This window comes from Rhipicephalus sanguineus, chromosome 8 (assembly GCF_013339695.2).
Source record: "Rhipicephalus sanguineus isolate Rsan-2018 chromosome 8, BIME_Rsan_1.4, whole genome shotgun sequence".
Lineage (NCBI taxonomy): Eukaryota > Metazoa > Arthropoda > Arachnida > Ixodida > Ixodidae > Rhipicephalus > Rhipicephalus sanguineus.
In genome coordinates, this window is record NC_051183.1 from 144,086,605 (window position 1) to 144,158,693 (window position 72,089).

The 72,089-nt window shown below is 48.1% G+C and overlaps 1 long non-coding RNA gene across 1 annotated transcript; it reads left to right on the forward strand.

Moving 5' to 3' along the window:
* The first annotated feature begins 21,395 nt into the window (after positions 1–21,395).
* On the forward strand, positions 21,396–30,743 carry LOC119402992 (uncharacterized). The gene is made up of 3 exons (XR_007417241.1): positions 21,396–21,509; positions 28,950–29,075; positions 30,629–30,743. It is a non-coding gene; the product is annotated as an uncharacterized LOC119402992 (long non-coding RNA).
* The last annotated feature ends 41,346 nt before the right edge of the window (positions 30,744–72,089 follow it).

Below are 72,089 nucleotides of genomic sequence, written 5' to 3' on the forward strand. Positions count from 1 at the left end.
GCTGCTTAACGAAAGACGCCAGATGTTTTCTAAAGCAATGGTTTTCTAAACAATGAAAATTCACAGCGTACATGTAAAATTAAAGTGAGCTGCAAGTCGTCATAACTCATCGAACCTTTAGTATAAACGCGCCCTATCTCACGTCGGTGATGATGTACTGGGCAGAATTCACGGAAGATTCACGGTTTACCGATGAACCTCCGCAGCTTCGCCCACTCATCATCATTCACTCCGTGGATATGCTGTGATTTTTTCGATCTCTGCTATCTTTCTAAACGTTCAGAGCAAGTGACCCTTGAGGCTGCACGTGCACGGCGAGCAGATGACAGCGCGTGCAGGGCGCGTAAACGTGCTGAGACAGCGCAGTCAAAAGGCCGGTGCGGGTAGAGCAGCGACCGGTTTTCGCAAGAAAGGCTAGATGTTGCGCATGCGCAGTGGGGGGTGGATGGCGTAGAGAGAGAGCAGGCTTGACCATAAGCTGCTTCGCATCTAATAGACGGCGCTTTACTGCTACGCAAACTAAAGTCCCTATATCCTTCAAAAGTAGCGAAAGGTCTTGATCCAGCCGCCGCGCCCTGCGATAGGCCGGTTGGCGACAAGTGACCTTTTCGCATTCGCGCCCCGCCCAAAGGGTCCAGAGGCGCAGCGCTGTGCCGGCGATAGGTACGTATCACTGTGTTTTCAAGCGTGGAGTTGGGCGATTTTAGCAAGTAAAGAGTACTTCACGCGCCTCTGTCGCACTGTTGTTGCAAACTAGAAGCGTTTACACCTGAAACTGTGTGGCCACTGGAATTCCATGACGTGCTAGTATGTGGGGTCTCTATGCCTTTGGTTGCCTCCCCGCGCGGAGGAGAGAAAAAAACGTTTCTTTTTATTCTTTTCGTTCCTCGCGGTGACAAAAATATATGCTGAAGGAAGGCCCAACAAAATCAGTCGCAAGCAATTTGTGCCCTCAAAAAACACCCGGCTATGCGAACTAAGTGATTTTGTAATGGCTATAAATTCAAGCAGCCTTTCGCCTGGCCGGCGCGCTTTTGTTTGTGCATATGCATGAGCATTATCTTAGCAACGACATTATTGCTTTGTGCGTAGTATTCAATGCAGAGTCACACCCCGTATCTCTAATACTAAATTGCTCGGAACCCAATAAAGCTGTCTTTGTTTTTCTCACCGGGGTGGCTTCAAATACATGCTCACAGGGAAATGAGCATTTGGGATTAGTTTTTTGCCACACCTTGCCGTGTTTTGCCGCACTGCTGTGTGCGAGATCGATTAAGGCTTCTTCGTTGAAGCATTCCGCGTAATGTTTTCCCTAAAGGATCACAATGCTTTTAGAAGTTCGAATAAATTATACTGCAAGACACTGGGAGGAAAAAAACTGAAACCATATATGCACACCAAGCATCTTTGATAATTTTCCAAGGCAGAAAATTAGCAGATTATCTGCTTATTTTATTCGAACTAGAAAACAAGCACTTTTAACTCAACCAAACACCACCTGTTCTTCAAGTTACGCTGGATGTCAAAATATGCGAAGGAAAAAAAATATAAACGCCCTGCACGACAGCTGCTGTGGGGAACCCGCTCGGAACCTGCTTCGGAAACGCACGCGTTTTATTTCAATATTGAGCGTGCTCCGTGCTCGTTAAATTTATTGTCCCTGTAGTTTCATAACTGATGAGCATCTTAGGCCATAAATATTAATAATTTACCGGTTCAAGCGAGCACCGAGTTCGGTTTCAGGCGCCCGCAATATGCACGGGAGCGAGCGGCACGTCGTCTGCTATCGCTGCTCCTTGGACCCCTCGAGAGGGCGCGCGTGTAGTTGTCGCTACCTTTAAAAATATAGGGACGTTAACGCAAATGCGTACACTTTCGATAGTTCTTATGAACAGTAGTTGTGGCTATCCGTACATTCCAAGTGTTCATTTCTAAGCAATCTTCGCGGACAGGCAATATCAGTAAGCTGAGGAGCAGAGTCATGTATATTTATAGACGTCAGATTCTGCCCAGGCGGCGCCGCGAAAAACACCGCCACCAGCGCCCTCATCGCAGCCCTGGCACTAACTAGGTAGTACAAAGAGAGCCGTCTGCAAGGGAATGTGCATAGGCCACAATAGACCCCCCCCCCCCTCTCGTTGTTGTCGAGGCGCGGTTTCCTGAAAATCAACGCCCTAAAGAAAACGCTAGGCCTGCGCTGAAACCGCAGCACAGTCACTGCGAAAGCTGGAAGAGCGGCATTTCTAGAGCTCGTTAAGCTCTCTTGGGGCTACAATACAAGTACCCTAGAAAGGTACCCACTACGCCATAAATCACAATTTTTGTGAAGTTGGGAAGCACCTACTAAGCCATTATTCGTAATTCTGCGGAGAAGCGAGGCACCAACTACACGTCTGTAAGGCATTATGTGCACTTTGTTGACGCGACGACTGATGACGATGAAGAATTATGCCTCAGCCCTTTGTAATGGGTTGGAATCTTTAGACGGCCCACCAGTTATATAATTTGCATTGGGTGACGCCCGGTCGCTATTTCCCTCTCCCGTCATGCTGTATAACATACGTTGACGTGGGAGAGAGACGGGGGGGGGGGGGGCGAAGAACATTACTGAGACCCCGAGGAAATGAATCATGCGCTTATGGGCTTCCTTGGCATACAAACAAGTGCACTTGCGAGGAACCCACTACGCTATAAATCATTGTAATTTTTTAGAAGTAGGGCAGCAGGCACTGTGCCATTGTTCGTCATTCTACGGAGAGCGTTGGTACCTGCTAAACGCTTGTATGGCATTATGCGCACTTTTGATGCTGTGCCTGATGACGACGAAGAATTATGACAGAATCCTTTGTAATGGGTTGGAAGCATTCAACAACCTACTCGTTGCGCAATTCGCATTGTGTGACGCCTGGTTACAGAATTCGCGTTGTGCGACACTTGGTGCTTATTTTACTCTTCTACCACGCTATATTGCATATGCTAATGTGGTTCCTTCCCGACATGAAGCCTGTATAGGACCTTTTCGCAAAGCAGTTTCGAGCACCGGCATGGCTAAGAGGTTGAATACTGGGCTCCCACGCAGAGGGCCCAGGTTCGAACCTCGTTCCATCCTGGAATTTTTTTCTTATTTCGTTCTTTTTCTGATTTCGAGCAATACTGTTTACGGACACCGGCGGCGGCGGCGGCGGCGGACAACTACGGCGCCAAAAACGGCCGGTGAAATGATCTCATAACAGCTTTCGCTGTAAAAACTTCTTGCGCCAATCCACGCTTCAAGAAAGTAGGAAGCCTAAAGCAAATGGCGGGTACAGTACAAAAAAGGCTTCATTTATTCCGGCGCGCTGCAACTCGCAATTTACAAGCGAGCATCGCGCGACATCGAGTACGAGGCGAGCCCTCCGACGTCCTTTCTCTAGCGCCTAAATGCGTTAATATCGCGTATATATGTAATGGCAAAGCGATGAAGCGTATACGCGATTCATTTACTTTACCACTTTACCTATGTATCTTAGGATCAGTGGTACAAGCTCTATTTATCAGGCACGAATGGCCCCGGCGATTTTCGCCTTTTCAGTTGCATTCTACCTTCATCTATCGCTTCCTGTACATTGGACTACGCATCCTCAAATGATCTGTGATGATTGTCTTCCGGGTTTTTATATATACTGCAAATGGGGACACGTGCGTGTCAACTTTAGGGGGGGCACGACCAAAGGCAAAACCGTGGCATCCGGGATAGCTACGGCAATCGCGGAGGACACAGTTAAAACAGATCTGAATGTTGGCACGACCAACATTCTGAGACTTACTTGTATGACGCACGTGTTAGCTAGTTAGAACCGGAACTCTGAGCCTTCAAAACGTACGTGCGCGATGCTGTCGGGTGACGACCAACTCAGATTATAGGATGTCGACCGCGGCGCTCGTATCATGCGTGTTCAGTCAACCACTAGCTGCTCACTCCGCGTCACGCGGCACGCACCGCGGTCAGAGCCTCTGCTGAGCTTCATAGTCAAGGTTTGTAGTGTTCTCCGTCAAAGCTGCACAAAACAACAGCAGAGGCACATTATCACACTTTCTGATGCGAACGGCTGTGGAAAACGCGGGTACTTACCCGACGCTCGCAACGGCCCGTACCTAGCGCTCTCGCCGTGCTGCTTCGTACGGCAACATTGGAAATTAATAAAACTGAACGTTGTTATTCAGTCCTTTACGTCCGTGGCTATTCACAACGAAACAGTAGCATTGATTGGGGCGTTTCTTCGTAGCGTGCGAAACGCTCTCGTCTGCTGTTGTTTTCGCCGACGTTCCGGCGAGTGATCCGGCAAGCACTTCATGGCGGTTCCGTGGCGCGTCCGACTAGCAGAGAGGAATTCACAGCTCTCTTTCTGAGTGATAAATGCGCCAAAACGCGCAATATTAAGCGCAATCGTTGTTTCGCACACGGTAGTTGGACCTGGTCCCACAGCGAACTGTGCGCGGGAGTCTGTCTTTGTACTACGCAATGCTGCTCCCACAGGTGGCGCCACGCGTCTTGCGAAACTCCAGAGTTTGACGTCTATAGATGAATTCATGGACGATGAAAAGCAGACAGCGCACGTTTACTTATTAAACGCACACATAGACTTCATAGTTTTGGTAGAATGTACTGCTTACCATTTAGCATACACCAGTAGTCTTTTTCTCGGTTTTTATGCGTATATGTGCGCGCGCGCTTATAAATGAAAAAAGGAACGTAATGTAGTGAAGTGGATATGTGTTTCACGAATGTCATGTCGCTGAAGTACCGCCACTGAAACACATCTTTGTAGTATTCGTCAACTGTGTCGTTAATAATAATAATAATAATAATAATAATAATAATAATAATAATAATAATAATAATAATAATAATAATAATAATAATAATAATAATAATATTAAATCAATCAATCAATCAATGATTTATTTAACGTGCCCAGGAACAACCGTAAGGTCTTTGTGCTGGCGCACGCAAAAAAAACAATAAAAATAAACAATACAATACAGACATTTCAGAAATAATAATAATAATAATAATAATAATAATAATAATAATAATAATAATAATAATAATAATAATAATAATAATAATAATAATAATATCTGGTGTTTAACGTGCCAAAACCAGGATGTGATTATGAGAGACGCCGCAGTGGAGGGCTCCGGAAATTTCGTCCGATTGGGGTTCTTTAACGTGCACCTAAATCTACGTACACGGGTCTCAAACATTTTTCCTCCATCGAAAATGCAGCTCCCGCGGCCGGGATTCGATCCCGCGGCCACAACTGTGTCGTTGCAGCCAGCTTGCGTTTCTCGTGCAATACTCTAATCTTCCAACAATATCCCATTCAGTCAATAATCCGCCACGGTTGATCAGTGGTTACGGTGCTTAGGTACTGACCAGATGGTCGTGGGTCCGATCCCGGTTGCGGCGGTCGAATTTTGATGGAGGCGAAAGCTGGAGGCGTACAGTGTGATGTCAGTGCACGTTAAAGAACACTAGATGGTCGAAATATGCGGAGCCCTCCACTGTCTGTCATATTCATGTCGGGGTTATATTTATTTGATTAATGTAAAGTTTCGTTTATCACCTTTCATATGGTTTGCCTATTCCCCGTTTAGTGGGCCGAGCGATGACGCCACGTGCACCTGTGGCCAAAACCCGGTAATGTTCGCATCGGTCATCTAACAGGACGGTGTCGTGTTGTCGCAGGGCTACATCTACGCCATGGGTGGCACCGACGGTATCGAGCGTTCCAGAACAGTGGAGCGGTATTGCGTGAAGAATAATCAGTGGACCAACATGGCCGCTATGAACTACGTGCGCAGCGCCGCCAGCGCCGCGGCGGCTTGCGGGCGCATCTACATGTGAGCGGTGGAGCCTTCCATTTAGTGTTGAGTCCCGTCGCTCCTTGCAATATTTGTACAGCGAAACTCTCTAAAGAAGGAATGTCCGTGCGTACCTCCACTCCGGCCATGAGTCTCTATGGCTAGGTTCTGGCCGATCGCGATGGCGCATAAAATACGTCTAGAACAATAATTTTCAGCGAACAGACTGACTCAACTAATCTAGCTTTTCTTTTTTTTTTCGTCGAAACAATCGATATGGCGTAAAGGAAAACATAACGGCGTATCGTTTTGCTGATATCGCAGAATGACGTCAACAGTTTCGCCTTGGAACACGAACACTTGCATAAGAAATGAACCTCATGAGATTTCTGTACTTTCGCAACAACGGTGTTTCTTTTGTACTAGGAGATTTCATTTTTCAGTCCGCTGCTGGCCGCCGTTGATGAGATAATTAGCGTCTTGCGCCAGAGAAACACCACCATCTTTAAGTGTATTCTCTTTATTCGTTGAATATAGTCAATATTGATAACATATAGGTTCACTATAGCAATATTCAATGTAACAGAGCCAACATGGCCACAGCTTCTCTGGCTTCCATATGCACAGTTGTGAAAGGGTTCGGAATTATTTTTTTCTTTCTTGGTCCTGCTCTCACGGTGTTCGTCGCAGCCGCTTCAACCTTACGGTATAGCTGGAGCTTCACTGTTGTTGAAGAGTTTAAGCGTCATTTTGTTAGCCTAGTTAAAGATTTAGGACTCCAGTGACATAATAAACATCGATAATCAATTACTCATTTAAAGAACCAAGAGCTCAACTCTTTTGCGACAAGACGGTTTTTAAGCAACCACCGCTGTGGTAGAGTGGTGACAGTGTTAGGCTGCGCACCTCAAGGTCGCGCGTGCGAACCCGGGCGCGGAGGTCCCAGTTAGATGGAAGCGAAGTGCTAGAGGCCCGTGTACCTGGATTTACGTGCGTATCAAAGGGGCCCTGCAGCACTTTTTGAAGATGGTCAGAAAATGCTGCCAATCAGTATTCAAGGTGCCTGCGAACATGTGAGCCAAACGTGGTAGCGTAGCACACGGTAGAGAACTTACAATTAAGTTAAAAGTCAGCTAGAAACCCCTTTCTCTTCTGTCAACAAATAATGCCATAGACACAATGTCAGCCGCAGCATAAGCTTGCGGACATGGCCATCGGTGGATTGGAGCATCGAGAGTGGCACAGTTACCGCGGCCGCCGCTTGGGGGAGTCACGTACCTGGGACGCGATCTGTAGCGCTAGACTTACGCACTGTAGAATTTTCACTAGTGCGCTCGTGATCACGCTAAAAATGAGCGGAAGGTTAAACAAAAACAAGAAGGATGTGCTCAAGGCCATGAATCGCCCCAACGTACGAATACATTTCTTGCCACCTTGTCAGTCCAGCCGCACCACTTAGGTAGATTTCAGTGCGCTCATTGGGACGAAAGGAGAGGAAGGGCTTAAAGGGGTACTGACACAATATTTCGCGGCTTAGGTAGCCTGCGGGATCGATTCCGGTGAACATGCTTATATCATCTGCAATATACCAACGGCGAATACAGCTCGGAAGTTATTTTAAATGTATTTTAACGTTTCCATGAGCGATCGACATCCTCGCGCTACTGACACCCTCAAAAAGGACCCTTGGGGACCCCCTACTTCCCTCACGTGACCACTCTGCAACACGTTATGAATACGTCACAGCCGCCATGTGTTTTTGCCGCGTTTGCTTCAGCAGTCTACTTGTCGGCGGCTGCTCTCGAACCGTGCGTCACATTTCTGTGTGCTGGCGGGTCGAGCGCTGCACCCGCTAAATGGTGATAGTTGCACCCGGAGGCTTGTCGTTGTTGAAACCGAAACTGACACTGGTCGGTAATGAGGAGCCTGTAATTAATTAGCTGTCGCGCGATGTAGCAAACCATGTGTCGTGTTATGACTAACAGGCCTCCAGCAACACAGTGCAGCAAAGAAACGCGAGGCCAAAATTTTTGTGTCAGTACCCTTCTGAAAGCGTGCGATCTATCCCTGTATCTCCGCTCGTATTTCACGGATTGTAAAATTCTTGTGTCACTGCATTCGTGAGGCAATAAGCTCTGAGAGGGAGATCCTTAAGTATTTACGCGTAAATATGTGCAGGACCTCTCTAAAGAACCCTACGTGGTCAAATATTTCCGGAGCCCTCCACTACGGCATGCGCCACAATCATAAATTGATTGGCCCGTAAAACGCCACAAAATATTATTATGTATTTTAATCGAGGAGGCGCGGGAAAAAAATACAGGGGGCGACGACACCATGAGCTTCCGGCACTGTGACGTGATATATTTGCTGGCTGGCTTCAGCGTTGCCTGGCTTCAGCGTGACGGATAGAGCGAGCGAGGACGAAAGAGAGCGAACGCGGAGTCGGTCGATATCACGAGCCACTGGCCTCTAACCTCGCTTTCTTCCTCCGTCACGAGCGCTGGCCCCTCGGTCGGCGCTCGTGGGCATGCAGGGATCGCACGTGCACTGCGGCTGGCTTCGCTTGTAAAGGGGCTGTCGGCGTTTCGCTTGGTTCACGATGCCTGCAATGCATAGAGTGGTGAGCGTATCACTCGAGTCCCGTCGGCGTTTCGCTTTGTTGACTACGCCTGCAATGCACAGAGTGGTGTGCGTAGCACTCGAGCGCTGGCAGTTGCTGTGGCAATGTGTATACTTCTGTCACACGGGCAGCTTTAACTGCAGTTATGCTTAACCGTGGTTTACAGAATTAACCGCAGTTAACGCGATCGCGGTTTGCCAGTGCTACACGGGCTCAGTATAGCAAACCAACGCAATCAGGTGGCCACTGTGGGTGCGAAATTTCGCACGCAATTTTCGAGGACGAAAACAAATGAAATATTGCTAGAATGCACACATATGTCGTGCCAAGTTGTGCAATAACTATTTGACTATTTTAGGCCTCCAATAAGGTGTAAATATCGAGGTCTTCAGCCGTTTTCAATCAGTCTTTCAACCTTGGCAACGTAGCCATCGTGAGAGCCAAGACTAGTCAGGACAATCCGTTGTGCAGTTATGGCGCCCTTAGGGTGGCTACCCTTGTGTTTTACGAACAACAGTTGACAGGTTATAGTGCGCTAGAACACTGCACAGGTTGTGTTGACAATTCTTCGTGTCGTGTTGTAGGTGCTTTATGTCTCATATTGTTTGTGATCGATGAGTTAGTGTGCGTGTACGTCCGGTAGTCGAGCGAGGAGCGGAGAGGCTTTGTTGCGCTGAGAATTCTTCACGTGGTGTTGTGTGTTTATTTTATTGTGTGATCGAGTCTGCGTGCGTGTACGTTTGTGATTTTTACGACCCGAGAGGCTTGGTTCTGCTGACAATTCACGTCGTGTCGTGTCGTGTCGTGTGTGTGTGTGTGTGTGTGTGTGTGTGTGTGTGTGTGTGTGTGTTTGCACGATATACGTGAGGTCAAGTTGGCCCTTGATAATGACAGTGACCGAGAATTTTGGGCAGCATTTGCCGTTTTCCAACATCCGCTCAGCAGCGGCGCAGGCAGCAGCTGAGTGTCATCGCAGAACTAGAGGGACTGGAGGCTGACCTAGAGCATGCGCGGCGCAGGAGCAGAGAGCTTTTAATGGCAGCTGCAGCACGCTACTCCAGCGGACGTTCCGTTTGGGCATACCCCCGGGAGATGTGGTACGAGACGACGCTTCCACACCTCCCCGACCATGTGTTCAGAGAGAACTTTCGTGTAAACCGCTCGACGTTCGATTATATGGTCAGCGTTTGCGAGTCCATCAGGCGGCTGGACACGAACATGCGGAAGGCTAATCCACCGAGGAAACGTGCTGCAATAGCACTCTACCGCCTTGCTACCTCTGCTGAAGACAGAAGCGTGGCCAATATCTTTGGTGTTGGTCGCTCCACGGTCAGTCTTGTTTTCCGCGAGTTTTGCGCGACTGTTGTTTGCCGTCTGGAATCGCGCTACGTGAAATTTCCCAGGGAACGCGAAGTCGCCGAGCACATACGCAGGTTCACGGCAGTCACAGGTTTTCCTCAAGGCATGAGCGCCTTGGACGAGTGCCACATCGAAATCTGTCCCTCAAAAGAGAATGCCACTGTCTACATTAACTATAAGAGGTGGTACGGTGTGATATTATCAGCTGTTGTGGATCACACCTACAGATTCCTGTGCACAAATGTGGGATCGCCTGGAAGAAATCACGATGCCAGCGTCGTCCATCGGTCACGGCTTCCAAAAGTGTTGGCTAGGAGCCGGTTCACAAGAGACAAAAGGCTCTTCAAGGATGTGTGCATTGGCCCTTTTCTGCTCGCCGATCAAACTTTCCCTTGCAGTCAACCATACTGAAAACTTACCCACACCCTGGCCCTAGTGGTTCACCGACGCAAATGTTCCATTACCGTCTGTCAAGTGCCAGGCGCGTATTTGAAAATGCATTTGGCCGGCTGAAGCCACGCTTTCGCGAATTGTATCACCTCGAGTGCGACATTGACAATGTGAAGAGCATTATTCGTGCGTGTTGTGTTCTGCACATAATTTGTGAGCAACTAAGTGATCGCTGTGATTTCACATGGGTGGATGCTGTCGTAAATGAGGACAAAAGGCGACCTCCGCGAGGTTGTAGGAGGAGACAAGTGAAACCATCTGGTGCCTCTGTAAGAAATGCCCTTGTCGAACACTTTCACTGCAGTAGATGAACTAATGGCGAAATGCTGCGAAAGGAAGGAATGCCGTGCTCTTTGTGTGTGCTTCCTTTCGCATTTTGCTGCCTAGTGCCCTTGATAGCTCTTATGTACTGTCTGTGTTGACCCAGCATGACCACACACGGATTGAAATAGGACAATTTAGGGCTAAGTCACGCACATACTTTCATTTTCAGCGTCTTGATTTTGGGTCATATCGGCGTAATTTCAATTCAAACACATAGATCACAGCCAACATTATCTTTAGATACCACATTCGTCGTGACATGACGTGGTTATCTCAAGCAATTGCGCATACCATTCGTTATGCTAAAAAATTTGATGTCTCGTTTTAATCTGAGTACTGTGTATCACAATGTCGTGAATATGCCGCGCTGTTCACCCCTGCCTACAGAGTTCAGGTTTGCGTGTAAGCATAACATATGCAAGGGTGTGAGGCATGCAGACACAGACATAACATGCTAGACAATCGTGATGCATACTAGTTGTTGCACATGTATTTCATTGTTTTGTTTGCTACCATAGCCAGTTGTGTTTACATTCCTGTCGTTCAGGCCATGCCTTTCTCCGTTCGCCCCCAAAGGAACCTGTGCCTGAGCACTGTGAGAAATCTTCAGAAATTTCATTGCAAGATCTTACTGCAAAACAAATTTATTTGTCAGTCTTTCTTGACTGAAAATACCCTTCCATCATTCGACACATGCTTGCATTGATGTCATTAGCTGCTTCTTGAAGTTTCACAAGCTTTACCACCAGCTTCTGCCTTTTTTTCGATTTCTTTATGTGCACAACCTCGTCTTTGTGGCTTTCGAGGAGCAGTTGTGATGTAGTTAGTGGCCGCTTGCGCACTTTTCTTGCGACACCACTGGCATCATGGCGCATGCTAGATTTGCTAGCGTCTCCCGACGCATCTGCGCAAGGCGAGGACGCCTCCTGTGGAGTTTCATTGGTTGTTGCAGCACCGTCGTGGGGTGCCACATTCTCGTCATGTGCAGGGTCGTCCCATGAGGCAATCACTTCGGCGCCTACAGGCGTCTCTGTAACCTCTGAAACCCGAGCAGAAAAACGCACAAGAAAAACTCCTGAAGACAGTACACTATGTAGCTTTGCAATCATTTGCTATTTCCTTAATGGTATTTGATGCACTTCTTTTTATATTGTCATGTGTGATTTATATAGCACTGTTTTGAGGATTCAGCAATATGGGAATTATTTCCTACATTGTTTTGGGGACTGGAAGCGTGGTCGCACATGATGATCATGTTTACTTGCTCCAAAGGCAAATACTGTGGGTGGCATCCTAGGCTGAGCAGAAAGGGGGAAACCCTTACACAATAGCACCTGCCTTATGATAGTAAAACTGTGTCTGCTGTTTTCGCCGTATTGGAGGAACCTCCTGACAAGATCCCTGTCACGTATTCGGGTAGTTGCCGGTGATGGATTCAGCCAGGACTCGTCGAACATCAACACACAATTAATGAAAAAAAAAAACACGCAACACTCGAAAACATATAAATGTACACAAATACAATCAAACAAACTCAAGCTATAATAAACTGTTTAAACTGCTCTACTCGTCGTCTGGTAACTCATATGATAGGCCGGCCTTACTTGGAATTGCTGCTCCAGTAATAAGTAATAAGTGATATCTCATACTAGTGAAATGTGTATAATATGTGTATAATATGTCACTTATTTGTATATCTGTATGTTACTGATGTGTAAATGTGTATGATTTGGCAGTGACGCAGACTGTATCAGGAGGTCAAGATCTCGTCAGGCTATTTAGCCTTTAGTCTTTGCCTCCCGCACGGAAATTTTGTAGTTTAGATGCGTAGCAGCTCTTTGACTCGCCAGTGTAACGCTGTCGCTACCGTTGCCAGTGCGTCGGCTGGCGATGCAACCTTCCGCTGTTGAGTCCACCCAGACAATACCAGCTCACTCCACTACGTGTTCTTTGACGGCTCGGTTCACGTGTCACGAGCTCTCTATAATTTTCCACAAAGGCGCACTCGTGTTGATTCGCACTCTTTCTTCTTCCTCTTTTTGCCCCTGAGGGGCTCTTACTCATGACACTATCCCAGTATTCTGTTTTAGTGGCGAAGCTCCTTATGCCGTGGGTCTGTCCATCCTCCGTTTGTAGGTTTGTTTGTTTGTAGTAGCCACCTCTAGTTCCTGAGAAGCGCGCGTTCTGGTATGCAGTAGAAGAAGACGACGTTGACGAGTGACACTCTCGTGCGTGTTCGCCTGTGTGGCGTTCTTTCTGCTTTACTACGTGTCGTGTTTTCAACGACACCCGAACACAACATTTCAGAAGTAACGCGCCATGAGGCTCCCTCTTGGCACGCTTTCTCTTTAGCTCGGAGTCGCCAGATGGAAGACAAGGCTGCTGAACGGAGGGCATGGAAGGCGGCAGCAGCGCGCGCTCGCAGACAGAATCCTGAGGTGAGAGCCTGCGAGGCCGAAGCTGCACGTCGACGCCGCGAAGCAGATTCCGCCGTTCGAGCCCGCCAAGCCGAAGCTGCTCGACAAGCTGCAAGGCTGCGGCGAGAAGACCCCGCCGTTCGAGCCCGCGAGGGCGAAGCTGCTCGACAAGCTGCACGGCTGCGGCGAGAAGACCCCGCCGTTCGAGCCCGCGAGGCCGAAGCTGCTCCACAAGCTACATGGCTGCGGCGCGAAGACCCCGCCGTTCGAGCCATCGAGGCCGAAGCTGCTCGACAAGCTGCACGGCTGCGGCGAGAAGACCCCGCCGTTCGAGCCCGCGAGGCCGAAGCTGCTCGACAAGCTGCACGGTTGCGGCGCGAAGACCCCGCCGTTCGAGTCCGCGAGGCCGAAGCTGCACGCCTGCGGCGCGAATCGGATCTTCAAAATGTGAAGAACCGTGAAGCGGCGAGAAAGCGCGCGTACCGGCAGGCAGAGCCCGAGGCTGTGCGAGCACGTGAAGTGGCTGCAAAACGCATCAGGCGGGCTCTGCCCGAAGGCGCCGACGCGCGCTTCCAGCGGGACTTCCTTGATAACAGCTTCGGCCATAGTTGCGATGTGTGCGACAGATTGCGGTTCTCAATCTAGTCACAATATCTTCCATCAAGAAGGACCACGCTCGCGCCAATGCAATCGCCGTGCTGCAGCGCGAGTACGCTTCGCCCCACTCATCATAATTCACCACGTGAATATGCTGTGATTTTTTATGTTTATTTGCCCTCTTTAGCAGTACACGCAATATTCTGCAAAAATGTGTACCGTTTATGATCAAGAATGATGGATTTCAGTTCTAGTAACTTTACTGGACATATTTAAGACGCCTACAGCAATAAAATAGTCTGCCACACATGTACTTCTTGACTCAAGCCATCACTCTGGCATGTTCATAAACAGGATACTGCCTAGTCACGCAACACAAATTGTGAACCGCCTCTACGTTTTCCTCCATCAGGAGTTCATCTTTCATTGACAGAGACCTCAGAAAATTGTGGAGGAGCCAGTAATACGGCGACCTTGAGCTGCTGGACCCTGTTCGTGTACAAAGCAGTCGCTCCTTGCTAAAAAGAAAAAGTAATTTTAGTGAGATTTCGGAATTATTTCAAATGGTCGGAATACATTACATGAACATTTCGACTACTGGCACGTTAATATTCGTGCAACCTTGGGCTTTCTGCTACTCGATGGGAATCTAGAAATTGCTTGATGATTTGGAATGGAGTGACAGTAAAAAGAAAAAAAAAAGAAAGCGCGAAGGAATGTCTGATAACGCTGCGTCAACAATACAATACATTTGGCGTCTACAAAGGGTAGATGTATCCTACAGCAGGAGTGTTGTATGAGAATTTTTGCCTACACATTTACGCAAGTTATCAGCAATTTGCGTCTCGGCCTTCTGGCTAAGACAAAATGCGTCCCATCATTGGCGAAGCTTAACACACGTTCTATGTACTGAACTAACAAAAGTTTGCGCCTCAGAATGACAGGTCAAGTAAGTAAAAAATCAGTTTTTGAATTACTGCAGGCGCAGTAAGCTGCAGTAGAGCGCTTTAGCCAAAAGCGCAAATGTAATCAAAGCAGTCAGTAAAAACTTCTGGACACCGCAATGTAGATTTGCTGATATTTAGTTCATTATGTGGAGCAGTTTCACAATCTGTTAAGCGAAAGGCGACAAGGACTGCTGTCTCAAGTTAATGCGGCATGGGCCCTAAAGGCCACGCGCACACCGCGGCGCGATATTGTTGGCGTTAGTGAATACCGTATGTGTAGCAACAACAGAAACGCAATACGAACATAAAAAAGATTGCGGAGGCCCAACCGCCCTCACTGCACGCTAGTCCAGTGAACCGGCAACTCGCCGTGAGACAATTTGCTATCGAGAGAAACATGCAACATCGGTAGGCTTCGCTCGCAACTCCTGTTGCGCTACCATATTTACCCATCTCAATGTCATCGTTGCACATGTTAATCCGACAGTTATACAGTATAATGAAAAGCTTCAGTGCTTACCGGTAGCGCTTGCCTGGGTTGTACATCTTCAGTCTCAGCTGTTTGATGTTGTAAGGCCCTTCGCCATGCGGCAGCCCGGCTTTCACTTCTTCAAACATTCTCGCGTAAATGCGGGCATTCCGCGTGTTCGAGCTCAGTGCTGCGAGATTATTTTCTCACAAGCGTATTAGAGCTCGTGCTGTAGCGTTTGGCCAGTTGGCGTGCCTTTCAGTTTTCATTGGCGCCCACGCTGATGCACAAGCCACTGCAGAGGTGTCCGCTATCCTGCCTACAACTCGGTTTGCAGTTTGCGAGCATAAACCGTGGTTACCTAGCTCGGTTTGCGATAACAAAGTTTAGGAGACAAATCGCGGTTACGTCCGCCGTGTAGCGAGCAGTAACTGCTGTTAGCCGTAACCGTAGTTAGCTTAACCGCGGTTAAGGCTGTCCGTGTGACAGCGGTATAACAAATGTTACACTGCCACGACTGGGGACAGCCAAAACTTCAAACACATTTGGCGTTGCCGAGGCCCCAACACGAAGCTGCGCTCAGAATTCGCATTAGACAGTGTATTAATCGTCGGTGAACGTTTTTTTTTATTATTCATTTAGTCTATTTGATTCTCTCACTAATATTGGTGTGTCCCGAAGTGGCGTTCATTGGTTAAAATTACTCTTTGTTCGTATGCTTCAGTCTCCATAAAATTTACAGTTAATGGCGACCGATTAATCTTGGGACACCTGGCGTTCCCTCACGAGCACCGTAGTTCTAAGAGTCATAAGTGCACAGGTGCTTTGGAACTTAGCCAGCTTCCCAACGCGGCTGTCGTAGCCGGGATTAGAACCCACGTACTCATCAAAGCGACCTTAGCAACACCTTCCCTTAGCTGCTAAGATCTCCATACGAGGACAGGGACGGACGCTGATTGTACTCGCCCCATGTGTTTTTGTTCATTAGGCGCTGTGCATTCTGATGGATCCGAATCAATGAGCTGGCCTCAACACCCTCATGCGAGCTCATACGCAGTGGGGCAGAATTAATACGCCAGGGACACTGTCTCCTTTGGATACGCAGTTTTGATGCGATGCTGATGATAATTACTATGACACTCTCTCACAGAGCGGGCGGCCTCACGAGTCAAGAGACCTTGGACAGCGTGGAATGTTACGACCCATCGACCAATGTCTGGACTGTAGTAAAGTCCATGTCCTGGAGGAGCAGTGGCCACAAGTTGGTTGCCCACGATGGCATAATCTACATTATTGGCGGATTCGACGGCACTACCAGCGTTGCCTTTAGTACGCCTCCTTTTTTCTCATTACTGACCGCAAACGCGCGTCTCTGAAGCCTGAGTAAATTATATTTAACATTTTGAATTTGTCAAAAGGAGCCTAATTATGTGTCGCGTTGTCTCTCAGCTACAAGAGTCGCGCAAGTGCTTATAATTGATTTCACATCACGGCAACCTGACTGGTAATGGTTATGAGTCACGTATAACACAGTGTGTTAAGGTGTTAAGGCAAAAGCATGGGCTCTCAGCGCGAGCGGCGTCCTTTCAAGAGAAGCGAAAGAGGACGACCCACTAGAAGGCGCTGAGAGCGCAGCCGATTAATCAGTTCCAAGGCTTCGGTACAATTACCAAGGGTACGAAGAGGGAGCCACCCGGCAAACTAACAGCTTGTCACTAGGAGCGGGTCATAGTATGCCTTGAGGCGCTCCACGTTGAAAATGTCGCACACTCGACGGCGTATGTCCGAAGATGGTTCGATGGGTTCGATCAAGTAGTTGACCGGGGATGTGCGCTCGACGACGCTGTAGGGGCCTGCGTATTTCGGGAGTAGCTTAGAAGAGAGGCCAGTTGCAGTGGTAGGGACCGAGAGCCATACGAGCGCTCCAGGGAGGAACGTGGACTCAGAAGTGGTGGTACCACCGCGAATGCTCTTCTGCTGCTCTTGCTCGTGCGTTGTAAAGGTCTTAGGAAGCTCACGACAGCCTTCAGCAATCCTGGCTGTGTCAGAAATAGGCGCCCACTCAGACGGATGCGATTTGAATGGAAGTATCTTGTACATGGTGTGCGACCAGTGCTTTCCGTACAATATTAACAAGGGTGAAAAACCAGTAGTGCTCGGAAGGGCGGTATTATAGGCGTAGGTGACGAAGGGCAGAAATGACATGCCAGTTTGTGTGATCGGCGGCGACGTATAATGAGGGCATGTCGCCGAGCGTGCGGTTAAAGCGTTCGGTTAGGCCATTCGTCTGCGGATGGTAAGCAGAAGTCTTGCGGTGCACAGCATGCCATTATCTGAGAACGGATTCGACGACTTCCGACAAGAAAACACGGCCGCGATCGCTGAGGAGCTCCTGGGGTGGACCGTGACACAGCATGAATCGGTGCAGCAGGAAGGAGGCAACATTGTGCGCTGTGGCCGCTGGGAGGACGGCGGTTTCGGCGTATCGCGTTAGATGGTCAACAGCGACAATGACCCAGCGGTTACCAGCCGACGTCCAAGGAAGTGGTCCATACAAATCGATGGCCACGCGCTCAAACGGATGGTTAGAGCAATGTAATGTCTATAGACCGGCTCGTCACACGTGCGTTGAAGGTTTTCGGAGTTAACAATCGAGGCAGGAGGGAACAAACTTCTTCATGTAGCGTTGCATCCCTCTCCAGAAGTATATTTGTCGAATGCGGTGGTACGTTTTCGATGCCCCATAGTACGCGCATTCGGGATCAGAGTGGAAGGACTCGCATGTTTCAGAAAGCAGACTACGGGGTATCACAAGTTGCCACTGCCGGCCATCGGCGTTGTAATTGGGTCGGTACAGTAGGTCGTCACGAAGGTCGAAAAGGTGAACAGTGAGCATGTCTATTAGCGAGGCGATCCATTTACTCCTGCTGTGTTCGGTAGCGATGGTGTGAACATCGATGGAAGAAACAGCAAGGTAAGATACTGATCAGGTGGCATTGTCGTTAGGCAACGGGGAGCGAGAGATGCTGGCCTCCATTGCGATACAGCACGCGGATATCGTAGTCTTGCAGGCGAAGTTCCCAGCAGGCAAGATAGCTTGAGGGATCCTTCAATGACGACAGCCAGCATGGTGCATAATGATCGGTGACGACATCAAATGGACGACCATACAAATAAGGTCGGAACTTTGTAAGGGCCCAGATGATCGCCAGGCACACTTTTTCGGTGACGGTGTAATTGGTCTCGGCTCTAGCAAGCGTACGACTTGCGTATGCCACGACATATACGGGCAACCCTGGTTTGCCCTACGCAAGAACAGCGCCGAGGCCTACACCGCTGGCGTTCATGTGTACCTTCGTTGGGGTCATAGGGTCGTAGTGGTGTAGTGGCGTAGTATGGGAAGAGACTTCAACAAACGACATAGCTTTGCGAACGCATCGTCGCACAAGACCACGAATTTAGGGGCCCGTTATTTCCAGGCAGCTTCGTCAGCGGCGATATGATGGTGCAAAGTTGCGTATGAAGGGCCAAAGTATCAGTGGAAACAGCACTGATGGTAGGGGAACTGGTGCAGTGTGCGTCATCTGGTGCGTCCAGAACTTGTACGTCTTCGAGGGGCTCCACTCCACCGAGACATTACCCTCGCACCAACGCAACAACGTAAGGGGATGTGTTGTTAACAAAAATAGCGGTGCTGCCGAGTGACTTGCACGCTCGTGAAAGGTATCAGTATCCCTTTCCTAGTGCAAACGTGGTCAGATTGCGAAATCAGTCTAATGATGTCGGAGATACCGGCGCCATAGACTTACACAGCCATCGACGAGTTTGGAGGAACTTTGGTATCGTCTTTTACGAGGATCTTGCTCAATGCTGATGAACTGTCTGCTGGCGTGAAATGTGAGAACGGTGAGAGTTCGATTGCGGCTGGTGCTCAATGAATTAACGGCGTCCTGGTGGGAGAAAAAATCTCATCGCAAGATGACGTCGTGAGGGCATGCGCACTTATGATGAACTCGACGTCGTACAGACCATCTTGAATGACCACGCGAGGAGTGCATACTGCTGTAGGCCTAATACTCTGGGAGCTGGTGGTACGGAGGGACATCCCAGAAAGTGGTGTCGTCACTTTTCGGAGTAAGCGTCTGTTTTGCGTCCATAACGGATACGGCGGCTCCGGTGCGATAAGGGCAGATGCACGAACACCGTCCAGAAGCACGTATATGGCATTCGATGGACTTCGCTTAGGGCTCTCACTGTACGATAGCGTCGCAGCCCTTCCCTCGTGGACTGTGACTAGTTTTCCTGCCCTCGTGGGACAGAATGGGGCTGCATGGGTGTCAGTGAGTGACGTCGTGGAGACGGAGAGCGGCGAGTAGATGTATCTAGGCGTGACGTCGGTGACATAGGCGGAGGGGGGCCGCAGAATGCACTGCTTGACTGGCGGGTGACGGGTGACGCGACTCGAGGCGGCTGCATGCGATGGCAGTAACATGCCACGTTACCGGCATAACCACCCGAGAAGCAGCCCAAAATAGATGGGCCGCTTGTCGGATATGCACCGTCTGTTCGTCGGGCCAGGTCCCACCCATGTCGCAGGATGCGATTGACGGGGCGGCTGCTGAAACGACTGCATGGTGGCAGTAGTCGGTACCTAGAGATGACGGCAGCATACTTACCGGCACACCCGCTTCGAAGGACGGAGGTCTAGCGGCGGCTTCGGCGTAACTCAGTGGGGCAGCCGCAGGGATTGCCTGGTGCGTCCTGGCGACAGCCTGAGCGTAACTCTGTGGCGCAGGGGCCGGAGGTTGCTGGTGGTACTCAGGCATGACATCCCTAATTTCCTGCTCAATCGCTCGGCGGAGGGGAGGAAGAAGGGTGGTCGACGACTGTTGAAGGTGCGGCGGATGGGCAAAGGCCAGGAGAGCGAACTGGTGTGCTATTTCCTCGCGCACGAATAACTTCAATTCTACCAGCATCGTGGCCTGGTCAGATATGGCCGCCAAGCCAGCAAGCTCTGCGTCGCGTGATGGAAAGCGACGGGTCATCGAACGCTGCCGGCAGAGCTCTTCGTAGCTCTGGCACAGCTTTATGACCGCGGCCACTGTGTCAAGGTTTTTGGCGAGCAGCATGCTGAAGGCATCGTCGTCAATGCCTTTCATTACGTTCCGGATCTTGTCAGACGCAGACATGGTGCCGTTGGCTTTCTTACATAAATCGAGGACTTTTTCGATATAACTTGTGAAAGGTTCACTGGCCTGCTGAGCTCGTTCCCGTAAGCGCTTTTCTGCTTGCAGCTTACGAACTGCAGGGCGACCAAAAACGTTGATGACGGCGGCCTTGAAATCGGACGAAGTCGCAAAATCGGACGCGTGGTTATTGTACCGCAAGCTTGCTAATCCGACGAGGTAGAATGCCAAGTTTCTCAACTTGCCTGCTTCGTCCCATTTGTTGGGTACGCTCACGCGCTCGTAAATTGCGAGTCATTTCTCCACGTAGGTGCCATCGGCGCCAGTGAAGATAGGTGGATCGTGGATGCGTGGGATACCGGGACATGTGGTCGGTGTGGGTGGAGGCGTTTGCTGAGCGACGTCTTGAGGCATGGTAGATGGCAGGGTGCGCGAACGAATCTCCAGGGGCATCGAATGGGAGCAGAGCACTCTCCACCAATTTCTTTGGTGTTTGTTGGGCGGCACTCAGCGACAATGCGCAATGGCGACCGTCAAGGCAAAAGCACGGGCTCTCAGCGCGAGCGGCGTCCTTTCAGGAGAAGCCAAAGAGGACGACCCACCAGAAGGCGCTGAGAGCGCCACCCATTAATCAGTTCCAAGGCTTCGCTACAAGTGCAATAGAAACATGCGTTAAGCAGCTACAGTTCGTTTACTTAGATAAGACTTCCAAATCGTATGCAAATTCTAAAAAATAATGAACCTCAATAATTTCTGATATTTTCTGGTGGCGGTGTGGGGTGACGTAGATGATGCGGTCTGCGGAGCATACCCCACACCCGAGCTCCTCAGTAAGTAGTTCTTACCCATGTGCACGCATCCGTATGCCAGAGGTCATCGTCAAGCACCCCAACCTAATTCACCGCAGTGATGTTTCCACCGCCTAGTGCTGTATTTCACGTTAATGTATGAATGAACTGAAAGTGCAGGAAGGCTATTGTAGAAGGCTATGTGTAAAATTAGGACTACAGCGGGCTTTTTTTTCAACGGCTGCATAAGACGTGACACAAGCAGCATCACCAGATTGTAGTACAAAGAAAATCTGCGTCGTGCGATTCCATGATTCCGCGTTGCGCAGCCAAGCGTTTCCTTCACGCATTTCATTAAGATTTGTACATTCGCAACTTTCAGTGACCCAGTACGACGTGAGCAGAGATCGCTACTGCAATTTGCCCAGCATGCCTTACGCCAACAGTTATTTCGCCGCCGTCGTCCTGGAGGGATCCATCTATGCCATAGGTGGCTACACTGGTAAGACTTATCAAACAGCCCTTAGCATTCTCTCTATACAAAAGCAATACGAGGACCAACAGTAATATAACGTGCTTCTCACACTTTTCGTCCCTTGATTATTATTGAAATGTACAAAGTAAATCTGCCACTGAAGGCCTCTCAAATAACTAATACAGCACCGTGCACACATGTTGTTTCTACCCTATTAACGGACGCTGTGCGAGAAGCCTGCATGTTATTCCTTGCAATAGTTACCTCTCGTTCGCTTCACCAACATATCGAGCGGTTATGCAAACTGCGAGTATGAACTTATGTAGCGTGGCACAAACACACGCCCTTCCAACTAAACAGCAGAATCATATGCCAATTCAGCCCCTCCTCGATGCACTAATGAATGCAGTTTAGAGGCGATTGGAAGCAGCGCGAACTCGATACAACGATAAAAGAAGCCACGATGAAACACACGTAGCGCTACCGCTACTAGCAACAACAGTCTATTAAATGCGAAGCATCTCTTAACGAACCTCAGGCACTTTGGACGTTTCTATCTACGTATCTATTTATCTGTCTAGCTGCCTACGTCTGGGACCTCTCCTGGTCGTCTCCATAACTTGTAATATACCAAAATTGGCATTGCAGGGGATCAATGTATGACGAACACGATTCAGTGGTGATGACATTAATAACGCAAAATACCTGTCGTGTACGTCATGAAACCCTTTCGCTCAGTCACGTGTGGCACATACCTGCATAGGAGAGTTCATGTTATGCGGGTATGTGCCACAGGTGATACAGAGTCACAACCAACACAGCAACGGCGAACACACACATTGACATGCAAGAAAAGTGATAATAATAATAATTGTTGAGGTTTTATGCCCCAAAGCAACGATATGGTTATGAGAGACGCCATAGCAAAGGTCTCGTGAAATTTTGACCATCTGGTATTCCATAACGTGCACCGAGATCGCACAGTTCACGGGCATCTAGCATTTTGCCTCCATCGAAGTGCGACCGCCGCGGCCGGGATCGAACCCGCGACCTTCGGTCAGCAGCCGAGCACCGTAACCGCTACACCACCGCGGCGGACGCAAGGAAAGCGAACGAGCTAAAGACAGAACACCCTGGAAGACGCTCAACTACCATCCACTCGTCCACGTGATTCGCGACGTGGACCACATGGATTACAAAAAAAAATCCGGCGTCAATGCTTCCTTACAATAAATCTGACGAGAGAACCAGGCCTCTCATCATTACCGATGACTTCAACATTGGCGTATAAAGACCCAACAACACCTGGTCCTTGCACTGCGTGAAAGACGGCGTGGATGTGGACAGGGCATAAAAAGACCTCGCTGCCACGTCCAGGATGGGTGGCATCATAGGTCATTTCATCGCAAGAGGCATCCAGGATTCCCACCGGCTGCACTATACCTCGCACTTCACTACACTTTGACACCTCAAAGCCGCGATCACGAGCGGATGTGATAAAAAGTCCTGTCCAGCTGCTGTTGCTCACCGATCACGGTGACGATGACCTTGTTCAAGAACTGTCAAGACCCCCTCTACACATACACACAGGTTCGTGAAACGGGAGTGCGTTCATCGTCATAACGGACAAGTATAAGCATAACAACTGTAACGCAACTGTAACAACTGCAACTGGGACTGTAACATACGTGCAGTGCGCCTGCGCGTGCCACTAGGCTGCGTACCATATATCTAGGGAAACTCCTGAATGAAGCTTAGTGGCACGCGCAGTGCGCCTGCGCGTGCCACTAGGCTGCGTACCATATATCTAGGGAAACTCCTGAATGAAGCTTAGTTGCGAGTAACGCTTCTTCTGTGCATCTGTGTTCGTTCTTTGTCCTGTTCGGATTCGCGCTATCCAGTATTGAAGAATATAAGCCTTACATATCAGATTACCGCGTCTGGTGTTCGTAACACCCATGTCGCTGTTGCCATCGTTACGGAACAGTAAACAACTGGTTATATAACACATATGAGGCTTTTCAACGTATGAGTGTGCGTATACCACTTCCACATTTCTCTAGCGTCCTTCTGTAACGTTTCGCTCAATGTGCAAAATTACGCCACAGTAACCATTCCGCGCATGCCTCGCATAACATCGATTCCCACGGTACGTGGGATCTGCCGAATTTTTTTTTTTTTTTGCAGACCTGACCACTACAAGCGCAACAGCGTACAGAGGTCACGTAGTGGCAACATGAAACGTACGAGAGATTCAGACTTTTCAACAGCATCACAACACGCGATAACCGCACAGTACCAGATTGTCACGCTATGCAGGAAGTCTAACTTTAGTTGACAGCATAATGGATGGCTTGCTATGCAGATATCACCGAGAGCATGTCACAGACATATCAGCGAGAGTTATATGTGAGATTATCACCAAGAGCAATGTTCAACAGAATCCTGGGCCTCGTTAATCACATTGGACGCTTGCTGTCTCGCATAACAGAGTTGACAGCACCAATCCGAGCTTTGCTGCTCATTAAATCCAAGTGGACTTAGGGCCACGCTCAAGAGTCATCCTTCTGGAAGTTCAAAGAACTTCTCTGTTAGGACCTTTGCATTGCTCGGTACAACATTATATACAAGACTATAGCACCAGCTGATGCCAGCTCCTTTGGTCTCCGTGCCGCACTGCTTCAAAAGCAACCTTCCGATGAGCGTCGACCAGTTTCCTTTGCGTTGCGCTCACTGACATCCGCTGAAGGTCGGTACATTGAGACTGAGAAGGACACTCTGGCTGCAACCTGGGCCTGCTTCGTTTTGAAGAGTATGTCCATGGCTTGACTTTCTTACTTGAGACGGACCATCAACCACTTATTGCGCTCATGGCTACCGAGGATGTCGACTTGCTGCCTCCACGAATTCAACGGTTCAGACTGAAGCTGATGTGCTTCCAGTACCAGGTGCTGTATGTACCCGGGAAGTAGCTAGCCACGACTGGCATACTCTCACGTGCACCGGTGGGTGGTCCTATGTCATAGCAAGCTGACCATGTCGAACTTTTTGCTGAAAAAATTGTTCCAAAAAGACCCTTTTACAGGCTAGTTGATTCGTAATATTGTTCGCTCGTCCGCGTATTTGTTCACCACACATCAAGACGAACTCCGCCATGCCCGAGCCAACGATGGTGATTGCAACCTTCTGATGGAATATTGCACCAAAGATTGGCCCGGCAGCCAAGGCTGCCACTTCACCTTAATAAGTACTGACAGCATCGTGGAGAACTCAGTGTCATCGAGGGGCTACTTCTGAAGGGAACCCGCATGGTAGTGTCTTTGACTCTTCAGCTTTCCATACTAGACCTCATTCATGACGAGCATCAATGTGTCAACAAGTGCAACGCCGTTGCTTGAGGGTCCGTGCATTGTAATTGGCCTGCAGTGAGCAGTCACATCGAGACGCTGGCTCTATGTGGCAGCCTGAAGTCAGCAGCCACATCCAGACTCTCGACTGCGCCAAGTGTGCAGAAACACGCACCCAACGCACAGAGTGATGATCCCTTCTCAAACGCCGTCTTCCCAAGGAGTAAGTTGGAGTACACCTTTCCACCTGAGAGGTCAAGATTAGGTGTGGCCGCCTGACACTTTTCCGAAGTCATCAGTCTGCGTTCTACTACAGTACCGGCCTTCATTTCGGACATCAAGAGTGTCTGCGCGCCATGTCTTGCCCAGCGTGGTATGGAGTGACAATGGTCCACATGTGTCATGTAATGTCTCGTCTACGTTTGCACAGGCTTGCAGGCTCAGGCATGTCACTAGTAAGCCTCGTTTCCCGGGATTTCATGGCGAGGTGGAGAGGATGGTGCGGACCGTAAAGGACTTCGTGCACAAGGCTGACGATCCTTTCTTGGCACCGCTTGACTACAGGGACACTCCTGGTGTCAATGGTGTAAGCCTTGCGCATCTTCTGATGAGGAGACGCCTGCAAGGCAGATTTCCCAAGACAGCACAGCATCTCGAGCCTGGCTTGCCCTAATCTCGGTCTCTTGCACGGGATGCTCAAGGTAATCGGAGAAAGCAGGCATGGGACTTCAACCGGAGACATGCAGCTCAAACGCAACGCCCGCTTCGGACTGGTGAGCGTGACAGGTCTGGGTGTGTGACAAACAGTTGTGGGACAGTTCTCGGACCAGCTCACTGTCCCCGGTCATACGCAGTGGAGGCCCTGAAGAGTGTTCTGCAACGTAATCGGCTCCACCTTCTTCCATTCTCCAATGAACCAGGGTCCGAGAGTCCAGTATGCAACGAACCAATGTCCGAGAATACTTTCAAATCTGCCAACGGTGGGTAACTTGAGAAAAAAGTCATCCCGCGTGATACTCATGCAGCAGAACCAACTTGCACCCCAATTTATTCGGCTTCAACACCGTCACAGTCATCCAGTCCACTAATTCGTGTGTCATGGTTTGGAAGACTCGCCTGGAGGCCCAAAAGACTGGACTTCTGATGAGTTGTGTTACGTGTACGGTGTTGCATAAAGAAAGGGGATTTAGTGCGTGCATGTGCTACTAGTTGGCGTTAGAGCTGTGCACGGGCCGTATTTCCGAGCCCGAGCCCGGCCCGGGCCCGCTGACATGGTCGAAGGCCCGCCCGAACCCGACAGCAAAGGGCTGCGAGCCCGCCCGGCCCGGCCCGACGTACGAAAACACAATCCCGGGCCCGGCCCGGCCCGGCTTTTTGAAGGTTCACTGCGAAAACAAAACATCGTTTTCCGGTAATTTGCCATTTTATTGAGCATATCAAATATGAGCAAACGACACACGACGAACAGTCTCTAATAGAGACTGTTCGCGGCACTTTTGCTATACAAGTAGACGGCCTCATGCCAGCAACAATGGAGTTCGCTCGCCAAAGCCGTCACGTGTATGGGGTACGCCCATGCAAGCGTCAGCTTGCACGAAGGCGCGCTCTTCGCTGTCGCGTGCATTTTCACTCATATGGCGTTTAGCCTTAAATCTAACGCGAGCAGTCGCGTGGCGCCTTCACTAGCTCAGGTGGTGTTACTTCTCTGTTTGTGCGAGTGCAACAGAGGCAGTGCTTTACCTGCTCCCCTTTTGTTTAAAGTAGCGAATGGAAAGAAAACCGGTAAAGGGCGGTCGCGGAAAAGGCGCTGTATGCGTGCTGGAAAACAATTCCCGCTCATTCTCCATATTTCGGGCTTGAGTCGGGCTTCGCGCCGGGCACGATAAAACTCCAAGTAGCCCGAGCCCGGCCCGGGCCCGAGGTGAAAATACCTCGGCCCGCCCGAGCCCTGCCCGCGGGCCGGGTCGGGCTCGGGCTTTCGGGCTACCCGGAGCCCGTGCACAACTCTAGTTGGCGTCACTGCTGTCCAGTCTATATCGCCACGGTGAAACGGGAAACAGCGCTGTAAACGAAGGCGACAAAAAAGGAACCAACACCACATGACACGAAGCGCTGACTGACAACTGAAGTTTATTCGGGCGAAAAAGTATATTAATACACTCTTAGGTGCGCCACGTCACAAACAAAATGATACAAACAAAGCATGCAAAAGCAGAGACACAACAGACACCTTGATCATCATCACATGATGCATCGTGATTGAAAGGCGTAAGCGGTTCAGTTGAGACGATGAGCAAAAAAATACGAAATTTCTTTGACAGATAGTAAAACATACGGAGTACTGGCACTTTTCATGTGCAATTGATACTAATGTTAGGCATGCGCACAGTCAGAAAAAACACTGTTTTACGATACTTGCTACAGTACCACACAGTTTGAAGCTGATTGGTCAGAGGACTCATGTTAGAGTCGTTTTGAGTGTGCCTAATAAGTTGTCACAAATGTGTAACCGCGTGAATAGCACCCCAGATGAGAGTATCGCCTGTAGTAAACAACATAAGTCACCTTTCGTGTCATGCATCAGGAACGTCGTCTACCGCATTCCCTTGTCATGCGGTAGATTCTACATCGGCCAGACTGGCTGATGTTTAAATGATAGGCATCGCGAACACAACAATAACGTGAGCAGTTCCGTTAGTGGCCATCTAGGTATTCATTGTAAGCAATGTGGTTTTCGCCCCAAGTTTCAGAATTGTGATGTGTTAGCTAAGAACCAGATTCAAATGACAACAGAAATTATCGAAGCATATTAGATTTCAATGTTAAAAGAAAAGTGTGTCAGTACTCCGTCTGTTTTACTATCTAACAAAGAAATTTTGTATTTATCTGCTAACTGTTTCAACTGAACCGCTTATGCCATTCAGTCACGATGCATCGTGTGATGATGATCCAGGTTTCTGTTGTGTCTCTGTGCTTTTTCATACTGTGTTTGTATCATTTTATTTGTGACGTGGAGCGCCTAAGAGGGTATTTGTATATTTTTTCGCCCGAATAAACTACAGGTTGGCAGTCAGCGCTTCGTGTGGTGTGGTATGTGTTCCTTTTTTGTCGTCGTCTTTTACTGCGCTGTTTGCCGTTTCACCATGCTTTACCAACTAGCCAACAAGTTGACCTCATTAGACTATATTGCCACATCCGCTTGTTGTTTCATTTTGACGTATTCGGGTTTGACCCGCAAGGACGGTTAGCAACGCTCGACGCATACCGCGCTGCAATGTTTCAAAAGCTTCGCGATTGCAGTAGATCATATTGTTAAGATTGCGCGCAAGACGCGAATAGTGAAGATTATTCCAGAGCTTGCGCGACTACCAGTGATAAGGCTGGAAAGTTCTATGCGTGATGTATAAAAGATGATCGAATTATCGACGGCCGACGCTCTGTTCGCCGCTATGAGCGTACAGCGTGCATTGCTTGCTGTAGCTTGAGTTTCCGTTTCCCGGCCACAAGTTCGGCCAAATAAAGAGTTTCACCTTGGACACACCGACTGCTGCCTTCGTCAACGTCACGACCCCATGACAGTCTGATGATGATGATGATGATATATGGTGTTTTAAGGCGCAAGGGCCCGTGACAGTATGTTTTCTCACGAAGAATGTCCCGGGGTCAGTTGCTCGCCAGGCGGCCGAGTGTACGCCACATTCTAGCGTGGCTCGTATCCGGGGAAGCAGAACGCGCTACAGGCGTCTTTCAAAATTTCCACCCATAACTTTCAAGGTATCCTGTTAGGCCCTGAATCGTCGCATATCATTCCCGGCGTTGCTTGTCACGTATATGTCTGCGGTGACAAATAACATACAAACGTGGAATTCACAAGCGACAAGAACTGTACGGAGAAACTAAAACTATCTGATGGGCATTCCACAGGAAAATGAGGGAAGAGCAGAAGAGCCGAGAATTACATGGTGTAATAAAACCGACTGGTGGGCTAGTTGGTACAGCATTATTATGTTTCAGCGCAAGGAAACATAAGATGGTGTAATTAAGTCTTAGTTTGCCGGAATAACTCATCCTCGTCTTGTGCTAGACAGAGTAAATGACGATCGTTCAAATATCCTAACAGGAATGAACAGCGGGCAACAAGTTCAAAGGTACGACATCGCCGCCAAGAGGTGGTGCACGGCTCCCCTGATCAGCACCAAGTGCTACTGCTCCGCTGCCTGCGTTGTTCAGGACGTCACCAACCATGGTAGGTAGTTCAGTTAACGCGCAAAATAAAGCGCAACACATACGTAAGATGCGTGATATACCCGCTGTCCCAATAAAGGTGTGTGAAATTCTTAAAAATCAGGGACATTAGATATTTCTTCGAAGCTTTCACATCTACTTCTTCTGTAGCCGCAGGCATCTTAATGTGGCTGAGGAAATAATTTGGGCAGCAATTAGAGACGTTAAATTAACTCTTTAATTGGGGTAGGTAGGCTGTTATATCATATGGAAGAACAAAGCGGTGAACCCATTGCAGCTTTGGGATTTCAAAAAATGGCTCCTAGTAATACTTGCGAAGTAATGAGATTCAAGCAAATTCAGCTGCGAAACCGTCACCGAAACGCGGAAGAGCACAACTGCCATATTCTTCTGAGATGTCCAGAATGAGTGAGCGTCGTTATATCAACCGAGTTCGTTGCGTCGGTTTGCGGGCTGGACTTGCAGTTATAGCGCGTATGACGCACATACGTTAACGAATGCGGAAGAATTACAACTCTGTAGTCGTTGTCTTTAACAGTGACGTCATTCTGGTCGTCTGCTTATTGCGCTCATTGGTTCCTCGGTTTCGCTTTCGCCGTTGATATTAGTCGAATTTCATTACGCCACAATAATTACTAAGGGCTGCTTCTTCCATATCTCAATGCTGCAATGGTCGTCAACCATCTTATGATGCCTGCGACTACACCAGACCTAATTGTTAAAGGGCCCCTAAAGCATCTCCGATAATATCTTAACACTTCAAGTAAATGTGCGCATTCAGTTCAAAACGCCTTCACGTCAATCATGCAATGCGCGGCAGCGCTACAAGCCGCGGGCGCCCCAAAAATTCCAAGAAACAATCCATCCTCCTCTCCGTGTCTTTTGGCATTCCTCATCCCCTTAACGCTCGCCATGACGTCAACATATCGTCTCCTCGTCATCTACACTTTACGTTCGGCCACTTTATTTTCTTCACATTTATATCCTAATTATTACGTATAACATCCCCTATACTTTCCCTGGCATTATTGTTAGTTCTCATTAATACTGTGTTTAACAAACAAAAACGAGCCCTTAAGAGTCATCTTCTTTCCTTCGCCCATAGCGAGGGTCTCATTCTGGCAGACTTGATGTTTTCAGGTAGTATGCGAGAGGTTATTGGTCAGCTGCCAGTTCGTAAAAAAGATCACGTGCTATGTGACGCCAACAGGCAGAAAAAAGTCTTTTGCACTCGCCGCCATGGCTGCGATCGGCGCTGACAACACTGCCAGGTTTAAATGCACGTATATTACCCATAAAGTGTACGGGAGGATGGCCGCCGCCGTAGCTCAGTGGTAGAGCACCGGTCGCGTTGTTCGAAGGTCGCAGGTACGGTCCCTGCCGGCGGCAAGTTATCTTTTCGTCCACTTTACTTTCTTCACATTTCTATCCTAATTACTACGAATAACATTCCCTGGCATAATTGTCTGTTAGTTCTCATTAATAAACGTGTTGTGCTTTTGGAACGTTGAACATAAGATTGTTTTGCTTTTCTTTCCGTCTATCTTCTCGTAGCAGCCTGGACATAGGCATCAGACATTTATGACATATGCGGAAGGAGCCACTGCAACCGACCTTGTTCACCCTCAACCAAGGCCTTTGTTTTCGGAGCGACACGAGTCACTTCTTGGTGAATGCACCACCAGAGACGGCAAGAATGGCGCGAAGAATCCGACAGATCAAACAAGCTAATAAAAAATTGCGCGCACAATCTGCGCGCACATTTTCTCCGGGAGTTGTCCGATTGACGCGTAGGCACTCTGGTTTTATTGCACGAACCTACGCGAAGGAATCGCGAAACGGAGAAGCGCTGTTGGAACACTGCAACCTAAAGCGAGACCAGCATGAGAACTTTGAAGAGCGGAGAAGTGTAGTCTTTCTTCCGTATGGCATCCACAATCACCAGCAGGCATTTCCCGCGCTTGTACGGCGTCCCGGCCTTCCATGGAACGTCGTTATCGGGCGGCACCCAGCACGACGCCTTCCCACTTGTACTATTTTGTTTTCTTTATTTATACATACTGCATTCTGTTAGGTCTATGGCAAGAATGGGTATACATTTAAAAAACGCCATGTCTGCCCACAACAAGCAACACAGTAACAGCGTGAACTGCATCTGGGGCCTTCGTAGAGCCCGTTGTAAGCTCTATTAGGGTGACTACTGCAAGCAGAGTGGCAAGCTACCCACTACGTCATAATCATGATTATTTTGCGAAGTTGGGAAGTATCAGTCCCCCATAATTCATCATTCTGCGATGTAGCGAGGTACGCACTACGCGTCTGTAAAAACGCCCACGTGTACGTAGCTGCACACGCTGTTGATGTTCTAGCTGAGGACTGCAAAGAATTATGGCAGAGAGCTTAGTAATTAGTGGGAAACTTTGGAGACAAGCATACGGAACGCCGAGTAATTTGAACACTATTCTATCGGGAAGGTGACCACGAAATTTACGACCTCTAAGTGCTTTTTTTGAAGTTGCACTGCAAGCCGATGTAGTGATATGTCTTTTATGTGTTAAATAAGAACAATGCGGGACATTTGAAGCTGCTCATCCAGTATAAAAAGCAGGGAGCCAGCTGCAGCAACATCTGCGGCAAAACTTTTGCCATACGCAAACTTTGTACTCAAAATGATGGAACAAAACGCATATTTGAAGCTAATTTGAACTGCAGCGCTTCAAGAATGGTAAGCAGGTGTTTGGAAGTTGCATAGGTCGGCGAAAAATGTGGAGCTCACTCAGACTCACTCATGAAATTTGCCCTTAGAGCTCACTCAGACTCAGATTCACGAAACTTTTCCTTAACTGGACTGACTCGGACTCAGGCTCACTGAACTTTTTCTCAGCCAGACTCACTCGGACTCAAACTCTCCAAAATATTACCCTCTCGGGCTTACTCAAACTCATAGTCACGGCTATATTTGAGTCTGAGTGAGTCTGACCGAGTCGACTCATGAGTGCGTCAGCGTTTAATTGGCTTTTTTGACTATGGTGTCAATGCTCCTTAACACCAATATCTCGCATATTTGGTGCTCTACTTGGCGCCTTTTGATCTCGAACCTTCAAAATGAGTTATCAGTGGCTGCAACTTAGTAAGGACATATTTATTGAAAGTGGTGACTCACCCGAGATATGTTTATTAAGGACTTCCTTTGAAAGAGCTTGCTGGGGGGGGTGGAGGTGAACCTGCACCCCCCCCCCCCCTCTTCTACGTAACTCACGCCTCTGATTAATAAATGTTAAGCTGGCGTATGAACGCTAGTGCTTTGAAGTATGTGTGAGTCGGCGGGAGTATAAGCGGGAGCTGATATAAGGCTGATAGTAATGCTGGAATTGTGTAGACAGAGAAGTTGTGCTAGTTAAGGAACAGTATAGGAAATGATATTTTCACGTTGTTGTGACGGTGATGAAGGCTGCAGCAAGACTGGGTAATACGGAAGTGATTATTGGGCGAACTTGCCCTCGGAGAATGACAATTCAAGGTAAAAGCAATTCGCGCTGTACACTGATACGGTAAAAAACAGGTGTCGGCCATCGAGTAATCAGGTCAGCATTATGGCGCTTCGGCATTTATACATGTGGAATCGAAGATTTCAGAAGAAACTAAAAACCAGCTTACGGACGCGTACACAAGAGGAGAAGACGACAGACACTCGCTGGAACTAGCAACAGGTTTAATGAAACCATCACACAAAACTTTCCCAGGAAAGCCAAGCGCGCATGCGTCGTACATAAAACACTTGATTCACAACAAAAGAGATAACGACATCAGTAACCACATTTTTCTAAATAATCGATCTCTTTCTTTGAAAGTGACAGCGAAGGTACAATAATGCATTTCTTTAGCCATGTTTCCAGATTTGATACGCTTCAATCACTTCACGTTCATATTGCGTGATCCCCTTACCAATGATTTGCGTGCCTTTCAGATCAGGAGAACAGCCGCACACCCGACAATGAGCAGGCAGATTTGCTCCTCCTCCTCACCTGATAGACGCTTCATGTTCTTTTAAGCGGACATTAATTCATCGTCCCGTTTGTCCAATATACACGCAACCGCACGACAATGGTGTACGATAAATAACATTTGCGACGCATGAGGTAAAACAAAATTTGTGACCGGTAGAGGGCACTCCTGGGTTTCCGCCCATCAATCCTGCCACATAGACTTGATAGCTTACACGGCGCCGAAAACACAACGCGAAAACCATGCCGTGAAACGTCGTTTCTTTCTTTTTTAAAACATTTATTTGGTCGGTGGTTGCCTTTTATTCTTCAGGCAACCTTTTTCATGTTATGTGAGACCTTATGATTATATGGCATGACTTCTCTCTTGCGGTCGTCATAGGCAGTTTTGTTAGCACTGCTAACTCGTTCTGGTTTAGTAGTCTCTTTCACCTTTTTTGGTGACACGGCATGGTGCCACACGGCATGGTGTTCGTGTTGTGTTTTCGGCGCCGTGTAAGCTATCAAGTCTCCGAGGCAGGTTTCATGGGCTGAAACCCAGGAGTGCCCTCTCTACCGGTCACAAATCTTGTTTTACCTCATGCGTCGCAAATGTTATTTATCGTATACCATTGTCATGTGGTTGCGTGTATATTGGACAAACGGGACGATGAATTAATGTCCGCTTAAAAGAACATGAAGCGTCTATCAGGTGAGGAGGAGGAGCAAATCTGCCTGCTCATAATCGGGTGTGCGGCTGTTCTCCTGATCTGAAAGGCACGCAAATAATTTGGTAAGGTGAACACGCAATATGAACGTGAAGTGATTGAAGCGTATCAAATCTGGAAACATGGCTAAAAAAATGCGTTAGTGTACCTTCGCTGTCACTTTCAAAGAAAGAGTTGATTATTTAGAAAAATGTGGTTACTGATGTCGTTATCAGCCGAACGATTTGCTCTCCTCTCAGTCCGACAAACGCGAAACTTCGAAAACCATCCCATGTTTGAGAAAAGCATTGTTGATCCCTCCGTCACAGGAATCGGTATAACACGAAAGTAAAACGTATGCGTACAGAAGTTGTTGAATGTTTACTGTAGAAAAATAAATAAGAGAGCACAATGTCTATTGGTGTTTGGCAGCTATAGCACCGTTTAACGTAAGTGCACCGACGTTTGCCGTTATATTTCTGATGTTTATTTTCAGCTATCGTTTCCTGAAAACTATTGTCTCAGACATCAGTTAGATTCCTCTCTAATGGCCCTCAATCTTCAACAACCTCACGCAGTGGGTATGTCCATGACAGGAAGAAAACGAAAGGAAACGTGCCACGCGGTGCATGCGAATCGCAGGTAGCAGCCATTTAAACCGTCAATCTCAGCTGCTAGGCTTAGTAGGCTGCTCGGTAGGTGGCCGGTCAGGGGTTGCGATGGCGAGCGGTCCGGCTGGGGCAGCGCTTGCTTGTGACCATCTTCTTGGTCGGCGCCCTGCCGTGGAGATGCCCATGGATCCCACCATCCGACCTGCAGCCAACAAAGACGACAGAGGGGACGTCACCATTTGGTCAGATGCTGCGATACTGTTCAAGGACAATGGCAAGAGGGTCGACTTCGCCCCGGGAGTAGCAGCCAGGTCAATGCCTGCACTTCGTGAGCAGAGGAAGAAGCGCCAGTTCTGCGACATTGTCTTCCAGGCTCCCGACGGTTCCGAGATCTGGGCGCATCGGTTCGTGATGGCTGCCAGGTGAGCGGTGGCATTCTCGCGCAGTCTCGGCGCTCCCGTTATTCAGCATTAGGCTCGGGACACAGTCTAGAAAAGGGGCGTGATTTCTCGTGATGAAACACGTTTCATAGTCGTTCACTGGCTAAGAAAAAAAATCCACACGTGATTCCACTGTGAAGCTGGTTTACCAGCGAAGCTGTGTAGCACAAATTTTTTTCATCTGCTCAATATTTATTTACACATTTATTTATAATCATTGCTTGTAGCCTATGCTCCTTTAATGCAATTCTACCTCGATTTGCGTGGGCCACAAGTGCAGTGCGCAGGATATTTATTTATTTATTTATTTATTTATTTATTTATTTATTTATTTATTTATTTATTTACTTATTTACGCTACCATTTAACCTTTTGCTGCGCTTGTAAGCAACAATATCCAAGCTGACAAGGTAACAATTTAGCTCAAGCTCTACCCCTAGCCCCGCCACCGTTGTCAAGTGGTTATGGCGCTCCAATGTTCACCCGAAGGACGCGGGATCGAGTCCCGGCCGCGGCGGCTGTATTTTCGATGGAGGCAAAAATGTTTGACGCCCGTGTAATTAGATTTTGGTGTTTGTTAAACAACCCCAGATGGTCGAAATTTCCGGAGCCCAGCACTACGGCGTACTTCATAAAGATATCGTGGTTTTGGGACGTTCAACCCCAGATATTATATTACTATTATTATTATTACAAGCTCCACGCTCACTAACTCTGTAAACCTTCCCGTTTCCTCCCATAAAAGAGCAGCGGTTACATTTTTTCTCTGCTGGTAAGGAAACCGTCGGCTTTAAGAACATAAATGTTGGCTATTCTAGCTGTAATATCGCTAGTAATTAAATAAAAAAGAAATCTTGTGCGAAGAAAGTGATCACAGGGAGGTCATGAACAAGAATCAGGTGACCTAAACGGGGTCAATGGATAATAGCTATTCATAAGAATGTGAATAGTTATAATAATCATAACTTGGAGCATGTCAATCGCAATCGTACCAACCATGCGGGAGTACCCCCACACGGGGACGACGTACACGAACTCACTCATAGTGTTCGCTAACGCGTTTTCCTTCCGGGAACACCTGTCTGCAAATACACTCCCCCTGTTATGCATTCCGGTTACAGTCTAGCCAGCCTAGCTAGGGAAAGATGTCCACCTTGTGAAAGCTAGGGAATAGAAGTTTTCCGTGGCTAGGGGCAGCGATCGTTACGATCCCAAAATGTCGCTAGCTGTTTGCTATCAAACCTGGATACTAAAGCAGACATTCGCAGGATTTGGTGATGTATCTACGTGGCTCCGAAAACTCATATCCTACGAAAAGCAAAACGCTGTGTAGCACACTGTGGTTTAAGAACGATACCTAATTTAAAGGGTCCCTACCACATTTTTTCAGCATGGTCAGAAAACGCTGCCGATCGGTAGCCGAGGCTAACGCTGGTTCGAGCAGCGGAGCTTAAAACGAGGGACAAAAAGAAGAGAGACAAGGGCGTCGCTGTACTAACAACAGAAAATTCCAGTTGTTAGTACAGCGATGTCCTTGTCCGTCTTCTTTTTTGTCACTCGTTTTAAGTTCCGCTGCTCAAACCAGTGTTAGCTAGGAACCAACTAGCTCCGGCGAATACCGTTTTGTTGTTCTAGTCCAGGCTCCTGAGAACGCGTAAGCCAAACATTATAGCGTAGCACGCGACCTGATATTTACAATTATTTCTCAAAGTCACCTGTAAATCGTTCCTTCGTTCTCCAAATTATGCCATATAACCAAATGAACGCGCCATGTACCAGATTCACGAACATTGGCTGGTTTGAGCATCGTGAGCCGCATAGATATATCGGCAGCCGCTGGAGGCCGCCACGGGCCCACGCGCGAGCTCGCTATCACACTGAAGGGAAGCCGCGCGTTCGCGAAAAGAAGTGCTCAAGTTCAGGACGCGCGCGTGACGTCACTTATTTCTCCGTGGCATCCCTCCCTGCTTCGCTTGCAGCGCGCTCTTCTGGACGAGAGAAGAGAGAAAGCAATTGCAGCGTGCGACAAATCTCGATAATTCCGCTTGTGCTTAACGGATACTAAAGATTTTTCCAATGGTCGATTCGTGAGGCAATAAACTCCTTTAAAGAAACCATTTTATGGTTACTTAGAAAAGTGTGGCGTGGCCGCTTCAAGATGTCGCTACCGGCGTTCGGTAACCGGTTCTTACGCACACTTCATCTCATATACCACAATTTCCCAAAATGCTAAATCTCTCTAATATCGATAATTTTGCCGCAGGTATTCGGGCTGCCACGCGCTCTTCGCTCTCGCCAAGGAAGGCATAAGTCCCGAACACAAGTGGCTGCCCCCCATGCGGCTGGTAGTGGAAGACCTAGGCAGCGACAAGATTCAGCTGCTGGTACACATCGCCTACCACACTCCTCTGGACGAGCTTGTAGGCCTGCAGAACGTCAGAGAGGTGCTCGAGCTCGCCGAGAAGTTGGAGGTCAGTCTCTCACAGCGAAGGTGCTTCTGAGGCTAGGCTTGAGAAGGGCGTGCATAAAGATGCTTTTCTCAAAACGACTGCGGCCTTCTCGACACGACCGGAGAAGCATGACTTAGTTTCATCCTGCTCACGATGAGCGGCCACGTTTAGAAATGGTGCTCGCTGGTTTGATGGTGATGCTATTGATAGCTAATTGCGACAATCACACCTCATGTAGGCAATGCGTTTATATGCACGTCGAAAGATCTACCTGCATGAAACACGACTAAAGCGAATTGAACGAGCTTATGTAATCTGGTCAGAATGCCTGCCGTAGTCCCATGGCTCGTAATGTGTGTAACATTACGATTTCCAGATTCTGATGTGTTGAAAGAAGGCAAGCTCCTAGAGTTGTCGATCAGCTGGAGCTAGGGAAGCAGAGGCGTATATTTTCCCGATTACTGCTGTGTGGAGGGCGACACGGACTTCGTTGCCTCGCCACTCGTCTTGGGCTACGCCGTCTCGATGGATAACCCCCTCAAAAAACAGCAGCTTTGTCGAAATTTTGCGATTTAAATACTTAGGTTTATGCGTTTCTCATTACCTTTGCACGGGCATTATTTACCCACTATTCATTCCAGCAGTTTAATGATCAAGAACCTAATGCAGGCGGTTAACAAGCCACTAGGGTGGGAAGGGGGGTAAATGGCGAGGGCATCCTTTTCACCCGAAACCATCACCTCTGAAGACATGTTCAACCTTATTTATTTACCATAATGATTTTTTCAATCACTCTACGAATAATGCACTCTGAGAATGCAGCCGATTTCAGCCCGTTAATTTGACTTTTAAATCCAAGGTGCATGGTGTGAACGCACTATTTGTACAAGGACGTCCTGAGGCAAGGCATTTCCGCTCCATTCTTAGCAATCTAGAAGGGGCCTGAATTATAGCTGAGAAGTGGTCTAACTGATTTAAGGTTGTACCTCCAGCAAGTATGGGCAGATTTCTGGTGCAGGGTTAAATCAAGGTTCTGTAATTGATTGCATTGTGCAACCTCCTCATTGAATTTTAGGCTCGTTCCATAATCCCAAAGCACGTTGAAAATGTTAACAACACTCTAACCTCACACTGCTTTGTCATAAATATTTACATAGTCATCAAGAAAGCGAAAAACTTTTTTCAGCCAAACCAAACATTCCATTTTGTTTGGTTGAAAAAGTCTTACCTTATGGCCATCGTTTTTCGCGTGGCCTTAAGAACATAGTCGGACGGTCTGGCGTAGATGTACTTTTTTAGCACTCCATTAAGGTACAACGAGTCCGCCGTGCAGTAGAAAAAAAATATCGACAAGCAGGATAAGAAAGTGTCCATGTTTTTCAAAAGAAAAAGCTAAGATTGTAATATGCAAGACAGGAGTAGTTTATATGCTACCTTTAACATACGGCATTCCTTGCATGGTCAGACTGGCCACTGCATTAAACGTCGCTTGAAAAAACATCGAAAGTTGTTAAACGAAAGTAGTTATTCACACTTAGCCAATCATTGAAAAAACGGCCAATGCCATCCTGTGTGGTCAGATAATGCAATTTTGTATAGTCATGCATATTAACTAACACACGAAATCACTGAAGCATTTCGCATCAAGAGATGTGCAAATAACTATGTAAGCGAGCCTTTAATAGTACGAATAGACAAAGAATTCCCCCTTCTGAGTGCATCGTGATCATTTTGTTTTTATTGACGAGTGTTGTATATTATATCTTTCTGCACGCATTTTGGCCTCACTGTTTGCGAATTTTTGTATGTTTCATTTTGCACATGCGCTTCGGAGCCATCCTGGGTGCATTATATGTGTGTGTGTGTGAATCCTTTTCAGCAATAAAAGTCAGTTGAGAGCCAGTACTGGTTTGTCTACTTCCTTCCGTCTTTGTGTGTTCTGTGGGCGTTGAAATCATCCCATCATGTTTATATAAAATGTAAGCCATGCATTCCATGTAAACCATGGTTGACATATTTTATACCACGTAAACCGTAATTTGTCGAAGTTTGTAATAAAGAAAAAAAACATTTCGGTGTCCTTCCCTGTTCGCTGAAACTCGTAATTTAGTAATCGTATATTGGTATTTTTTTAAAGTAAAATCGGATAATTTAATCTCGACAATAATCATAGCATTCATCCAGTGCGGTATTCACGACGCAGTTGAACCAGCTACGCAATCACTGCCTGGACGTCTTCAAGCGCCACCTCCAAGCGAAGAGCTGCATCGACATTTACCACCTGGCCTCCAGCCGCGGTTACGAGTACCTCGCAAGGGAAGCCTTTCGATACCTGCTTCGCAACTTCAATCAGGTACGTGTGCATTGAAGTGAACCATTTTCAACAGTATAGTGATTTATAAAGGTACAAGTTATCAAGTACGCATAAATGTGAAGCCTTTTCGCGTAATGGCACAAAATCCCGGTAAATTTCCTGGTCACACTAATTCAAACGAGGGGAAGTTTAGAGGAATTTGCAAGCTTCAAGTGACAAGAAATCCTGAAAAACGAGAAACTTCATGGAATATAAGGAACGGTAACTGATAGGAGAGAAGCGAAATCCGACTGCGGCACATCATGGAGCTCACTGCTTGTTTGTCGAAATAACCACGCTCTTATGCCCACGCGGTCAGCAACCGTGCTCTTGCTATTTTACTTTCCAACACATTCACGCCCTCGACGAATGTGGAGAGCTTAGAGCGGTAGACAGGACGAGTCAGCGTCTAAGCGCAGAAGCCACTGGAACTGAACTAATCGATGAATAGAGTGAAAGCTTTATTATTATTATTATTATTATTATTCGAAATGTTGACCTCAGCCATAACACACGTACACAAACAAGTTTTGTGCATAAAGTCTAGCAAGGATCGGTGGAACGCTCCGTGCCTCCACCCTTCTGTGTCAGGAGAGCGACCCTGACGATTGGTATTAGTAAGTGGTTGTTTGTTTCAGGAAATATATACAAGCAAGGGGGAAGGTAAAATCTGCAACTAGGCCACACTGTAAGCTCGAGCAGCTGACACCTGAACGGGGGCCATCAGTGCATGAGAGCTGAGTAATGGACAGTGAGAGAGGGAGAGAAAACAGAGGTACTACATACATGACCGCTTGCTCTGAGGTGGCGCAGGCGTGCTTGCTTCAGGCCCGAGCACTTCCACACTTCTACTCCGTTTCATACGTAAGGTGCAGCGCTGTGGAAGCTAGCGAGGTTTGTTTGCAGTAGATGCGTTCTCACCAAGGAATATTTCAATAATTTCACCACCCGTATCTGTGATTATTTTTTCGTTTTCAGACTGAGCAATAGATGAAAATGCGTTGTGCCTTAGAAATAAACAAACTCAGTTATATATATGGTTGTCAGTATGATGTTCTGCATCCCTTAGCGTCTCATTGTTTTCGTATCGTGGCCTCCACGATTGCTTCCGTTAGCGCGCAGCCCGGGCAGTCGCGGAGGCCACGTTTTCAATGACGAAATCCCAGCGCCAGACGCACGGACTTACATATTTTCCTGACCGAACTTCGTGCATACCTTCCACAGAGTTGCGCCTAATGTATGAAACGGAGTATATTACGTCACGTACACTTCAGTAATAGAAGCGTCAGAAAAAGGGCGTGTGATTTTATACATTGCGTGGTAGTGCTGCCGCTGGGACTTCAATGTCGGTGTAAGTGCAACGCCAACACGAAGTCCCTGAAGCACCACCTCTTTTTAGTGAGTAGTCGCACCCGGGCGATTCCTGTTCACTTAAAAGTGCAGTGTCGGACGAGTAAATTCAGCAGCAAATATAAATGTTGACGTAGCACTGTCCCTTGTCTAGTTACTCCAGATTTTGGCAGTCATGTCGTTTGGAATAGCGCCAGTGTTCTCGAGTGCATGCAGAACGAGTACCGAAGAGAACATAGAATGGATTCATCGTGTTCTCTACGCTAACATAGTCTCTGTGAATTTCGTCACTTTATGAGTGCGCCTCGGTTGTACAGTGGTTAAAGCGTTCGCATGCTGACCCGGTGGTTGCTGATTCGATCCCAGCCACGACGGTTGCATTTCGATGGAGGCAAAATGCTAGAGGCCCGTGCGCTGTGCAATGCCACGCTCGTTAAAAACACCAGGTGACCGAAATTTCTGGAGCCCTCCACTGCGGCAGAAACGTGAGGCGGCAGAAACGTGTCCGCAAGTGATCACCACGGAGAAAGCTTTCGCAGCGCAACCACTGATCTCCACTAGGGGGAGCAGTGGGCGCAAGCGGTCGTCACCGAACTGTGTTCCGATCCACGCCACTCAAGATGGCGAGTGGTTCTGATGCGGACGTTCCTTTGCCGCGCTTGAACCGTTAGACAATCAACATGCATGATAAAGGCCTTGTCAGTTCGGCTGTTTGACTATTCGCCTATCATCAAGGCAATTGTTCATTCAGCCCATTTTCAATCAAACGCATTGCCACTCACCACGAAGTTTCCTTTACTGACAATGATATCATAAAGTGAAACCACCAATCTCTTTCAGTTTGTATAGAGCCGAGCCAGATGTCCGTGCATTGACGCAGGTGTGGAGGAACAACCCCCGGTTTGGGACGCTTACACCAGAAGAGATGCGTGCCATCCTCGAAGACGACCGGCTACACGCCCCGAGCGAGGTGAAGGATACCTTCAGCGCCCTCCTCAAGTGGATCTCCGCCAACAAGGCCGCGAGGAAGGGCTACCTCGCCAAGTTCCTGCCTCTGCTGCGTCTTGGACATTGCAGCGTCAGGTGAGTGCGCAATTACACGTCAACGTACCTCATCGGACCGTCTGTATACATTCAAACGCCTTTCTCGTCGCGAATGAAAACTACTTGACATCGATAGCATCACAATGTCATCATAATGTGATTATCAGGTGGGCTACTTTGATTATTTGAAGTCATGTTCACTGCCGCCTTAGGAGAGTAACGTCGTCTTGAACAATGTAGTTCTCCAGCAATGTGGCAGTCTGTAGCAACAGCCAGATGATGCAAGTGATATGCATACATGTCTAGTATGGAGCATATAGTTCGACCTAAGCTTTAGGCTGATTTCTTTTTCTTTGTGGCCACCACTAGTCATTTACATTTAACACGTCTGTAACGTCATTAAGTTACGTGAATCGTCTGCAAGTAGCGTCTTTTCTTACACTGACAGACGTGAATTCCAATACCAGGCCTCTAGGAATACCTCCGCCCCCAAAAGTTTGCGGAACGCGAACTTTCCGAGAAAGCTATGTTCCCGCTTTGTCTGAGAACGTAGCCTCCAAATATATGTTCCAGCCTGTAGTAGTGCTTGCGACCTATCAAGCTACCCGTTAGGTTTGAAGCGCCGTGCACTAATAGAGCAGAAATTCGCATTTTCCGTGGAGCCCGCGTTCCGAAAACTTGTGTGGGCGGGTGTACCTGCTAAGACGGCGCGGGATGTTACATTACTAAGGCAAAATTCATAAGTGCGTCATCAGAAGCTGAGTTTGAAAAAAGCTGGCTCAAATCTCGCACTAAACCGCGCAATGCTCGTAGACAGCGAAGCCGATCGGTCTCGTGCTTATTTATTGCTGTACCTAGGCAGAACTTTGCTTAAACTGTTGCTTGAACTTCGCTGTAGCGATGAACTTGTGCTTGAACTCTGGAAGCGTATGGTTAAGCGCCAGCTGAGCGCTAGCTTTTATAACTAGAAGGTATCACGTGACACTGTGTGACTACGGTGACGCGCACGCCATTTGTTAGGCTAACTAACTGTTGCCTTCTTCCTTTATAGTGGTAGTTGTGTGTAGTGGGATTTACCAAAGTGCTGTGTCACGCATGCGCTTATGATGATGATTGTTTTCTGATAAACCGCAAAAATTTCTGTGGCACATACCTGTTTGTTGGGCTACCTGTTGCCATCGTTTTTAGAGGACCAGGGGAGAGTAGAGGGATCTACCCCATTTCTGTGGCGCATACCCATTTATGATGATGATAGTTTATTGGTACGGGGTGAACAAGGAACGATTTGCTAAACAGCTTCGCTTTTAATACGCGAGGTGCGCATCAAAAGCTCACGTGACCAGTTGGCGTTGAACCCAGGAATCCAGGAAGCCAGGTACACCAAAACTGGTACGATGAGACATTTATGTATGACGAATACCAATGGCAGGTGTTAACATGAAAATCATGGCATGCATGTAATCTACGGCATGACTTAAATGCCACGCTCGTGCTCCGCTCGCGTGATATACGCAAACATTGGTATTGCGTGACGTTACTCTATGAAGTACATAACAGGTGATAACATGAAAATCATGACACAAATGTCCTGTACACATGGTTCACATGACGTGGTATAGGGGCGCTCGCGGCCGTTTAATTAAACGTACATATATCAAAATTAGTATGACGATACATCTCTGTATGGCGTACATAAATGACAGGTCGTAACGTGAAAATCATGTCATGACGTGCTTGTCATGTACGGCATGACTTACATGCCACGCTCAGGGTGCGCTCGTGGCCATTTCACAAGCTTGATATACACCAAAATTGCTATTGCGTGATGCGACTGTATGACGAACATACGTGACAGAGGGTTACATCAAATTGACATGAATGTCATTATTTTCTAAACTTGAGCGCCGGCAATAAGAACACTCTCGCTGGACAGAAGCTACAAAAACTATGTGTGTACTCCGAATCCTATCATTTATCACTGTCTTTCATGTGGAAGCATAAACGCTATGCGTTCACAAATCTGGTGAACCGGAAAACGAGCTTACCGCACCTGCCATGGCCGACCAGGAAACCCTTGCCGCTCTTCGGCAAGAAATAGAACAAATGCAACAGCAGTTGCAGGCCGAACAACAGGTGATCAATCACCAAGAGCAGCAACTTCAGGAACAGGCCCAACAACAGGTGATCAGTAACCAAGAGCAGCAACTCCACGAACAGCAGCAGCGCATCCGACATAAATTGCACTCTCTTGAAGATTCTGTCCAGCTCCGCTCGGGCCACGCCCCCTAAAGCTCCGCTCCAGCGGTCGCTGCCAACGCAGGCGCTACCACTACTGCGGCCGCCGCCGACATGGACGTCTGTCGCGGCTCCGTCAAGCTCCCACCGTTTTGGGCAGAGTCACCTGAGGTGTGGTTCGCTCAAGTCGACGCGCATTTTTCTCTGGCATGTATCACCCAGGACCGGACACGCTATGACTGCATCGTTGCCCATCTAGACTCTCGCTACGCAACTGAGCTCCGCGACATACTCGCAAGTCCTCCGGCTGATGGCTGTTACCTGCAACTGAAGAGAGAACTCATCCGACGGCATTCACCTTCAGAAGACGAAAAAGTGCGTGAACTCATTCAGCACGAGGTGTTCGGTTACCGCAAGCCATCAAAGCTGCTGTGCTATATCGTGCCCTTGCGGGCAGCACGCCGCTTGATGACTCCCTCCTCCAAATAATCTGGCTTCAGCGTGTGCCCTCACACGCACAAGTCATTTTCCAAGTTCATCCGAATCTGCAGCTGGACCAGCTCGCCGAAATCGCGGACCGAGTCCTCGAAGTCTCTACCATCGCCACCTCTCTCTGTTCATGCCGTCCGCGCCCCACAGCTCACGCCCGAGCTCGCGAGCCGTATGGACGAGATCGCCCGTCAGCTGGACTCGATTCAAATGCACCTGTATCAACGCCCGAAGTTGCGTCACCGAAAACACTCCCAAAGCCATGACCGCAGCGCCGTATCATCTAATGAAAACGATGACGGCCGTTGCTACTACCATCGTCGCTTCGATGACCCGGAAATGTCAACAACCCTGCTCAGCCGGACGTCAGGGAAACTTCAACGGGAGCAACGCTCGAAGGGTTAGCGCAGAAGACGTCGCCTCGGCCTTCTGCGGTTCGATTTCCCGCTTCGGCACTCCTCGTCGCGTCACAACCGATCAAGGACGGTAATTCGAATCCCAACTCTTGGGGCTCCTTGGGCTCTCCACCGGGTTTTAGCGTTCACGGACCGCCAGCGACCACCCTTCCGTCAGCGGGATGACTTAGCTGTTTCACCGACAGCTCAAGGCAGCCATCATGTGCCACCCTAACTCAACCTTGCGCGAGGCTCTCCCTACCATCGCTCTTGGTCTGCGCGCCACTTTCAAGCCAGACATTCAGGCCACGCCCACACAACTTGTCTATGGGAAGCCGCTTCGCCTACCTGGGGAACGTCTCTCCGTTTCACCAGCTTGGACCCTACAGGCTTTGTCGCTCGGCTCCGTCGCACAGTGGGCGCACTGCGCCTATCGCCAGAGGCATGTTACACCAAGCCGACCCGTTCGTGTTTAAGGACTTGGCAACATGCTCGCATGCCTTCCCCGCGACGACACTGTACGTGCGCCTTTCCAACCGCCTAACTGCGGGCCATATAAAGTCATCCGTCGTGACGACAAAACAGTCACCTTGCAAATCAGCGGGAAGGATGTTCGCGTCTCCATCGACCGACTGAAACCATCATACATCCTCTCCGAGGAAAGTACCAACACCTGCGCGCCTCCCGTAATTCACCTACAACAGCCTCCAACGCCTCGACCCGTGCTCTACAGCACCCGCTTTGGACGCCGGGTGCGGGTCCCCCATCCTCTTCAACCCTGAGGGTTCCTGTCTGCGCGGGGTGGTGGGGTGGCGAAACGATGCGGCGCCGCTTCCACGCCTGCGCGCCGCTTCGATGCGTCTAAACATGAGCGCCGGCGATAAGAACTCTCGGCCGACAGAAGCTACAAAATCTGTGTACTCCTAAATCGGATCAGTTGTCGTTATGTCTTTCATGTGGAAAGCATAAATCTATGCGCTCCCCCACATCGATTCCGACAGTGTGTGGGATCTGCCGGATTTTCTTTCGCCTTCGAGTCGCCTTAAAGGGGTCATGAACCTCCTCTCATGCTTGGTTGAAAACACAGAGAGAGGAAAGCAGACGTTCCTGTAAACAGCTCAGCCAAATATTGTAGTCGTGCGCGGCAAGGAGATGTAACAAGCGGAGCGCGAAGTTTACACTTTCTCATGCACCATCTGTTCACACGGAAGAACATACGTTCTTCGGAGGGCTGTCATGCAGTGGAACTTTCGTCGCTCTGCAAATTGCTGCTATCGCTTGAAAGCTCACATAAACCAAAAGCGGCGATTGGATCAAATGGGCTTCTTGCTACGGGATACAGCCATGTACCAGGTGCCGCCCTCTAATGTCTGCTAAAATTTAATGATCGCAACACTAATATCCTCGCGTATCACACCTGGAGAGAGCGATCGCCGCGCCCATGATCATGATGCGCGCGTGACGTAGATTCTTTTCCCCGTGTCTCTATGTAACCTGCCAGCGTGCTGGACCGGACAAAAAAGAGAAAGCGTTGACGCGTGCGAGATATCTTCAAATCCCTGTAACACCACTCTTTCTTCGCGGATTCAAAAACATTTCGCAGCGATCGATTCGTGAGGCAGTAAAGTCCGATTAAGATACTGAGGTCAGTTTCGACGATTACCTAAAAATCTGATTCAGGGACCATTTAAATTGAATGCATTAGGGAACCGGCAAAGTTCTAACAGCAGAGCTCTTGATGGTCGACCTTGAAATGTGTGGAGCGTTCGCACTTTCGACTGGCGGGTACTTGCCACCGAAATTGCGCAAGCCCCAGTACTTGCTTTCCGTCCACTAAAAATCAAACTGTCTATAGCAACCAATACTCGGCAATAGCTAAAGTCGTGCGCTCTCCGGAAGAACGTGCCCGTCGGTAGCGCCAACGGGAATTGGCGCGTGAAGGGCAACGTCAACCCGCGCAAGGAATTCCGAAGCCAAGTGCAAGCGGAAGGCAGAACATCCAGAGCTTCAAGTGAGAGAAGCTGAGGTTAGACGTCAACAGTTTGCATCGGACCCTCAGTTTAATACGAGTTGAAACGACGCAGGTCGCCGTCAGGAACTTGAAATTGGAAGCAGCTTCACTGACTTAACGTCGCGCGAGACTGGTTAAAGCGGGCAGATGTTGGCAAAGATACTGTAGAGCAAAGTCGCCAATGAAACAGCAATGTGATGCTACCAGGTCCGCTGTTTAACCAGTCTTGGCGACGTTCAGTCATTGCAGCTGCTTGATTTTTTTTGCAGGCAATTATCATCTGCGCAAAAGTGCAGACGACAACCCAGCGCATTATCTTCGTCTTTACTTAGTCCTGTCTGAATCGATGTTCGGTCAACGTCTGATTTGCGGCGCATCAAGTACTGGGCGATATTGTTGCGGTGTCCAACATTGTTTACTCCTTCTTGCAGAGACCTGGAGAAAGTTGCCATCAACCGAAAAGTCCGGCGAGACGCAGACAGCCTCAAGGTGCTGAACAAGATCCACCAGGTCAGCTGTTGTCCCACTACGAGCACTTTTCTTATAATGATTAACAAAGTTTTGCGGCTTCTGGGAACGCAGTCAGCCGCGTGTTGATTGCATCGTAGACTATGAAAACAAGTACATCACCAAGAATTCAGAAATTTCAAAACATACTTGTTTTTATTGCGACAATAATTATGTAACACTACCGGCGCATCTTCGACGTCGTCGTCGGCGTCACTTTAAGGATTCGTATAAAGTCCAAGGGCGATAGATCTCTCCGTGCGTCGTATGTTCTACGCACGTGTAAAAGCGTGCGAGAAAAGTCTGCGATCATGGCTCAAGCGGAGGGGATACGTGCTGGCCGTCTACCACCACACGAATGCCTTTGAAGGCCTATGATGGAGGGGTTGTGCGGCTGGCAGGAACTGCATACTTTTGTCCGCATGGTTCGGTCGCCCGCGGCCCATCTTGACAGGGATATCAACAGACGGCTCTTGTACGTGTTCCGTTCTCAATGCTCAGTTTTCGCTGAAGCAATAGACAGCACGAAGGCCTCTGCAGCGGCCGCATTACCCTAAACCAGCGTTTTATTGACTTACGCGATGTCGGATGCTAAATAATTTACGCCTTATTTCCAATAACATTTAAATTTGTCATTATCTCATCTACGATTGTTCGTCCGCCGCACTGGCGTAGCGGTTACGACGATCGGCTGTCGACCCTAAGATCGCGGGTTTTAATACCGGCTGCGGCGGTGGCATTTCAATGGAGGCGAAATGCTAGAGGCCTGTGTTCTGTGCGATGTCAGTACACGCTAAACAACAAAGAATGGTCGAAATATCCGGAGCCCTCCACTACGGCGTCGCTCATAATCATATTGCTGTATTTTATAGCCCCAGATATTACATTACACTTTTTTTCTTTTTTCTTGCCCTTGGGGCGAAACTGAACATTTTTAATTGTCATTACTAGCGGTTTGACCTGCGATAAGTGTTAAGCAACAGTTTCGAATGCTTACAAATGTTTTACTGAGAATTCATGCGTAACGCGTAGAATTCAGTACTTTCTGTTACGTGTACAGGTAGCAACGATCATGTTAAAATGCCCAATGACGCATTCATGAAAGCCCATGTGTTTCACAACGCTTACCGAAGATCAGGTTATCGTCGACCGACGACCGCGTTGGCCGCTATTATTGTATTGCGAACATTTCGTGTTGCTGGGCTCGGGTTCGCCGAATTAAGAGCTCAAGTTCTGCCGGTTCGCCTACTGAGTTTTTTGCACTCAAAGCTGCGCGGCACTACAGTTGAAATTCGATCTAGCGAATTGATAGGGACGCTCGAATATTTTCGTTAAATCGGGAAGTTCGTAAAATCGATAAAGGAAATTTTCGGCTCTTCCAAGTCTAAAATTGTAACGTAGCGACAACAAAAAGCTACCAGGCCACTGTTCTTGCAACCAATATACTCCTACGTATGAGAAAAGTCAGCGAGGGCGGCCTGACATGGAGTTTCCCATTTCGCCGAGACATAGGGGGCAGTGCACCATCTCCGGGTGATGCAGGGCCTACATAGCCAGAAAGGTGCGAGAAGACAATTAGTGACATGAAGCCACAATACCAGCCACAGCTACCTGTAGCACCATAAGAACGCTAGCGACTGCCGAGTACATCGCTCCATGCATGAGCGCAGTGCAGCGTCCAGCCTCGTCAAACTAATGCTATAGGGCCGTGAGTATAGGGTGCCTATAGGTTTTAATGCAATGGCGGTAAAGCACACTCTCGAAGAAAAGCCTATCTTTGCAAAACTGGAAGAAAATCACCGCTCTTTTAATGAAATATTACTTGAAAAATATCGTTAAAACGTGTTTGGTGGCTAAGCTAGTTCGTGAATGCGGGTTCATGATAACATTACTCCTACTGGTATTTGCTGGAGAATCGAATGTTTTGTCGTTAGATCGGGAACCTCGTAAAATGGGGTTTCGCTACATCGAGTTTTAACTGCATAATCAAGTGATTTCTTCCATATCCGCGTTTATCTGCATTTCTTGGCTGGTCACTAACGTGAATAATAATTGTCAGGGTTGAACCTCCCAAAACTACGATATGACTATGAGGGACGCCGTAGTGCAGGGCTCCGGAAGTTTCGACCATCTGGGGTTCTTTAGCGTGCATCTAAATCTAAGTACACGGGCCTCAAGCATTTTCGCCCCCATCGAAAATGCGGCCGCCGCGGCCGGAATTCTATCCCGCGACTTTCCGATCAGTGTTCGAGCACCATAACCACTAAGCCACCGTGACGGGTTACTACAACTTGCAGGTATGCAACGGAAGTTCTGGAGCCTACAATCGAACACTTGCACGTAACCCTTGTAGTCGGCTCATGACGTCAGTCTGGAGCTCGCGCCCGTTCGTGCAGGCATGTCTGCATCCACCTTTGAGGAGAGTGCCGCGGACTTCTAAAGTTGTATTTGACTACAGACACTGCGTCCTTACAGAATAAACGATTGGTATTGTTCAACGGCTCGCTACGTGACGGCGTCACCAGTAACGCTGATCGCGTCACCGTCAGCGGGTAACCGTGAATAAGTATGCAGAAAAGCTGAACCAATACATAGTTAAGCTCTCGTCAGGAGGTTTCTTCCGGAACGCGCACATGTCCTGCAAATTGCATCCCTGGTTAAAAACGTGCTTTCCCCACGCAGTCGCTGACCAGCAGCTCCTTGGCGGTTGGCGAAGTTGCCGGCGTGGATCTGTCCCGTAGGATGTGGCTCAAGCCTCGCATTCCCAAGGACATCATCTTCGTCTTCGGCGGATGGACCGAGTTCGCCACAAACAGCTTGCTGACGTACAACTGCCGCGCCTCGAAGTGGCGCGACCTGGGCTACCAGTACACCCCGCGCAGGTATAGTGGTGCCCACATGTACTTTATTATTTGTTATACCCTCAAGGTACAATTATACTAAAACGATGTTTGTTACAAATACCGGCGTAGCATTCGTAACAAAGAACAAAGTAGGAAGGAAAAAAAACGCATAACAATCAATCTAGTGAGTAGTGTAGCAATGTCCAATAAGAACAAAAAAATGTATTTGGCCTCAAGCGCTTGTGTTGTAGGTAGCTCTAGCGCCGACATGCTTTCAAGCTATGTCAGTCCAAGGCACCTTGAACAGTTTGCGGATAAATACGATGTGCTACGCTGATTGATATATGGGCTTTGATATCCCAATGCTACTCGGGTTATGAAAGGCGTTGTAGTAGTGTGCTCTGCATGATTTCAGCCTCCTGGCGTTTCAAAACGTCCACTTATAATAATTGTTGGTATTTTAGGTCTCAAGTCCACGGTACGATTGTTAGGGACGCCGGAGCGGAGGACTCCGCAAATTTAGGCTATGCGGTGTTCTGTAACGTGCACCTAAATCTAAGAGCCTCTAGCATATCTCCTCCATCGAAATGCAGCCGCAGAAACCAGCATTCAATATAGCGGCCTTCGCGTCAGCAGTTGAGCCCCATCACCACTAGACCACCGCAGCAGGTGACGTGCACTGACAACGAACAGTACAACGGAGTCTAGCATTTCGCCTCCAAACGCGATTGCTGCGGCTGGAATCCTACCTGCGTTTTTCGGGTCATCAGCCAAGCACCGTAACCACTGCACCACCGCGCCGACCCAGGACGCGCTATGTCCGCGAACAAGGTCTCATATCCCAAAAGCATCTTGCAGAAAAATACTTAATGTGATGTGTTGTTTCTTCTTTTAGTGTCTCCTGTAGCGCCTCTGCTGCCACGGAGGCACGACACAGTCAGACAGTTATACTAAGCTTCTAGTCATGTCCCGCAAGGCAATTTGCTATCATTGTTTGCCTTTAATAAACGAAGCCAAACCAAGGATGTGGTTCCGCATTTAACATAGGTTGTAGTGCTTACCCGAAATAATGCGCACGTTCGTTCAGCGTACTGGGAGTGCGCGGGAACAGCCAATGGACGACGAAGAACAACACAACACAACTCGTGTCGTGTGGTTCTTCCTCATCCGTTGTCTGTTCCCGCGCTCCCAGTTTGCTAAACGAATATCAATTACCAACTGGTCCACCTGTAGATCCTTTTGCAAAAGAATGTGCTCGTATGTCCTGGTCCTCTCCACCGCAGGGCCTACCATGGCGTGGCGGCGGTCGGCCAGTGCGTTTACGTCGTGGGCGGCTTCAGCGGCCGCGATTGCCACAATTCCCTCGTGTGCCTCGACGTGGGCCAAGCGAAATGGAGCTCCAAGGCGAACATGGCAGTCGCGCGCTGCTACGTCAGCGTAGCCGTTCTCCAGGCAAGCATCAAAACACAAAATGCAGCAGCTTCACTTCTACGGCAATTCCATATAGCTTTTAAATGTGTGTAAACTGTATAGCTCTAGTCCATTCATGTGTGTACCAGCTGCATTCTTCTATATATAATCAGTACCAGCACATTGTTATGGCAGAATAAACGTACACGTTAATTTACCTACAGCTGAATAAAAATTGCCATGTGTGCCTAAAGGGACCCTGCAACACTTTTTTAGAGTGGTCCGAAAACTCTGCCGATCGGTAGCGGTGCTCCTAAGAACACACGACCCAACCATTGTAACGCTTCACGCGGCCTGGAATTAGAAATAATTCTCAGTCAGCTAGAGATCGCTCCCTCTTCTCTCTACAACTGATGCGATATGCCCAAATAAATGCGCCCCATGCCCAAAGAACACGGCCGTTGGCTTCATGAGCTGCGTAGTTACCGTGGCTGCCGTGAGATACGCCACGTGCTCGCGCTCGCGGTCACACTTAAGGTAATCCGCGCGCTCGAAAAAAAAATGAAAAGAATGCGCTCAAAATGATGACGCGCGCTGACGAAGGGACGCATCTTTTTGGCCCCTTGTCATCTCCCTCCCTGCGTAGCTTTCAGCGCACCCACCGATACGAAAGGAGATAGCAAGCGCTTAAAGCGTGCGGACAATCCCTGTAACTCCGCTCCGTACTTGTCGCATTCTAAAAAAATTGCGGCAGTCGATTAGTGAGGCAATAAGCTTCTTTCGCAGGGCCACATCTACGCCATGGGCGGCTACGACGGTATCGAGCGTTCTAACACGGTCGAGCGGTACGACATCAAGGCGAATTACTGGACGCAAGTTGCCGACATGAACGACATCCGAAGCGACGCCAGCGCCGCGGTCGCTTGTGGGCGCATCTACATGTGAGTGGTAGAGGCGATCATTTAGATATATATTTTTTCTTACATAACACTGCGCGTCTGTCCTGTTCACTGTTTCCGTCGCAGCCACTTCACTCTTCGGGCCACAGCTTTTAGGAAGTGTTCTTGAACAGTGTAATCCCCATCGAAATGGCCTGATCGCTGAACAAGAAAGAATTCAAAGACTCGCAGCCAGATTTCGCAGCCAAAGACGCGGCCAGATGTTCTAGGTACAAAAAAAAATTACTCAGTTACCGAAATTCTAAGTTGGTGTCATTTGGAACTGCGAGAAAATAGGCGAAATAGGAACAGAATAAATTGATTTCATTTTCGAGGGTCACATATAAATATTGAAAAAGGCATATACCTACGAGAACCTGGTAGACTTATCAAAAGTGCAGCCATTACACCTTTAAACATGCTTCCTGCACAAACGTCATTCAGTATTCGTTTTTCCCCGGTGTAATCGAAAACTGGAATGGACTGCCTGCGCATATTTCTGAGTACACTTATGTAAAGTCGTTTGAAAATTACTTTCATAGCTACGGTTCTTTGACATTCATTGAATGGTGTTTGATGTTCTACGTTTCTTGTCATTCCACTTGTTGATGATTTTGATATTTTGGATTTTTTTGTTAATGTTGTTGACATTTGACGTTACTTGAGTGTTTGTTACAAATAATTGTTATTTCATGTATTCCCTCCCTGTCAATTGCCTCCGTGTAATTTCCTCCCTGAAATGATCCACAAATGTGGGTAACAGTATGTTCAAATAGAGAAAATCTGAGGTGCAGCTTGATCAGAGCAGATAGTACAGCTCATAACAAGCGGATTCGGACTTTTTTCCTGAGTCGTAGATTTGCGCAGTCGCTTGATGCGTTTTTTGGGCCTTATTCGCGTTTTTCCTGCAAGTATAGTTACCTTAGTCCTCGTCACGTTAACCAATAGAGCGTTTCTCAACAAGCACGCAGGCACCGAAAGGTACCGCCGGCATAGAGCCTCTACTGACTCCGACTACCCGTCGCAAAGTACGAAACCTCCTGTCCATTCATCTTTGTTTTCAAGTCTTGGCAGTCGCAGTCAGCGTGGTGTATTGCCATGAAGTTTGCGCAGTATAGCATCGAAGTCATATTTTTAGATGTGAAGCATCTTATGGCGGAGTTCAATCCGGTGGTGGTGGTGGTGGTGTGCGGCGTGACCACCCTTACTGCGCATGCGCAAACCTTCTCCACTCCCTCTCTCCCCTTCTCCTCTCCACATCACCTCTCCCATTCCATTTCCCCTTCCCTTTCCCCCTCTCATTTCTCTTTCCCACCCTCTCCACTTCCCCTCTCCATTCCTCCTCTCCCCTCCTATCTCTCCTCCCCCTTTCCCATTCTCCCCTCCCCCTCTCCACATCACCTCTCCTCTTCCCGTTTCCCTTTCCCCTCCCCCTCCCCATTCCCCCTGTCCCCTTTCCCCCTCACCACTCCACCTCTGAAACGCGGGCTCTACATGCCGAAACACTGCTTCGCATCGCCTCATGGTCCCCTTTAGCGGGAGATGGTGTGATTTTACGTTCCATTTCGTATTTGAGTCGCATGTTAAAGTATTTGCAATGATGAGGAAATTTATTGAACTGCCGCTTTTGCAGGTCCTTATTTGGGATATTATTTACTTGTTAGCGCGCCGGAACTTCTCAAATCTTATCTTTAAGACCAGTTGAAGCTTAAAAGTACGCCAAAAAGAAATAAAATAAATACTAAACTACCCATTCGGAGTACAAAGAGCGCCATTGTTTTGCGAGAAGATCTACCATATGATCATTTGACGAACGGCGTCATATAGCGAATTTACCTGCTTTCTCCGACATAATTTTGTAACGAAGGAAAATTGAGGACGCGGAACCTTGTTACACCCACCTCATTACACCCTAAGGGAGTACTGTCCAGATGCAGGTGGTATTAAGCAGGATTATAGCCCTTAAAACGCCCAGTCAGGATAGCTTTCGATTGCAGTGCGATAGCCTGCCACCATGGGTCCTCCATCTTGTTATGAGTTAACATGGAGCAGGGCAGAATTAATCGACCAGGGACCAAGGATCATCAGCACAGACCAAGGATCATCACCACATCACAATTGCATACGCACTTGTGATGTGGTGATGTTTCAACTTAGATCGAGACGACACAGTAATCCGTGGAAAGAAAAACTACGTGTAAGCTTAAGGGACAAGAAAAGAGCAGAGTCTATCAGGAAAAAAGAGGGCGTCGAGGACATCGTAGACGAAATCAAGAAGCAATGGGTATGGGCAGGGCATGTAGCGAGAATGCAAGATTGCCGCTGGTCACTGAGAGTAACATATTAGAGTCCGAGAGAAGGCAAACGCGCGAGGAGGAGGAGGCAGAAAGTTAGGTGGGCAGATGACATTAAGAACTCTGCGGGAATATTGTGGCTGCAGGAAGCACACAACCGAGTTATTTGGATAAACTGGGGAGAGGCCTTTGGCCTGCAGTGGGCGTAGTCAGGCTGATGATGATTATGATAGTGATGATGATGATGATGACTCATTCTCTCGCAGCGCGGGTGGCTTCACGGGGCGCGTGGTCTTGGACACAATAGAGTATTACGACCCATCGACCGACGTGTGGACTCGAGTGAAGTCCTTGCCTTGGCGACGCAGTGGCCACAAGATGGTCGCCCACAACGACATCATATACATTATTGGCGGATTCCAAGGCGCCAACCGCGTTGCCCTTAGTACGTCTCTCTTTCGTTGTTACTCACTGTAAACATGCGTTTAAGCCAGAGTAAATGATATTTAACATTTTTCATCTGAAAATAAGTACTATCTTTCGAGTTAGCTCGCAACTGCATGACTCGCATTAGCACGTATAGTTTTTTTGACGTGGCGACATCACAGCAATTGTAATATAAGTCACATAATCTAGAGCAGGGGTCTCAAACGCGCGGCCTGCAGGCCGCATGCGGCCCGCACATGACTGCGGCCGTTTCATATTTTTTGCCGTAATAAGTATTTTCGTGAGCTGCACACTCATGACAGGTCTAAAGCATTGTTTCCGTGAAGCGCCCTCTGCGATATCCATGTGCTGATACGTAATCGTGAAACAACCCTACATTTCAGAATCGGCGTGTAGGTTTGTCATTTTGGAGATCGGTATCGACATGGTATTGGAATCCTGGCGCCAAATCTCCTCCAGAAATGACCCCTATATGAAATATGGTAAAAGTTTTCTTTCAACTGGCAATGTTTGCTGAGAGTTTGTACAAAGTGTCCCCCCCTTCCCCCAGCCTTCTTCACTGTCCCGGCCCTCGAGGGATTCTATAAATTCTGTGACTGCGGCCCGCTGGCTGAGTGCAGTTTGGGACCCCTGATCTAGAGATGAATATTCTTGACCACGGGGCGTCACTGAAGCCAATGTTTCGACAAGTGATCTTGTCTTCTTCAAGTCAGAAGACAAGACCACTGATACGTTGGCTCCAGCGACACCCCGTGTCCAAGATTTTCCTGTGTTCAAGCGTCCATCTACTCCTGAAATTAAGTCACGTAATGTAGTGTCAACGTAGGGGTCAACGGGTAATAACCAACACCCGAGCTCATTGAGTAGTTCGACCGAGCTTAGCCCTGTGCACGTATGCGTATACCAGACGCCATTACCGGCATTCCAACCACAGAACCATGTGCTACTACCTAAAGAGGCCCTGCAACACTTTTCCATGTAACCATCGAATGGCTTCATTGAAGAAGTTTATTGCCTCACGAATCGACCACTGCAAAAAATTTTAGATTCCTTCAAGTACGAGCGGAGTTAGACATTTGTCGCACGCTGCAATTACTGTCTCTCTTATCTCGTTCCGACGAGCGCGCTGGAAGCTAAGCAGGGAGGGATGGCACGGGGAAAGGAAGTCACGCGCGCGTAATGACCTTGAGCGCTTCATTTTCTTCGAAGGCGCGGCTTACTTTTCAATGGGATCGCAAACGCGCGAGCGGACACGTGGCGGCCAAAGGTGTTGCAGGGCCCTTTTAATGCACTATAACGACGGTTCGACTACACACCGGCGTATTTCGCGTCAATATATGAATGAACTAAGAATGCAGGGCTACGCGCAGCAGGCTATTAGTCAAATTACAGGTAGGGCAGGCTATTCCTGGAGCATGCTTCTACTTATGACGTCACGCATCTGTCAGCGCCCATCAAGAGATTGCAGTGCAAAGAAACTCTGCCGCTGCGCGGTGCCATGACTCCGCATTGCGGAGGCAAGCGTTTCGTTCACGCATCTCATTCAGACTCGTTCGTTCTTGCTTTCCAGTGACCCAGTACGACGCAAAGGCAGATCGGTTCTCCGATTTACCCAGCATGCCCTACGGCAAGAGCAACTTCGCCGCCGTCGTCCTGGAGGGCTGCATCTACACCATAGGTGGCTACAACGGTAAGCTTTAACAAACAAGTCCTAACATTGCTTCTCTACACACGAAATAAATAAGCAGCTGTAATATCACTGTTTATTCAGCTCCTGGACTCCTTTTATACTTGTGAAATGCACACACAAAAAAACGTGCTGTTGACGGCCTCTCATATAACGAATCTAAGTAGTACAGTAGCCTACACGCAGGATCCTTCTACCCCGTTAGCATGCCTTATGCGAGGTAGTCTGCCTATATTTTCATGCAATAGGTACCTCTATGTGCGTTACACCAACATATACAGTAAAACCTCGGTGATACGAATCTCGCGGGATCATCAAAAATATTCGTATCATCCGAAATTCGTAGCACCAGAAATAATGGAAAATTAGCATGCAGCAAAAGACTTCTGGCGTACATTTTTATTTATTGTTTTTCAGATTTTTTTAATTCAACAATTATACCTGCACTAGTAAATATACGGCCCGTGCGCGCATGTGTATATATTGAACCAGGTGTGTTGCGACCCGCGACAGCTAGTAGCCCCTTCCAAATCTTAATATGCGTTTCCTCATGATACTAGAGTACTGCGGCGAAAGTGACTTAAGGAGTGCTTTGACGCGACAGATGAAGGCCAAAAAATTTCAGAACCGCGGTCCTATGTTATTATTTTCTCATCGTGGTGGGCTGTTTTCCGAGAGATTTACGGCCGTGCCCGCACAAGTGCGTCCGCAGCAGTCGTGCATGTTGACTTAGTGAGGCCCAAAATTGTGAGGCCTAGCTCCTTCGCAGACCATCCTCGTCTTCTTGCGGTCCTCGACCACCTTTCGTAGGATGTCTGAGGCACGAGGACATGGCTTGCATCGACGTGGCAGGCAGGTGTAAACGCAGTACAACGACAGCATCGGGTGTCGACGCGTCAAAAGAAAGAGAGCATGACGCCAACTGCATCTGTAATCTAAACGCGAAAGCACACGGAGGCATAATCGGGCCTCCAAGATTCAAGCACTTAATCTCGGAGGCTACGCCGCGTCACTGAAGTTTATTCTGACCACTGAGTAAGAAAAGTATTTTTCTTACACCGTGATTTTGACGAACTGGTAGCGCGGCGTGCATGCCCGCGCTTGCGTTCCCGCGCCAGTGCGTGATTGGCGCGTCTTCCGTGACAGCGCGGACAGCACCTCTTCGCACCTTCGCGGTAGCGTACATTCGTATCAAACGCCGCGGGGTGAAAATCGGTTCGCAACAACCGTACTCCATTACATTGCAGGCCAATAATTCTTGGCCGGGACCAAAGGAAAATTCGCAGCGCCCCGAAATTCGTAAGAGCCGTGATCGTATCACCGAGGTTTCACTGTAGCTGTACAAATTGCGAACATTAGGTTATGATAACTAACACAGATACACGTAAACAGGAATTTCACCTAAGCTGTGTAATCATATAGCCAGTTAGCCCGTCCTTGATGAACGTAACCGATGCGTTTTAGACAGCTGCGGTGTCTGCTTTTGAATCATAACTACGGAACAACAGCGCAACGACTTTCGTTTCCGCCTTCAACGTCTATGGCGGACAGGGTGTCGGAACGGAACGAAAACCAAGAACGAAAGACGAAAAAAACGATATTTTTGACCAGAACGAAAACCTAACCGAAACTTTATCTATTATTATTTCGTTCCGGAGTGAAACCGATATTTTTAAATCGTTTTTCGGTTCACGACAAAACTTGTCAATTCGGGACAACTGAGGTCATGCAACGTGAGCAATTATGCACATCTCAGTGTACAGTATTAGCGCGTACCTCAGGCAGGAATTCCAAAGCAAAGATATGTTGAAATTGTGCGAAAAACGAAAACAGTGGCGACCAGAGATATTTATATTAACGCAAGTGGACATTCGCGCGGCTGTCACGCAGGCCAGCGTGGAGAGGGCATGGTCGGCACTGAAGTTTGTTATAGCGAAAGCTGTTATGAGATCACAACAGCCGATTTTGGCACCAAAGTTGTCCGCCGCCGCCGGTGTCCGTAACCGCTATCGCATGAAATCAGAAAAATTGAAATGAGAAACACATTTCTAGGATCTCATGGGATTTTAAGCCACACCCTGTGCGTGGCAATCGAGCATTCCACCACAGCGTCACGCTGGTGCTTGTAACTTCTCCGCAAAAATACTCTGTACAGGCGTCATGTCGGTCTAGGAATCGTAATACCATACTTATATAGCGTGGCAGAAGAGTAAAATAGCAACGTGGTGTCACACAATGCGAATTGCTCAAGGAGTCAGTCGTTGAATGCTTTCAACCGGTTAAAGAGGGCTCAGCCATAATTCTTCATTGTCATTAGCCATAGCACAAAGTGCGCATAGTGCCTGACAGACGTGTAGCAGGTACCATGATTTTCCGAAGAATGAGGAAAAATGGCATAGTGGGTGCTTCGCTACTACAGAAAAATTATGATGATTAATGGCGTAGTGGGTACTTTGCATGTGTACTTGTATTAGTTTCCACAAGAGAGTATAGAACGGGCTCTAGAAAGGCCGCTGTTCCAGCTCACGCTGTGACTGTGCTGCGTGTTCCGCGCCGGCCTGGCGAACTTTTTTATCAGATCAGCGGTCTCGCACAGAGAGTGCACTCAGTGACGTGCTGCTTTTGAGATCATGCTCACTCCCTTGACACAAAGCATTCAGCCCGCTAAAAAAAGTCGTAATTGACTTTTGAGAAAATAAATACTATGACTTTGAAGGGTATAGTACTGGTTTGTGCTAGTTGGTTAGAAATCGCGGTACAGTTTCTTCCACTCCTTTGAAGAACGTGCAAAGAACGTGTTTTACGCCTGTCCAACTTTCTTAATTAAGAGGATGGCAAGTAACTATATCACAAATCCAATGTTTTATATGATTAACTTAACTTCAAATTTTTGCATAAAATAAACCGTTACAGAACATTTGTTTTTATTTCGGAACAGAAACGGAACACAACTTTTTGCAATGGAACGAAACTAAAACCGAAATGAAAAACATTTCGTACCGACACCCTGATGGCGGGGCTCTTAATCGTTTTGGTGCTGTGTTATTCCTGGCGTTCTGCGTCTCTTCAACTAGTACTTTTACTGTTGAAGCAATCGTTGGTTAGGAGCACAAGGACACCGCTCAGCAAATGCTTCTTCGAATATGCTTTATAAACGTCGCGCGATCAAAGTGCGGGGTGCATTTACACTTGTTGCAGTGATCTGCAAGATGTCCGCCTGATTCGTTTTGATTCGTGTTGTGACTCACGTGGTATATAAGATACCACTCAACTGTGGAAAAGAGTACATCGGGCAGACGCGCCGATGTTTCAACATCAGAGCACGTGAGCATTTTTTTAATGTAAAAAACGAATCAGGCGAACATCTTGCAGATCACTGCAACAGGTGTAAATGCACCCCGAACTTTGATCGCGCGACGTTTATAAAGCATGCAAAAACGAAAACAGAAAGAGAAATAATCGAGGCAGCTCATATTAAGAAATCTGGTATCCGGTGTGTAAGTACGCCAAGTGTGTATCTAAGTGACAAAGAGATGCAGGTTTTGTATGGTCACCCGTGATGCGTTTGAGTTGTTGCAAACATGTGCGCATGCATAAAAGCGGGCTTCGTGCTTTTCAGTAAATCAGTTGGAAGTCAGCGCCAGTCTATGTCGTTTGTGTGTCTTCTCTTGTCTTCGTACCATTGCACTGCACGTACTCCGTATATTTCAAGACATGTGCCAACTCGCCCATCAATGGATCCTTCTTTAATTTATCATTGAACTCAATAATTAACGTCCTAATTATGGAAGAGGGAATAAGAGATATAAAGCTAACCAAAAGTAGAGAGGAGGAGTGGTGAAGGGGAGTGGAGAGGAGGTGTGTGGAGAGGGTTTGCGCATGCGCAGTAAGGGTGGTCACGCCGCACACCACCACCACCACCGAAATGAACTCCGCTATAAGATGCTTCGCATCTAAAAGGGCTTGAGAAAAGATCGCATAACGGGCACTTCAACAAAAGTTAAGCGTGCTTTGGGGGGGGGGGGGTAGTTTTATAGTGGTGTACATCAACATGTAGTAATTAATAATAATAATAATACTTTATTAACATTTGGCACAGTAACAATGTGATGCAAAATTGGCCTGCCAAAGCCTCATTAGGCTTGAAGGGCAGAGCCGGCAGACAGCAGACAACATGAATTAATTACCTGTACATCGGTTTGCTATCTAAAAGGGCAAAATGAAACTCGACCGGCCATGTAATTTGTAGAGCAAATAACTAGTAAAACTGACCAAAGAAAATAGCTTTATCGTAACCTTCTTAACGCTGTATGATGTCATGGTACCGGAGCAGTTGACGACAACGGGGAAACTGGTTGCGGCATCTTGTGCCATTGTCCAAAAAAAAACATCCGAAATATTTCGCAACCATTTTAGTGTTCTTGTCGAAGCGAAGTAAATAAAATACCATAAGTTTAATAATTATTGCCGCCGCAACACCTCCACCAAAATGTTGCACGAACAAAACAGGCACACCAGCGCAGAGTTGGTGTTTCTACGATAAATATATCTGCTGCCCAAGCGGCGGCAAGAGGCGTTGTCTTCCTCTAATCTGGGGCCAGCTTCCTCTTTCTTTTCACCGCAGCATCATCTCACTGCAAACGCTTTAAACGCGTAATTCGCGGCAATAATAATCTTGCGTGTCACTAGTGAAACTCAGAATCATTGGATGTCGTCACATGCGTTGCCTATCACGTGACCAGGAAACCATTATCTGTCAATGGTAAGAAATGAACGGTGAAACTATAGGTCTCTGACGTACCCATAGTAGACCTCTAGTTCCACCGTGCATTTCTTTCCGTACCACGGGAAAGGAAGGCAGAGCAGGACCGCCGAGAGTTTCCTTGTGTGATAGTCTGTGAATTTACCGGAATAACTTTAAGTCTGGTAGTACAAGACTGGGATAACTGGCGACTGTTCGAACCGATGAACATACTTGCCTATTCCCTTAACAGGAAAGACCGTTGTGCAACTCGTCGAGAGGTACGACATCGCCGCCCGCAAGTGGTACACGGCCCCCCAGATCAGCGACAAATGCAGTGCGGCAGCTGCCTGCGTCGTTCAGGACGTCGTCTACCCTCGTAGGTGTCGCCATCGCCGCGGTCTTTAATTGTCCTCATTTGGGCGCAGCTTACAAGATGGTTCCGTGGTGACAATCTTTTTTTTTTTTGTAACGTGCAAGTAACCGAACTTATTGCAGGAGCATTGAGAATGCACGTTTCGATTTATTCCATGACGGCCGCACTTCTAGGGGGACGAATTGCAAAAAAACATGCAATACAACAAACGTGTAATTATGCAAAATATAAAACTGCGCGAGATAGTACAGATAAGCAATTTAAGCTTTAGCGCAACACAACATAGCAGCACAAATGAGGCTGCACACACAAAGTGTCGATACAATCACAACTAACTATTCCTTCGGAAAATGAAGGGATAGTTCTCAAAACAAAAAAAAACTTCTGCGTACACTGTGGGTTAACATTAGGATAATAAATATCGCCTCTTCTTCGTTGCTTGCCTCCTATTGTTATCATGCTTTCCAAACGCTATAGTTTAAAATGGTTAGCGTCGTATATATATTTGATTTGGTGCACGTTAGTTAACTAGAAATTAATAATAATATTTGGGGTTTAACATCCCAAAACCAGTTAACCAGAAATTGCCACAGCTAATCAAGAGTGAACCTTACACATGTTGATGGTTTCGCGCGTGATACCCTGGGATTTTTATATATTCTGATCTTCTTCCACTCTCTCTCTCTCACTGTAGCCGCCTGGCTATAGGCACCCATCGCCTATCGCCTATGTGGAGCTGGGCACTGCGATGGATCCTTCTTGATCCACAAGCCTGACGGTCTTCCTCACAGGCACGCAAGCCGCGCCTGGTCGATGTGCCGCAAGAAAAGTGAAGACTTGCGCAAGGAAACCGTTGGAGAAAAACGAGCGAATGATAAATTCTATGCGAAATTTCTGCGGCACATTATCTGATTGCCTCTTAAGCACTTTTTGTTTACAATGCCATGTGCGCTTACTTCTATATTTGAATGTAAGCGGGATTCACCCTGAAAAGCTGCTATCTCCGCTCGGCGCAGGCCACGCCGCTGTGTGTACAAAACTTCTCGTTTGTTTTAGATTATACTGATAAAATTTCGAGCACGACACGAGTAGCCGAGTTTGTTGTGGAACTAATGCGACCACCAGCGATAATACTGGAATATTCAAGCGCTCATGCATAGAAGACACGTTCCGCCGATGATCAGATTATTGACGGACGACGACTGTGATCGCCGCTAGCCCAGAATCCTCTTTCGAGGAGAGGGAGTTATCTGGCAAGCTTTCCTCACTCTTTTTGCTGTTCTTTAAGCTACGGTCACTCCAGTCAGAGGAAGGCCCTCTTTCGTTTTTTTTTTTGTTTTTTTTAGAGATCAGGCAATGATGGTATCGCTTATTCGGTGTTACCAGGAATCGACGCTCGTAAGATGAATCCTTGTTATCGCACGGCAAAGTTAAGAGCGAACCAACAGAACGCTTGATTGCAACGAATTGAAAGCTTTAACTAGAGAGAAAGGGTTCGTAGAGAGGGTGACTATTGCAGCAAGGAACAGTCAGCGAGAGAGAATGCGAAATCTCATATTTTCACTGTTCCAAAACAGGTCGCTACGGCTCTGGGACGCTGGGCCGATCGACGTTCGTGCGATGACCTTGAAATCGCGCTGGACTGTACAGCGTGGATTGCTTGTACTTTGACTATTCATTTCCTGGGCACAAGTTTGCCCAACAAAAAATTTCGCCTTTAACAGCCCGACTGCTGCCTAGGCTTCAACGTCACGACCACGTGATATTATGCCGGTAACAGCGCCACAGTTTGGAGGAAGGGCCAGGAGACAGGAAGACAGCTGGTTTTTCATTGTAGTTCTTATGCACTGTTGCTACCATAATTAGCTTGATTGAACACGCCCAAATGAAGTTGCTGTTTGTGTCTATTGACTTTCTGATGCACAAATACGTAGTCAATCAGCTCCTTCAACTGAATGCACGAAATTGCTTGTTTTTACCATTAACCGGAATTTCGCACTGTTCAAGAAACTCTCCTCACTTACACAAAATATTACACCGATGGTCTGGAGGGCCCTGTCTCACGAAAGGTGCGTGGTTGAAGGAACTTGGGAGCTACAGTTAGACTACCACAGCTTGTACCGCTTTATATTAGTGAGGTCTGTGCCTGTGGACGGCACTACAAATCATTTTAAGCTCCAAACATGTAAAATTGGTAATTCATACAGATTGGGTGCTGTGAGGACTCTCAATATGCATTATAACTACGACCGTAGTGTAGGCGATATTTTAACAGTACTGTCACAAATGAGTGAAGACAAGATGATTCGTTACTGTTGGGCCTGAAGCCACGTTGTCCTCTACGGAAATAGATGGGAGGATCGACGTGGAGCAGCAGCTGCAAGACATCTCGTTATTGCAGAAAAAGTGTATATGGCTAGGACATTACGTTGTTAGCAAGTAAAGTGTGTGTGGACAGAAATTGGGCAAACCCCACTGCTGAGCGCAGGTCCACGAAAAATGAAGGGAACACGCGGACGGCAAACTTTAAGATCGCGCACAATACTTCAAGCGCATGCGGCAAACAAGACAAGACGTCCTACATAAATGTATATAAATAAAAAAAAAGACGAAGCATGTCGCGACAAACGGATGCGTGCTGCTCAAATAGAAAACTTTAAAGGAGCATACGCTCAAGTCAAAATGAACTCCCTGGTCAGGCATTTCGGGTATAGCGACAGGTTGGCTATATAGTTCAACATTCTGTGCCACCTCTATTTAAGTGCTACATCCACATTCGCCGAGTGGAATGGCTCCTCAAACGGGTGCATCAACGTGCGGCAGTAGCAAAGTGTTCCGTTATTTCAAGCATAAATGCGTCGGCTGGGGATTGGATTCAAGTTTTTCATAAAGCGCTAAGCTTGAAATTGCAACATGAATGACACTCAAAAAATCAGAATAAATTATATCTCATTAAACCTGTACATGGTTTGCGTCGACTGCCAGTAGAGAACACGCACATGACACATAATGTTTTGTTGCCAGAAAAATAACCTATGATTATTGGCACAAACGCTAAACAATATTACAAATCTTGATTACGCCTTCACATGTCGAAACAGAGAGAAAGGACGTGAAAGAAGAATGGTTTTAAGGGATCGTTTCTTTGTTAGGCAAAATCCCACGAATACAGAAGAAATTGAAGTCAAGAAAAGCATCGGGGGCATCATTAGTAGTTTTTATTCGTAGTGTAATAGTTATGATATTAGTTGAAATAAGTTAATGTGGACCAAAAAGCACTTTTGCCGCCAGTGGGGCCCGAACACACATACTTTCTAATTAAGCGACAAAAACGATTTCGCACACTGCAAATGCTAAACATGCCACATCACCTCGTGGTAATTTGAGGAGGTGATGCGCTGGTACCTCTGACGGACGTGTTAATAGGGGGTATTCGCAATGCTTTGTTCTCTGGCAACAATTACCAATTCCGCCGTTTTATGACGAACGCCTTAGATGCCTCATCAAACGCGAAACTTGATCGTCGGCAGAGTCAGTGTCCCGCGGCCTCTCCGTAAACACTGATGCAAAAAATCATCACGTGACGACGTCACCTTAAGACGTCGTCGTGACTCCACAGATCGCGGGAAATTGTGACGTCATAACGTAATCATCGTGACGTCACTATGACGTCACATTGCGCGACGTGATCACATGGCATCGCCGCTTTATTAAATCGACCGATCACGGAGGCAGTGCAAAAACAGGTAAGGTGCAGAAATCTTGCAATCTCTCCGATCCTGGAGGCAGTGCAAAACTACGTCAGATGCATTAAGCTTTCGGAGGTGGGCGGGACAGGATCAGTACATCGGCTGAGAAGAAACATAAGTAGTCAGACGTTGATTTGGGCGAGTTGGTTCACAGCTATAAGAAGGCACAGCGCGGCGCGACTAAGACCAGAAGACAGGCGCTCGTGTGTGGTGTGTGTCCTTCGTCCCTGGTCTCAGTCGCGCTGTGCCTTTCCATACTTAAAGAAAAAGAAGCTGGCTATCGCCTTCGACTTGTCTTAGGTGAATGCATAAGGACCCTGTGAGTTTCGTGTTCGGCACTGTTGCGCCTTCATAAACAAAGGTCACGGAGAAACCCAGCAATCGTTGTTGCCGGATGTTCAGGGCCATGAAAATGCGGCTCTTCGACAGTCCAATGGCCACCAGTCAGCGGGCCTCATTGTACTGCCACAAATTGACGAGGACACAATATCGGATCTCTTCGCGCGTAAAAACGAAATCAGAAGGCGGTTCCTAAAGGAGGACAGCTTCGCAGACTGTCTTACGACAAACTGTTTTTCTGTAGTGACGTGCGCTTCGGATCTGAGGCAGGAGTTGAAGGAAATGGTTTATTGCTCACGAGATATGAGCGCTCAACTTTTGAAGTAGGCTTGCGGTGCAATACATCTCTATTTTATTTACCATTTCGATTATAAAGACACGTCAGATATTGAAACCACGTTGTTTGTTCATGACGCTTGCGACTCTGTGCTCTCTTCATCCGCTCATTTCTTCAACTACACTCATCTCTGCACCCTTCGCAATTGTATGTTTCATCGTTCTTTGATAGGCGCAAGGCGTGGACATGTGAACGGCGCGCCGCAAACCAAACCAAAAAGCTGATCGCTCCTTTCTGTTATATACATTGAGAGGGGTCTGACTACGTAATTCTCATTTACTGAACACTGGCTACTTGTAGTTCGCTGTGGGCGTAATCTACCGCGCTACTTTAGTATTGTTGCTGTTACCGGAAACATTTCATTTACTACAGGAGCATTTTACATCGACCTGATTCGCTTTGCAGATAAACAGCCTTCGAGCTAGTGGCACATACTCGCCATGAATAATTGGCCAGTGAGTGAGTCAGAACTTTATTGTGGTCAAAAAGTGGCAGAAGCTGAACGCGACTGGAGGTCCCGCTAGCTCAGCCAGGTGGCTCCACCCAGGAAGGTGCCGGAAGCTGGGGCCTCTCGGCGATGTCCCGGGCCGTCTGGACTGCCAGGAGTTGTTTGTTGAGTTCCATGCTGCGCATGGCAGCCTCCCAGGAGGGTTTGTCTGATGATCCTGACCCCGAATTAAAGGGGCACAGCCACAGCATGTGTTCGAAATTGCAGTGCTCGTGATTACAGTGCTGACAGTGAAGTGAAAAGTCTGGATCGATTTGTTTTGCATGGCTAGAGTGATGTACGTTTTTGTCTGTAGTTGTCGTAGTGTGACCGCTTGCGCTTTATTCAATTTAGGGTGTGGAGGGGGGAAGAGCCTGCGCCCTAGTTTGTGAGCTGCGTTGATCTCGTGGAATGATATTATTGGGTCCTGAAGCCCATGCATCCCCATTCCCGTCCCGTCTGAGATGGCCGGTCACCGCCGCGGGTAGCTAGTTCACGCGCTAGCTGGTGAACCCTCTCGTTAGGGTTGCCAGTTGGGGAGGATGAGACGTCACCCATGTGGGCCGGTAACCATATGATGTGCGTTAGGGGATCTTCCCCTTCGTTAGCCTCAGCAGTCGCCTTATTAACAATGCTTGCGGCTGCGGCAGAGACGAAGCCGGATGAAAATGACCTGATGGCAGTTCGTGAGTCTGAAAAGATGGTGACGTCCCTTCTTCGTTCTTGCAGAGCTACCGCGATAGCCTGTTCCTTGGCTTCGTGAGTGAAGCCGGTGACCACCGTGGCCGCGTTAACTAGTGATCCCTTGGCATTGACGACTGTGACGACATACGCGTCCTTCTTCCAGTATTTGGCTGCATCAACAAAGAGGGCGGTTGAGCTGGAATCGATCTTCCCCAGGATGGCCTCGGCTCTTGCTTTTCTTCGCCCTTCATTGTGTACGGGATGGATGTTCCTGGGGACCGGGTCGACGCATATGGCCCCTTTTATCGCCGAGGAGATCTTGTCTTTCTCGGCGGGCATGAACAGGGGTTGCAGCCCTGCCTCCAGGAGGATCCTGGTGCCTGCTTTTGTGAGGGACAATCGGCAAATTTGAGCTGCTAGTTGAGCTTCAAAGAGCTCTGTTGCTGTGTTGTGCAGTCCGAGATGCAATAGCCGCTCCGTGTTGGTGCTTTTTGGAAGATTAAGAACCCGTTTAACCCCTGTCCTGATAAGGGCATCAATTTTATTGAGCTCCATCTTCTTAAATTTCAAGAAAGGGGCAGCGTAGATAATGTGGCTGATGAGGAACGCATGGAAGACTTTCATGAGATTGTCCTCTTTAAGCCCTTTCCTCTTGTTGGCAACTCTGGAGATGACCCTGGTGAAGCTGTGAGTACTCTTCTCGATACGTCTGAGAGCCTCAGTGTTGTTATTGCTATACTTTCCAATTGTCATGCCAAGGACCTTGATTGAGTCACAGATGGGGATTGTTCTTCCGCTTTTGGACCGTAGGGAAATAGACGCCCCGTCGATCTCCGGCCCCCGTCTCGGGAAACGCTTGTGGAGGAGGAGTTCGGACTTGCTAGGTGACAGCTGTAGCCCCGTGCTAGCCAGAATGTCTTCCGTGACGTCGAGTGCCCGCTCTAGGTTTCCCTCCAGCTTGCCAAGAGGGCCCTCTGCCGACCACATGGTGATGTCGTCCGCGTATATTACGTGGCCGATTTCCGGAACGTCGGCGAGCCGCTTGGATAGGTTGTGCATTGCAATGTTAAATAAAAGCGGGGACAACACCGACCCTTGTGGTGTGCCAATGTTACCCAGTGTGTATTTGCTCTTGATTTGGCCAATATGAACTGCAGCCTTTCTATCTGCCAGAAAAGACTTAACAAAGGTGTGAAACTTTTCGCCAAGGCTCAAGTTGGAAATTTCATTCAGAATATGCTCATGCCTGACCCTGTCAAAGGCCTTTGTCAGGTCGAGCGCCAGTATCCCTTTGATGTCCAGAGATGTGCTGTCAATTATGGCACTCTGAATGAGGAGCATAGCGTCTTGTGTGGACAAAGATTTCTGGAAGCCCACCATGTTGTGGCGAAAGAGGCCTTCGTCCTCAATGTGCTCGCTAATTCGGTTATGAATGGCATGTTCAGCTACTTTTCCGAGGCATGACGTGAACGATATCGGCCGCAAATTCTCTGCTTGAAGGGGCTTTCCCGGTTTGGGTATGAATACGACCTTGGCTGTTCTCCACTCCTCGGGGACATGGCCATCGGACCACACTTGGTTGATTTTTTTCTGTAATGACTTCTATCGCTGCGTTGTCTAGATTTTTAAGGAGCTTGTTGGTAATTCCGTCTGGGCCGGGCGCCGACCGTCCGTTTAGGTCCCGCAAGGTATGAACAATCTCCACAACCTCGAAAGGTCTATCCAAGGCTGACTGCAGGGATCCTTGGTATTCGGGCCTTGAGTTATTCCACGGAATGGACTTGCCCTCAAGCGGGATTTAAATATCCGCTAATTTGTCAGCGAAGGTCTGCGGATCGCCGCCGTCTTTGGTGTTCATGTACACAAGCCTTTCAATTTCAAACCGGGCGCTGCTTTTGGATGGTTTGTTGCCGTCAGTAAGCAGATGCTTGAGTAGGCTCCACTTGCTGCCTTTGCGCATTTTCCCATCTGCCTCGTTGCATACCTCATCCCATTGCTGCGCGGCGAGCTTCTTGGCATGCGTTTCGATTTCCTTGTTGAGTTCGGATATCTTGGTTCTGAGCCTCCTGTTCATCTTTTGTCTCTTCCACCTCTCTCTGAGGGCAATTTTGGCCTCCAGGAGATGGGCTAGTCTAGAGTCCATTGCAGGCACCGCTAGTTCCAGTTCCGTGGAGATCTCTTTGGTGGCCTTGTGGACCGCCTCCTTGAGATTACTAATGAGGTCTTCGAATGTTTCCCGGGGCCTCTCTTCTTTGTCCCGGATGTCGCGGAACACATCCCAGTCAATGTACCTGTAAATTCTAGGTGGGGGTTGTGTAATGCTTACGTTGATTTCCGTAATGAAGTGGTCACTACCCAGGTCCTCCTGTAGGTTGTCCCATGACCCTTCTACGTTGCGCAGGAAGGCCAAATCTGGGGTGGTATCCCTCTGTGCCGAATTGCCCTTGCGTGTCGGAAATCTCGGGTCCGTGGTGAGGTTCAGGCCAAGGATTTCCGCACACTCGGCAAGTTTGTTCCCTTTTCCATCATTTTTGGAATAACCCCACGCTTTAATGTGCGCGTTGAAGTCCCCAGCGATGATTAGCGGTTTATCCTTGGCTTGCTTTGTAGCTACCAGAAACAGGTTGTTAAAATTTCGAAGCCTGTCCCTCGGAGGACTGTAAACGTTCAGAAGAAAGATGTTGGATTTGGTAGCACGACCGGGGATGATTTCGACCAGCTGCGATTCCAGGCCTTGCTTGTATGCGGGGGTGGTCCTCTCCACAAAGCTGACGTCTTTGCGGACAAGAGTGGCTATACCCCTAGCTTGTTTAAAGTCGGGGCACAGGGTCGGCCTGGTTACCCTGTACACCGGAAAAGTTAGACTCCGTAGGGATTCATTGTACCCGCATTCTTGTAAAGGAATGACATGTGGCTTTTGTTTGCATGATCTGAGAAGTTGTGCTAGACTATTCTTCTTCTTAGTGAATGAATTACAGTTCCACTGCAGGATTTTGAAAACTTGCGGCGAACTATCCATGATGTGGCTGTGCTAGTGTGATGACCCTACTGGCACAATCCTTATCGGCCCTGTGCTGGTCAGGGGGTTCATGCGGCGGGATTACTGCTCTCGGACCGGGTATAAGGGCTCCTGCTGCTGAAGCTGGTGCTTGTTTTGCGGGTTTCGGTTGTGCAACTGGTCGCTTTAGGCGATCGAGTCTGGAGCTAATCTGTGCGATTGAATCTTGTAGTTTTGTTAACACGGCGCTGATGGTGTTAAACGTGGTATTCCGTCTCTTGTCGCGTCGACTCGTACAGGTGCCTCCTACAGCTGAGACGTTGGAGGGGGCCTCGCTGACGTCAGAGATACCATCACTAAGGTCATCCTCTCCTTCGTCCGACACGGCGGCAACTGCCCTGCGCTTGTGCGCGTTTCTTTGCGTGCTTACGATCGCGGGTGGTTGTGGATACGGCGCGGGGGTTTTTACAGTGCTGTTTTGTGGTTCACTAACTTTGATGGCCATAAGGGCCATTAGTTCTTCTAGTTTATTCTTTAATTCTCTGTTTTCCCGCTCTATGGCAAGGATGCGTTTTTCGTATTCGTTTTGCTCTGACTGTGCCTTACCTCTAATCGGGGTCGAGGGCCTGGGACTGGGTCCTGCTTCGCCAATTGGCGAGAAGCAGCGTTGACCACTAGAGAAGCGTATACCACAGCTTGAGAACACGAGATATGAAATCTGAATAAAAATAAGACTTCGAAGACGTTTAAGCTTCACCTTCTCAATAGTCTTTTCGGGCGTCATCCACATCGCTCTCTCATTCGTTTGTCATGAGTCACTTGTCGGTGGACACCTGAACCGTGCCGTCAAGAACTGAATGTCTCTGCGCGTGACATTAGGCGTTGTAAACTCTCTTACTGCGCCTGCTAAATTTGCACAGTTTCGATGAACTCGCCACGCCGTAATTCACGTTATTTAAATAGCGAAGTATCAACTACGTCTCTGTAAGGCAACAAGCACATCTACGTAGCTGCACACTTTTTGCAGCTACGTAGATGCATTATGACGTATTATCGCTTAGCCCTTCTTAATGGGTTGGCAGCTTTCAACTACCTATTCGTTGCGCAATT